The sequence below is a fragment of the Jatropha curcas genome, chromosome 2 (assembly GCF_041381405.1).
Source record: "Jatropha curcas cultivar XTBG-Jc1 chromosome 2, XTBG_Jcur_1.0, whole genome shotgun sequence".
Classification (NCBI taxonomy): domain Eukaryota; kingdom Viridiplantae; phylum Streptophyta; class Magnoliopsida; order Malpighiales; family Euphorbiaceae; genus Jatropha; species Jatropha curcas.
This window is the reverse complement of record NC_143152.1, coordinates 7,376,003-7,448,091: the sequence shown is the minus strand read 5'-3', so window position 1 is coordinate 7,448,091 and position 72,089 is coordinate 7,376,003. Positions and strand designations below refer to the sequence as shown.

General features: G+C 33.3%; 1 protein-coding gene and 1 pseudogene across 2 annotated transcripts; both read right to left on the bottom strand.

Moving 5' to 3' along the window:
* Positions 1-47,680: 47,680 nt before the first annotated feature.
* LOC149498167 (uncharacterized) lies at positions 47,681-48,337 on the bottom strand. Its single transcript, XM_089717538.1, has one exon. The coding sequence runs from the start codon at positions 48,330-48,332 to the stop codon at positions 47,865-47,867; it is 468 nt and encodes a 155-aa protein (XP_089573664.1). The 5' UTR covers positions 48,333-48,337; the 3' UTR covers positions 47,681-47,864.
* A 56-nt stretch (positions 48,338-48,393) lies between these two features.
* On the bottom strand, positions 48,394-53,067 carry LOC149498166 (uncharacterized; annotated as a pseudogene). Its single transcript, XR_016319462.1, has 6 exons — positions 52,194-53,067; positions 50,923-51,024; positions 50,365-50,616; positions 49,953-50,078; positions 49,406-49,871; positions 48,394-49,255 (listed from the first exon to the last, which is right to left on the bottom strand). The product of XR_016319462.1 is annotated as an uncharacterized LOC149498166 (transcript).
* Positions 53,068-72,089: the final 19,022 nt, after the last annotated feature.

The window sequence follows — 72,089 nt, the reverse complement described above, 5'->3', positions numbered from 1 at the left end:
TTGAAAGTAACTTACATAATATTTGAACCATTCTGCAAATTCGGTGTCCAGCTTTGCATCAATTGCAGTATCAGTCAAATTGGGATTTTGAGGCCGCAAAAGATTGATATATTGCCTATTTATCAACGAACCAAATTAGCATAAGTATGATTTAACAACGGCCCACGTCAAGTTTAGACTGTTTACATTATGTATACTTACTGGACATATGGTGTGATCTCTTCGCAATTCAATAAAATATAGGTTTGAGCCGCTTGTATCTCTGCATCAGTCAATCGTCTTTTTTTTTATTTACCAATCATACGCCCAGGATAGGTGAAAATTTTTAGATTTCCTTCAAACTCAGATTGTACGCGATCTCCTCCGTCATCGTTACGTGACACTCTCCGATGTTTGGTGAAAACATGTTGGTCAAAGTAGTGTGAACAGAATGTGGAAGCTTCTTCCACCAAATATGCATTGCAAATGGATCCCTCGACCTTTGCCTTATTGCACACATTCTTTTTAATTTTCTAGAGGTGTCTGTCATTGTACAATGCCAATATGTAAGTATAAGTTCAAATAAATGATGTAATCATTAGAATGAGATGTTAGTGAATCACCTCTCAAATGGATACATCCATCGATATTGTACCGGTCCTGCTAAACGACATTCATAGGGCAAATGAACCGACAGATGTTCCATAGAATCAAAGAAGCCGGGCGGAAAAATTCGCTCCAACTTGCACGTCACTACTGGGATTTCTCGCGCTAATTGGTCCATATCATCGCATCGGATAACAGTCATCGTCAATTCTTTGAAAAAGAGACTCAATTCTGTCATTGCTTCCCAAATTTTTCCTGGTAATAATTCCCGAAATGCCACAGGGATCAATCTTTGCATGAAAACATGGCAGTCATGGCTTTTCATGCCAAACAATCTGTACTTCGTCATGTCCACACATCTACCCATATTTGAACATTAGCCATCTGGAAACCTTAATGATCGTAACCATTCGCACAATAATTGCCTTTGGGGTTTATTTAAACAATAACATGCCTTTGGAAACTTACCAGTAAGTACAAATTGCTCGAGTTCTGGTCGACGACAAATTTCCTTCATGTCTGCTCTTGCTTTTACATTATCCTTGGTTTTCCCTTCAATGTTCATGACAGTGTTGAACAGATTTTCAAACACATTTTTTTCTATGTGCATCACATCAAGGTTATGACAGATAAGAAGTGAACTCTAGTATGGCAAATCCCAGAAGATGCTTCGCTTTTTCCACCCGCTATTCCTGCCAATTCTTGTATTTACCTCATCTGCACCTAACTCTGTAACTTTCATAAGCCCCAGATCTTCAATTTCTTGTAATATTTCAGCTCCAGACTTCACAGGTGGAAGGGGTTCGACAATAGTCGTGTTCTTTCTAAAGCATTGTCGATTTCTCCTCCAAGGGTGAGATTCTAGTAAGAATTTGCGATGACAATCAAACCAACATTGTTTACCTCCATTCTTTAGTGTAAATGCATTAGTGTTTTCCATGCAATGAGGACAAGCCAATTTGCCAGCAGTACTCCACCTAGATAACATTCCAAATGCTGGAAAATCACTGATGGTCCAAAGCAAAGCATCTCGCATTATGAAATTCTGATTGGTCGAAATATCAAATGTTTCAACCCCATATTCCCATAAATAATTAAGTTCGGCAATCAAAGGCTGCAGAAACACATCAATTTTATGTTTTGGATTAGTAGGGCCAGGAACAATAACACACAAAAACATATATTCATCTTTCATACACATTGACGGTGGTAGATTATATGGTGTGACAATGACAGGCCATGATGAATATTGTTGTCCTGATTGGCCAAACGGCTGAAACCCATCAGTACAAAGCCCCAATCTCATGTTTCTCATATCAGCAGCAAACACAGGATGAATGTTATCAAAATGTTTCCACGCTTCAAAGTCTGACGGATGAGTCATTATACCATCATCATATTCATGCAAAGCATACCATGTCATGTGTTCAGCTGTCGCCTTAGATGCGTATAACCTTTGAAGGCGAGGAACAAGAGGGAAATAATACATCTTCTTGAAAGCCTTCTCTCTTTGTACTCTACCAGTCCCTTGACCCCGCCGTTGATATCCTGGAAGATTACAAAACTTGCATTCTCTGAATTCTGAGTCAACACCCCAGAATATCATACAATTATTACGACAGCAATCAATCTTTTCTACCGGTAGTCCCAATCCCCGAACTAATTTTTTTGTCCGATAAAAATTATCAACCATTGAATGGCCTTCAGGCAACATTTCCTTTGCCAACTGCACAAAATCATCGTAACACCTTTCTGAAAAATGGTGCTCCGCTTTCATGTGTAGTAATCGTGCCACAACAGACAGAACTGAATGATTCTTGCATCCAGGCCACAGTTCACTGTTAGCTGCACTTAGCATGTCAAACAAGTGTTATGCTTCTACGTTTGGCGATTCCTCCATATTATCCCAATCACATTGTACTCTACTCGCATCGATTACCATATCATTGCATTGATTACCATACAGAAATTGAAAAGGCTGAACTTTTAAACTTACCGGAATGGAGTGGCCTGACCCACTGGCAACTCGAGCTTCACCATAATGTATCCATTCGTAATAATTTTCCACTAACCTATTTTTGCACAAATGAAGTTTTACTGTATCGATGTCTAAGAAGGCTCGATTTCGACACTTCTTGTGATTACATGGACACCTCAACTTATTACCATCCATAAAACTGGGATTACCAGCTGCAAACTGTATAAACGCCTCCAATCCTTGCAGGAACTCTTGTCTTAATATCCCATTGACCTCGAACCTCCAGTACATCCAATCTCGATTATTTCGCATTTTTTTTACCTAATTAACAATGTGTTTATAAAGGGTAAATTATATGTAATTGCATTAGTCTAAACCTTCCTTAAAACATGCCACTAATGTAATGTTCAATTTACACTTATAACTAACTAAGGTTATTTCTATAATAAGGGTAACTATATATAAATGTAAAATTACTAAGTTCATTTATTCAATACAAAGGTTATATATATACCTACTATAATAAAGGTAAGTGTACTATTCTACATATTGAATTTTTTGAAAAAAAATTCGGCAGCATTTCGGCACAACACAATCAAATCTCAAATACAAAGACACTTCAATAAACACTTCTATATCATACCAACATTCTCCAAAGGCAAAATGGCCACTACTAGGCCTCCAATCCAAACTCATCATTCATTTAATAAAAACATATTTAAGAATAATAACGACAATAATATAAAATAAAGAAAAACACAGCCAAAACTTCTCAAGAAAGAGTTGCCAATAATTAAGAACATGTAATAACCTAATATTTAAAACACACACAAAAAAATAACAAAATAATAACTTGAATCGAACTAAACTGAATAAAATTAATTCACTTTGGTAGTTCAATTTTCTAATCTATGTTTAGCCGTGTTTGTATTTAACATCCTATCTAACTTCTTTTTTTTTTTAACAATTAAAAACCTTTTAATTCCATATAATAATAATGGATTCTTCAAATTTATGAGCCTTACAATATTTACATATTCTAATTATCTTACCTAAATAGCAAGGATAAAAACTGATATTTTAAATTAATTAGAATGCAATTATAACATAGATTAACTGTTAAATTATATGTAAGTGCATGCAACTTTAGAAAAAAAATTTTCATTTTCTAAAATTCAATAAAAATGTTTAATGTCTCAAGAAAATGTTTACTATATATCTGTGTTTCTATGAGCAATTTTGCTGGGGTCTTTTTGATTTTTCTATGTAGTTTAGTAGTTCTCATATTACTTTCTCCTTTATCAAGCAATTCTTTTTACTTATTTTTATTTTTTTAGTTTTTAGCACGAGTTAATTTGCTCTCTGCTTGATTCCTTTACATGTCATTATGCATTTTTGGTGCTTGCTAAAAAATTGAGTCACATTTATGAATTTATTACCCAAAAATAGGATTCCTGCACAATTATTCTCTCTTACCTAATTTCTCATTACTGAAAAGGCTAATTTCATTATTGTATATTCTTGCTATGTGAATTGGGAATTAATTTTCAATTAGAAATTTGTATTTTGTTGTTGTGAGTGTAATTTTTTTTTTTTTTTTTTTTTTATAAATGAGATGAAGACATATAAGTTAGAAGAAATAAATTAAAGTTCACTTATGCATACAATTCAGATATTTTTCTTTCTTTTTCTTTTTCCTTTTCTTTTTTGTGTCTAATTATATACTTGTTTTGTTCTTCTTTTCTTTCTTTTTAGAAAAATTTCAAAACTAGTTTTGTTCTTCTTTTCATTTTCTTTAATACCCAATCTATTTTCGTTGATGGTTTTTTTTTCCAATCTTTTTTGTGTCTTTAAATTTCTATTTTATTTCATAATTTTTCTTTCTTACCTCAGAATATATTTTAAACCTTTTGTAATTATATACTTTGCTTTTAATTACTATTAGTTTGAACATAGGAGATATTGAACCAAATGATTTATATAGCAAACTCTAACTAATTTGGGATTAAACTCTAGTTGTTATTGATGTTTGTAACTCTAATTATAGTATAAATGCGATTTATTTTTCAACAAAATTAAAAAAAAAGGTTAAACCTATAACAGTAATATTATTTAACAATATTATTTTTCAAATAATAATAATAATAATAATAATAATAATACTATAACAGTAACAATTTACGCCAAAAAAAAATAATAATAACAACAACATTAACAATAATAATAATAATAATAATAATAATAATAATAATAATAACAGTAACAATAATAAAAAATTGCAAAAAACACATAAATCGCAAAAGAAAAAAAAAATTCCCAAAAAAATAAAATGCAAATCGGTCTTACCTCAAATAATGTCCAAACGGTGGCGAATGGCGTTGAGAAGTGACCGGAGCGGCGATGGCGGCGTCAGGCGGGCTGGAGCGTTCTCAGGAGGGGCTGGAGCGGCGCTGCGGAAGGAGGAGAGGAGAGGAGAAGGAGAAGAGAAAGAAGAAGAAAGAAAAAGGAGAGGGCGTCGCGTTTAAAGACCTAAAGTTTGCGACCGACCAATCGGTCGCAAACTTAATTAACATCGGTCGCAATTTTTAATTGTTCGACGTCATTTTACTACGCGACAAAATTGCGACCGATTTGCGACTCAATACGTCGGTCGCAAAATATCGGTCGCAATTTTGCCGCCAGTCGGTCTCAGAACTTATCCCTATTTTTGACGCGTGCAATTTTGCGACCTAAAACTATTAGTCTCAAAGCGGTCGCAAAATCGGTCGCAAATCCGTAGTACACGGGTCGCAAACCGAAAACCAAACTCGCAGAAATTTTCAGCACTAAAATCTGCGACTGTTTGCCTATAAGTCGCAAATCGGTCGCAAAATTGCGACTGATTTAAGTCCGTCGCAAAAATCAGTCGCAATGTGGCGTTTTTTTTTAGTGCGTAACGGATCTAGTGGTTGCGTGACGGAACTGTTCATATTCATAATTTTACTTTGTTTTTTTTATTATATTTTTTTTAATTATGGATTTAAAATATACGTTTGACGAATCTGGAGTTTTCCAAATCATGAATAGCTGCATCACGCAGCTATTAAATCCGGCACGCAACTGTTTTAGGGTTCTAGAAACGATTTTTGTTCTTTTAAAAAATAATAGTTTCGTACAATTAAATAAATATTTAATTCTTTTAATAAGTCAAGAGACAACCAATTGTGGGCAGATTGCAGTTTAATCAAGTTTAGTATGTTAATATATAATTATGCATGATTTCGGGTTTTAGGGTTTCTTGGATTCAAATTGGGTAGAATGTATTTTTAGGTTCGGTTTGTGGCCCGCCTTTAACCATAAGGGAAGAGCGGGTCTTTTGTTTACTTTGACTTAACTGCTTTGGGTTGAATGTTTTGAATGGTTTGAATGATTATGAATGCAATGATTGAACTTGTTTGGGACGATTAAATAATTTTCCATATAGAAACTCGGTTCGATTTATTCGGGTTGGGTTTGAATAAATGATTTGGCTTTTCTAAGTTAAAATTAGAAATTGTGGGTTAAAAGAGGCCGGTTTTTCCCGGCGTCGGTTTCCAACGGGCCGACGTACCCAATTCCCTTACCCAGAATCGCACTCGGTGCGCCTGACTAGTTATCTAAATAATTTGGCCTTAAATAAAATTGGGTTTAAATGAAGTCACTTTTAAAATTGAAAACCGTCCCATTGCCGTAAAAATGGATGGCGACTCAAATATTTTGTAAGACCGATCTATCGGCATCGTATCCAAAAGTGTTTTATCATCACTTTTCTTAATAATCACTTTTCTAATTTCCAAAAACTAAAATCGAGCGTTTTCCGGATCGCTCGGGGGCGGTGCGAAAACAGATTGGCGACTTCACTGGGGAACAACCACTAATCCTCGGTTATTTTTAAATAACTAAATAGTTGCAATTAGGAATTAACTCTAAACCTACTTTTTCTAAATTGAAAATTGGTTAGAAAGCCGCGGAAAATTCTTTAATCGTCCGTATTTATTTATTTTGCTTTACTTCTCTAAAGTTCTTGCATTCATACTGCATTTCTCTCTTCTCACCACTTTCTACCTATATTATCCCTCGGTATCATTGTTTAGTTCGGAGGTGGATCCAGCTTAAACCTCGCGTTTTAGGCACATCCATCTGAGAATTAACAATTTTTACCAACCGCAAGCCTAGTACCTTAAACGGTGCGTCAAAAGGAGTAGGCCCACGTAAAAGCCCGAATCCTGTTTGCGGAACCCAGACCTGGTAAGCCCAATGGACTGAAGCCCATGTAGTTGAAAGCCTTAGTCACTTCCCCTAAGGAACACCTAATTCTGTTTGCTATTGTTATGCCGCATTCATTTTCGAGAGTTTATATCGTCAATCTCAAAACCCCCTGCTGGTTGTTGAGATTAGACCAAATCCTAGGAAACAAATGTCGGAATTTATACCAACGGAACTCGTGTGTGGGAGAGATAAGGTTGGAAGGCATGCATTTCCCAACTCCTGTTTCCCTGTATGTTATAAACTGTCCATCTGCTGTGACATTCATGCACCATGTAATACTTTTAGTTTTAGCCATGCATTTATAAGAGCTAATTTTCGGTACGGACATTTGACCTTGATTTTGAGACTGGACCTCAAATTCGTTTTGAATAACATAACGCAATCGTTTATAGTGAATTAATACCCAAAAGAAAAGGGAGTTATAAGGGGGTTGCAATTCCTTTGTATTTTCACATTTCTCGCATTATCTGAAAGTAAGCATGAGATTACAAATTTGTAACTAATCGAAATGAGATCCAGCTTGGGACCATCCGTTCCAAGGCAAAAAGTAAGGATACAAAAATAAAAAAAATAATAATAACAAAAGGTATCCCGCTTAGAAATTCTTTCATTCCAAGGCAAAATTAGGGATTTGAGAGAAAATAGCCGACCGTAAAATCCAAAAGGAACGGTCGACGACAGATAATGCCAGAAATGTTTGAGTACGAAATAAATTATTGCCATGTTATTCATACCAAAATTTGGGTCCAGTCGTTGAAACCGAGATCCTATTTCCATACCGATCATTAGCACATTAGATCTGCATTCCTAATCCTATGTGCTTCTATTTCTCATGCATACATGCAGGACCTACTTTAACTCAGGTACTTTTATCTATCAGTCAGAATTGATCTATCCCGGGAAATCACTTCGAGAGCTTGGCACCGACGCCGTGGTCAACGTTTGGTCAGAGTGTCCCCAATTCCCGAGCCTTCTCCGGTTAGTCCTCTGGTTCATTCAAGTTCGTCGGATTCGGTTTCTGATTCAGATCTGGTTGAGATGGCTGACGGTAATGTGAATGACACTGGTTTTTCCTCGGCTCAGTTAAGGGCTATTACTGAGATAATAGCTACTGCTTTTGCCCAAGAGAGGGCACACAGTTCATGGTTGGCATGGTTCAAATAGGCAGTGGCACAGAATGGTCACAGAAGATACCTGAATTTGAAGACTTCCTTGGGATTGGGGACGAAGCTTCAAGGATGGTGTAGGAGCAGAAGTCCAAGGCAAGGATCCTCCAGTCAATACTAGCAGCTGAAGATGCAGAAGAAGGTGAGAGGAAGGTGATGAAGATGCCAGAGCACGAGGGGAAGGAAGAGAAAGCTGCCCCAGAAGCAAAGGATGCTTCGGATGCTGATGAAGTGATTCAAGCCATCAAAGACAGTTGTGATGAATGTATTGAACAAGTTATTAATCCTCTTTTTTGTTTTTCTGATTATTGTTTTGAGAACGATTTGGATGGATTCCCTTTGTTATTTCAATCAATGGAAGTGAATTTTGACTACTTGTTTTCTTGTTTTCCTGATTGTCACGTTCATGGCATTGATTATACCACGCGCATATTTGACATAAATGCATTGCATCATTTTGCATTTAACCTAAGCACCACCGAAGATCCCAAAATAATCGAAATCGGATCAGACTTTAAACCTGAACTCAGACAGGATCTCCAAGAATGTATCAAGAGGAATTCAGAGGTCTTTGCTTGTAGCTATGCCGATATGCCAGGGATCGACAGATCAATTACAGAACATTTCATCCCTACCGATCCGAACAGTAAGCCAGTAAAGCAAAAAAGGAGACGGGTCAGACCAGAATGGCAAGACAAGATCAAGGCCAAGGTCCAAAAGCAGCTAGATGTAGGTTTCTTGGAAGTAGTACATTACCCTGAGTGGTTAGCAAACATAGTCCCTGTGCTTAAAAAGGATGGGAGACTAAGGGCCTGTGTTGACTACAGGGATCTAAATAAAGCTTCGCCCAAAGATGACTTCCCACTTCCACACATAGATGTTTTGATCGACAGTGCTGCTGGAATGAGATGTTATTCTATTATGGACGGATTCTCCGGGTACAACCAAATCCTGATGGCCTTAGTTGACAAGCATAAGACTGCCTTCACTACTAATTTTGGGACTTTCCGCTATAGGGTGATGCCATTCGGATTGAGGATCGCCTGGGCAACATATCAGAGGATGGTGACAACGTTATTTCATGACATGATCCATAAAGGATTAGAGGTATATGTGCACGATATGGTGATCATGATAAAAACGCAGGAAGAACACACGGAGATGTTGGAAAAGTTCTTCGCACGGGTCAAACAGTATAACTTAAGACTCAATCCCAAGAAGTGCATATTTGGAGTAACGAAAGGGAAATTGTTAGCTTTTGTTGTAGGACTTAACAGGATTAAGGTTGACCCAGATAAAATAAAAGCCATTCAGGATATGGAATCACCAAGAACAGAACATCAGGTGAGAAGCTTCTTGGAAAAAATTCAGTATATCAGCAGGTTTATTTCTAGGTTATCCATCACTTGTGCTCCGATCTTCAAATTGCTTAGGAAGAACCAGCCAGTTAAATGGAACGAAGATTGTCAGAAAGCCTTTGACCATATAAAGGAGTACTTAATGAATCCACCAGTGTTGAGTTCGCCTAGACCAGGAGAACCTTTGATTCTGTACTTGTCTATAGAGGATGCAGGAGTTGGAGCTATGTTGGTACAACCAGACGCTGCTGGGGTAGAGAAGGCTATCTATTATATCAGCAAGAAGTTACTGCCTATTGAGGAGAAGTATAATTTGGTAGAGAAAACATGTATGGCAGTGGTGTGGTCGATAAAGAAATTGAGGCCTTACTTTGATTCCTTCAGGGTCACTTTCGTTTCTAAAATTGATCCTATGAAATATCTTCAGAAGACACCTACTCTAGAAGGACGACTATCCAAATGGCTAATTCAGATGTCCAGTGTAGATGCAGAGTTTGTCACAAAGAAGACGGTCAAAGGTCGAGTTGTGGCAGAATTCCTGGCTGAGAATCCAATTGCAGATGATGAAGCATGGGAGTTGGAATTTCCAGATGAACATTTACTATGCGTTGAAACAGGAGTTTGGAAACTATACTTTGATGGGTCAGCCAACAAAAATGGAGCTGGAGCTGGAGCTGGTATCATGATAGAAGCACCCAACGGAGAGGTGACAACAATGTGTAAAAGATTATTGTTCCCAGTCACCAACAATATGGCCGAATACGAAGCATGTATCATGGGAATCGAGGCTTCTTGCGTCAGGTGCTAAGGAAGTTGAGGTGATAGGAGATTCACTTTTGGTTATCAAACATGCCAACGAGAGATGGAAAGTTGAGGAAGAAAGGTTGAAACCCTATGTTGAGTACTTGTTGAAGAAAGCAGCGCTCTTTGATAAGGTCACTTTTACTCACATAGGAAGAACTCATAATAGAATCCCAGATACCTTGGCAAACCTAGCATCAGCATGGCACGATTTGAGTAAGGTCCCAAAGAAACCATTTATCATTACCGCAGCGAATATCCCATGCTATGAAGAACATTTTGTGAATCAGGTTGAGTCAGAGGAAGAACCTTGGTTTACGGATATCCTGCGGTACATGAAAGATGGAACCTTTTCTGATGACGCAACAAAGGAAGACCGTTCGGTTCTAAGAAAAATGGCTTTGAATTATGTCCTGGCCGATGGTGAACTATATAGGAGGGCCTGGGACGGAATGCTGCTAAGATGTGTAGGTAAGAAGGAAGGAGAAGAGATTATGAAGAAAATCCATGAGAGCGTCTGTGGCACTCATTTGAGTGGCATGAGTTTGGCTAGAAAGATCATGAGGCAAGGCTACTTTTGGGTGCAGATGGAAGGTGACTGCGTCGATTATGTTCGTCATTGTAAAGCCTGCCAATATCATGATAACAAAAGCCATTTGCCTGCTGTTAAACTCCATCCAACAACTCCTTCTTGGCCTTTTTCAGCATGGGGTATAGACATCATCGGCAAGATCACGCCAGCAGCATCGAATAGTCATCAGTATATTTTGGTTGCAGTAGACTACTTTTCTAGATGGATTGAAGCTCAATCCTACAAAACTTTGACTGCCACAAGTGGCTAGATTTATTGAGCAGAACATTTTCTGTCGCTATGGTGTTCCTCATCACATGGTCACGGACAATGGTTCTCACTTTCAAGCAGACGTCGGCCAGTTGTTATATAGATATAAGGTTGAGCATCACCATTCTTCTCCTTATCAGCCTCAAGCTAATGGTGCAGTGGAAGCCGCTAATAAGGAGATTAAGAGAATTTTGTCCAAAATGTGCGAGAAGTACAGAAGCTGGGCTAAGAAACTTCCTTTCGTGCTCTGGGGGCATCGCACTACTTCAAGTCAGTGAATGGAGCTTCTCCTTTCGAGCTTGTATATGGGATGGAGGCAGTGTTACCAGTAGAGCTCGAAAAGAAGTCTCTCAGGGTTCTTGTGGAAGCTGGTCTGACCGAAGAAGAATGGGTCAAGAAAAGGTATGAAGATCTGGCACTTTTAGATGGCAAAAGATTGAATGCCAGATTCCAGGATCAGATGAGAAAGAGAAGGATTGCTTGTTTCTACAATAAACAGGTACATCCAAGGGCTTTAAAGAATGGAGATTTAGTGTTGGTCAGATTGTTAGACCACGAATCCCAGAGTCATCCTGGAGGGAAATTCAGACCCAACTGGCACAGAGCGTTTAGAATTCAGAAGCTATTAGCCAAAAGTGCCGCTGAATTGGTCACTATGGAAGGGAGGCCTTTCAATCAAATTGTTAATCAAGACCAAATGAAAAGGTTCTATGTCTAAAATGATGATTTCGATTAAAAAATAAATAAATAAATAAATAAAAGGGCTAGGTTAAAACCCGAAAGGGCGACCTAGGTAAGAAATGAGCTCGCTAGGTTGAAAACCCGTAAAGGGCGGCCTAGGCAAAAGTTAGAGCATAAAAATATAAAATAAATAAAACTTTCGAGATTAACGCGTGGTGCTTAGTTTAAATGCGAAATCTATGCCATGCGTTCGTGACATGTTTGTGATTGGTTGCTCAATGCCATCAACTTGACTAGAAGGAGAATAGGTAAATGAGTAGTTAGAATGAATGACCATTGTATTAAAATAGTTTTTCTTTACTTCTGTGTAATGGTGAAAGAAGTGAAATTAATAAAGAGCTTGAATTTCAAATTTTTCTTCCCTTTTGTTTCTGGGGTATGAGTGATGATTACAAGACCTGAGTAATAGATTCTTTTAGACAACAATCAGGAGAACAAATGCCATTTTCTCGGTGATTTCCTTGGAAAGATCGATAAAAAACCATGGATAAAACCTTAGCACTTAGTAGGTTCATGCATACATGAAGGAGTTGCATATGTTATTTTTGTGTGAATATTGCAGGTGATAAAATGGTCACCCCATCTTTTTTAGTCAAGATGTAAGCTTCTGTCTTTAGTCAAAACGATCCGCTTTTATGTGCTTTCATTTATTGACCCAGGGCAGGAGGCCCAAGTGCTAACTCAGCAAATAATTTCGAAAGAAAAGATTTGTTGTCTTTTGTTGCCTCTGTGTGCAGAAAGCAGGAACCAATAAAGACAAGAACTACCAGAGATATTCATTGAAAAAAGGGGGATACATTAATTGGGAGCTCATGGCCCCCAGAATACAGGAAACTGAATGAAAGAAAAGCAGTAGCAACAACATTCATTCCAGTGGGTGAATCATCAGACACCAGCCCCTTCAGCACTGGGAGTAAAACCAGTCAATATATTTGGGTGTCACGATGTCCTGCATCACCCCTTGACCCAGGTACCAGGTGCTTCGGTTTCGCTAATGGTCAGCTAGATTGGTCAACAGACTCTGCGTCATGGGACCACTTTCGAAGTTATGGATTCTGGGAACGCGCTATACGACACCATACTGACGGTTAATCCTGTCTGGGAAATAGGCCATGGAACGGTCAAGACTGGCGTATAGCACATAACTGAGATTCATGCTCCCAGTTGTGACCAGTCTAATCCTCCACCAAGGACAAGTCCACCGGATCACGGGGTTATCCCCAAAGTCAAATTGTCCTCGGGAGCGAGGCCGAAAATTGGCAGGGCCATAGGTTGGAATCAAACGAGCTGGGACCGGAGGAATCAGGCTTAGCTTATCTAGAGCCCAGGCTTGCAACAACATCGGGCAACCTCGATGGTGAACATTGAAGTTGGTGACATGAAGGGCGATATCCCTAATCCAGCACATGGTCTCCCCCATGATCATCATAAAGACGGTGCGACGGTACACCTGCATATCACGGACAACGGTCAACAGTCGGAAATCTCCAACTCCAGGTTGGCGGTTCTTCATGGCATACATATTCAACAGCAAGAAATAACAAGCCTGAACCCAAGAAGGATTCGCATCCTTGAACAGAACTCTGGTCAAGAAAGGTTCTAAGGGAAGGCCTTGATCCGGGTCTATTCCATCAGGAAGGTAAACTGGGCATAGAGCTGCGACCTCGGTCAAATCATATCTAAGGCCTGGGGGCAAAGCGGGAGTCTCATTTTCTTTAGGGTGGTGACCCATCAAGACACACATCTCTTCGTAGGTTGGAGTTACTTCAGAATCTTCAAATCGAAAAACCATGGTGTTGGGGTTGAAGTACATTACGAGCCAGGATAAGAAACTATGGTCAGACTTCAAGTCTTTGAAGTATTTCAGCCAGGCTAGTTGGTTCATGGGGTGAATCTGCCACAGGTCATTAGGAATGGATTGAACAAAGGATGAAACTTGGTTTCTGAAAGCCATGAAGGGAAGGGATTATTGAAGAAAAAGGCTGTTTTGAATGCTGGGGGATGAAGAGAACGAAGAGGGAAACTTCTATTTATAGGAGTGGAAAGGCTTCAGTGAATGCGACGCTATCACCATCTGGCATGGTACTGACTATCGATGGTGGTTGGATGGGCATTTATGCGTAGACCACTCCGGTAGTTGGGCATTTATGCCTGCATTAATAAGATGGACAGCTCTTACAATAGGATGGTTGAGCATTTATGTCCGCATTAACCAAGCCGGACCACTCCTGCAAATGAGTGGGACGTCTCCTTTTTCTTTCTGTGGTTTTTGTTTAGTTCTCGTTTTATTGCTTTTTGTCCTTTGTAAAGTAAGGTAGATAGGCATTCATGCCCGCATTAACCAAGTGGACTGCCCTGGCAGGTAAGTATTACGTTTCATTTTTGTTTTTGATTAATTCTTATTTTATTTTCCTTTTTGCAATAAATTGGTTGAGCATTTACGCCTGCATTAACGAGATGGACCACTCTTGCAAGTAAGTGGGGTACTTCCATTTTGTGTTTTTGTGTTTTGTTTATACAGGAATAAAGTGAAGTCTCAAAAATTGTAAATAATAAACATGTAAGTAATGCTGTAATAAAAGAAAAGTAATAATACTGTAATAAAGGAAATATAAATAATATTGTAAAATAAATGTAAAAACACTGAAAATGTGCTCCGAGGAGCTACAAAATGTCACAAAAATGCAATCAAAAATGGAGAGGACCGGCTAACGTCGCCTCCGACTAGGACCCACTGCCGCCTGCTCGATAGAGGATGGTGGAGGTGTCGGAGCATCGTCAGATGAAGAGCCATCATCATCATCCTCCTCCTCGGAGAAGTCCAAAGGAATCCCCTCCACCTCCAGTCTAGTCCGGAGCCTATCAACCTCCATCTGGAGACGAGCAACAGCACCGAACTGACGAGACTGATGTCTCCGTAGCCTGCCAATCTCTAAATCCTGTGAAATAAAAAAAGAGGAGAGGAGAAAGGTAAAAGGAGTATACAACGCAAAAAGCAAAGAGCAAGAGAATCATACCCTCTCGTGGAGCTCTGGATACAGCCTGGCAATGTAGGACCGGGCGAAGCAGAACCGCTAGTACAGCTCCTAATATCTCTGAGCAGGCACCTGCAAATGCATCTGGCAACACCAAAAGCAAGAAATTCAAATGCAAATTACTTACCTCGGACTGGAAACCGCGCATCGCTTCGGTATTGTGTCGAACCGGGAAATCAGAGCCCGGTAATAGAAGAAGCTGAAGAGGTCGCGTCCCGGGCATGAAGGCATTACGGCTCATGGGAACTCGCTCGCCCTCGAAAACTGAGATGTCCGGGATCGCTCCCAGGGTGTCCATCTCGAGCGTGTAAGCAGAAGCAGGGATCTTGGGAAGATGGGCCATTTAGCTAGAGTTCAGAGAATTTCAAAAAGTCTGAGAGTTTGAAAAGTGAGAAATGAAATGTTAAAAGCTTATTTATAATAAGAAGACGAAATGGGCCCAGGCCCATCAACACTCACTTAAGCCCAAATTGGCCCATCTGAGCAATTTGGATCAATGAGCATCTCGTATACTTCAGCAATTCTATCTAATCGCCGCCTAGGGGCCAAAATCATCAAATTGCCCAAATTACCCTCAGGTAAGTTTTCTTTCAAACACCGCATCAGGAAGGGTACACCTGAAAAGTTAGAACTAAAAAATTTTTGCCTAAATTTTTGCTAAAATTTCAAACAAATTTTGCAATAAAAAATAATAATAAGATAAAATTTTTAAGGTTTACTTAAAAGATAATATTTTTGGTTCTGAGTCGGAATTCCGGACTGGGGGCAAAAGTAAAATCTTTTGCCCTAATGCAAAATTTCAAAGTTTATGATTATCAATGCATGGGGGCATATGACGCCCCAATATTTAATAAAGGCAAGGTTTGTTTGTACACAAAAATTGCTCTTTCCTTTTGAAAATATTTTCAGGTCAACTGATGATGATTTCTCGAAGCCGTTTGGTCCCACCAAGCAGTGATGGTGTATTACGAAGCTGTTTGAATCCTTTTCTTGATTAGTGATGGTGTATTGCAAAGCTAATCAAGACAATCTCTATACCAAATCCTCTAAAGCCGATCAAACCGAGCTGAGGAAGTGGACAGCAAAGCCGATCAAACCGAGCTTTGGAATCCTTGATCGAGTTAGTGATGGTGTATTGCGAAGCTGACTCGAGTCCCACCAAGCAGTGATGGTGTGTTACGAAGCTGTTTGGATGCTTTTCCTGGTTAATGATGGTGGATTACGAAGTTGATCAGGGCAATCAAATCAAAATACTTCGAGCCAATCAAATCGAGCCTCGAAGGTATCTTCACAGCTAATCAGACCGAGTTTTGGAGGTCGTTACCGATCCGACTGGAGTCAACAAAGCCGATCAAATTGAGCTTTGAACGTGACCAGATGATCAAGACAACCATTTCATCCAAGATTGAAGGCGCGTCAATGGACCACTTTAACATTAATCATCTATACAATTAATGATAAAGTGGGGGGGCAAACTGTTGACGCGTGTCATTCTGCCCCCACCTAACCCGATGAGGATACGAGGACGCAGAATGAAGGGTCACGGCTATCCGAAAGTCTTTAAACCTAAGGATTTGATTTAGACCAATTTAAATGTGTCTGGAGCGCGTAAGAGTTGCGTCACGCAGCTGTTAGGTGCGTGACGGCACTGTCGGCTGCGTCACGCAGCTCCAATTAAGATGACGTCATCGTGAAAGCCGACATAACGGTTTTTCATTTTGTTTGGGTACGTGGCAATGGTCCAGAAAGTGAGCTGCGTCACGCAACTATCGCTGCGTGACGCAGCTGTCTCCTGTTGCCCTACCTCTATAAATACATCGTTTTATCTCTTAAACGGGACAAGAATTTTAGGGCATAAAAATACACACTTGCGGTTAGGTTTTCTGCAAGAAACTCTTCTGAGTTCCCTTGAAGAAAAATAGCCATTAGATATCAATTAAGTTAAAACGAAAATTAGAAAAAAAAAAAAAAGAAGAGAAAGGAAGAGAAAAAAAGGTGAGTGTTGAATCCTTGTGGACAAAAGCTTTTGGAACCCTGAAATTTCATTCTTTAAGGCGTTCAAATTGTTTACAATCCTCAGTCTGAGGGTTAGGTAATTCTCCTAAATTTCATTGTTATTTATCTTATCGTTACTTTAGTAGTTTAATCTTAGTTAAATAGTATTCTGCTCACTCTTGGGTGTTTTTAGACTTTATTAAAGCATGTTTAAGTAAAAGAAAAACGTAAAAAAGGTTGTTTGAAAAGTAATCACGGACCAGAGCAGTTGCGTCACGCAGCCAGTAGATCCGTAACGGACCTGGCAGTTGTGTGACGGAACTGTTCATGTCCAAAACGTAGTCTCTTTACCCAGAATAGTTGTGTCACGCGGCTATTAGATCCGTAACGGATCTAGTGGTTGCATGACGGAACTGTTCATATTCATAATTTTGCTTTATTTTTTTTTATTATATTTTTTTTAATTATGGATTTAAAATATACGTTTGACGAATCTAGAGTTTTCCAAATCATGAATAGCTGCGTCACGCAGCTATTAGATCCGTCACGCGACTGTTCTAGGGTTCCAGAAATGATTTTTGTTCTTTTAAAAAATAATAGTTTCGTACAATTAAATAAATATTTAATTCTTTTAATAAGTCAAGAGACAACCAATTGTGGGCAGATTGCAGTTTAATCAAGTTTAGTATGTTAATATATAATTATGCATGATTTCGGGTTTTTAGGGTTTCTTGGATTCAAATTGGGTAGAATGTATTTTTAGGTTCAGTTTGTGGCCCGCCTTTAACCATAAGGCAAGAGCGGGTCTTTTGTTTACTCTGACTTAACTGCTTTGGGTTGAATGGTTTGAATGATTATGAATGCAATGATTGAACTTGTTTGGGACGATTAAATAATTTTCCATATAGGAACTCGGTTCGATTTATTCGGGTTGGGTTTTAATAAATAATTTGGCTTTTCTAAGTTAAAATTAGAAATTGTAGGTTAAAAGAGGCCGGTTTTTCCGGGCGTCGGCTTCCAACGGGCCGACGTACCCAATTCCCTTACCTAGAATCGCACTCGGTGCGCCTGACTAGTTCTCTAAATAATTTGGCCTTAAATAAAATTGGGTTTAAATGAAGTCAATTTTAAAATTGGAAACGATCCCATTACCGTAAAAATGGGTGGCGACTCAAATATTTTATAAGACCAATCTATCGGCATCGTATCCAAAAGTGTTTTGTCATCACTTTTCTTAATAATCACTTTTCCAATTTCCAAAAACTAAAATCGAGCGTTTTCCGGATCACTCGGGGGCGGTGCGAAAACAGTTATAAAATTGTTTTCTCTTTAAAGATAAAAACATGAAGTGTAAAGATGAAAAGAAAAATGGGGGTAGAGAGTAAGTTTTGAGAGACAAAGGATGTGATCAATAGGTGAATACTTTTAAAACGAAAACTCTTTCTTCCACTTAGTTCAAAACGTAAAAGCTCCTTTTATAGACAGCTTTGTGACTCTTGCTTTTGAAAAGTGGATATTTCATTTTGAAATCAGGATATTTGTTTTCCTTATTTAGAAGATACGAAAATCTTAGTTACCAAAAATTTATTTTATCGTTTTGGTAAGAGAATAAAAGATTATCTTCCTTTTCTTAAATATAAAAATTTTTCGAAAGCATTTTATTTGGGAAAGTATTTTTCGAAAGGATACTACTTACTAAAAACGAAAAGATATAATCTTCCTTCGTTTTAGGTAAGAGAATAATTTTAAAATTCTTTAGATCTTTAAAGGGTATTTCCGAAAAAGAAAGTGTATGATTTATTACCAAAATTGTTAGAGACATAATCTCTTTATTTTTTAGGTAATTGAATCATTTTGACTTTAAAGAATATTTTCGAAAACAAATTTTTGACAAAAGAATTTATTTTTGAAGAATTTTAATTTTCGAAAAATATTTTTGATGAGAGAAAAAATAGTTTATGTGCTTATAGATGAATTTTCTCTCTATCCTACAATGTATCCTAAAAAACCTAACTACTAGGGTCTTCGGATATCTTCACACACAATGTATGACTTGCCTTGTTCGTTTTCTTTCTATAAGAATTCTGCATAAAATAATATTAGCACAAATAATATAATTTAAATTTATTTGTTTTGTTTTAATCATCAAAATTTCGAGATTAGAAATTGACCCTTGAGCCAACAAAAACATCAGGAGAAGGGGGATCCGTTCTCCTCGAAGCTCTCTTCTTTTGAAGGTCTTATTCCCCAAATTGAAGTGTGGGATTGACGATGACCTCATCAATTACTCCTTCATTAGGGGTGACTTCCTCTCGCTCGGCTCCTTTCAGTGCCTTGGGATGTTTTTCTTGTTTTCTTTTTTTCTTTTTAATTGTCTCTTTTCTTTCTTTTTCTCCTCTCTTTTGCCTTGACCATAACCAACCAAAATTCTGAGCTTCAAGGGTTGCAAGGTTAGATATGATGCATGTATGCATGAATGCATGATAATGTCACACGAAATGGAATCACACAACACAACATCGTGAAACGCAACTAATGTTATATTCTATCACAACTTGATCATGACTGTTCAAAATGAAGATTGGAGAGAGGCTTTCAAGAATTCGTAAAAATCAAAACGTGCCTTATTTTGAGGCCAAATATTTGAAATGTCTCTTTCTTTAATTTTTTATATCCCTTTCTTTTTGCTTCAAACAATGATGATGCTTGAATAGGGTCTTATATATACAATCGAGATTTTTCTCTTTTTGATTTTTTTTTCGATTTTTCTCGAGATATCGAAAATATTTGGCTCAAACTAGATATCTTCATATATTGCTCCAAAGGTTGGCTTCTTACAGGAATCCCTTTTGGCCCTATCGAGGTTTTTATACTCTTTTTTTTTTTTTTAACTCAAGCCTAAGAACTTTGATAAGGTCTAGCATCCTTTAATGTGCTATTTCCACAAGGTAGTTTATGCATATGAGTAAAACGTGTCTCCACACCTTGGAAGAGTATCATGGCTTCAGGTTTTACTTGTTTGATTTCAAGCAAAATTTGACAAGCCTCTTCTAGGGGTGTTTGAATTGTAGGAGCTTCTTTTTAGGCAGTTGAGTTTTCGCCTTTGATTGGAATGTCAACTTTGGAGAGAGCTTTTTTGGCTCGCTTTGATTCAAGCACTTCTCTTAGGTCTTTCCCTTTTCGACGTTTCGAACAATGAAACCGAGGTATAACAGAATACTCCTATATAGCTTTAATAGAATAAGTTAAATGATGCATGAATAAAGCACAACACAATCATAGCAATTATATACAAACAAAGGGGATGAGAGTTGAAAAATGCATGATATCCATCCTTATATCTCCCACACATTATTTGAGGTCATAGTCTTTTCTAAATCCTAGGACATATAGGTTGGGCTCATAAACCATCATGGAGTTTTGGACCGATGTCTCTTGCATTTATTGGATGAATGCAACAATCATTTGTTAATTATGGTAATCCTATGGGAAGGAACTAGGGTCATTTACATGAGATTTGATCTGGTTTATTAAGTCTTGGTTCCATAAGCGAGAATTGGTTGTTTCCTCCCTTTTGCTTTGGGTTTAAACAAAAGGTGGTAATAGATTATACCAATTCTTTTGATAACACCAAATGGTACTTGACTTATGGGTGGTGTATATTAGTGGTGGATCCAAACAGTCGAGTAGACTGAAAGGACCACAACCCCCAATATCACCTTTTGGGTTTAGGGCAGAAAGGAGATTAAGAAGAGATAAATGCATGAATGACATTTTATAAGTACAAAAAGTAAACTCAATTTAAAGTTAATATCATTATTAAAGATTGTGAATAATTGGATAACTTTTGGAGTCAACTCTCTTATTCGAACCTAAAATCGAAAACTAGAGATTTTGGGTTCGATCCTTAGAGGAGTCAACTCTCTTATTCCAAAAGTTTGATTCAAAAGAATTGAACCGAACGAGCTTGGTTCATTTTGTTAAAAATCAGTTTTCCTTATTAACCCATTCATTTAATCCACGGAAAACAGTTCTCTTACTTTCGTAAGAGTTTTATTTTTTAGAGTCGCCATCCTTATTAGGGAAAATACTTGAATTAGTTGATTCTTTGGAATTGACTAACTCAATTTTAAACCAGAGAAGAGGTTCAGGAGTTAGGTACAATAAGGGAAGGTGTTAGGCACCCCTATCGTTCGATTAAACCGGCTTCTTCGTTGTCCGAAGATTCACATTAAATAATAATGCGATTAACTAAAATTGAGATGTAAATCATTTTTATATAGTTTTTGGAAAACTATGTCACTCATAGATTTAAATGGGATACAAAGCATAAAAGCATAAAGTAAAACATCCACAAAAGAATGGGGGAAGGAGAAAAGAATACATCCAACACCTAATTTTACAATCTATCTTTATCCCTCTAAAATTTCCAAAATCCAACTAATTATTACATACAAGCATTAATTGAGATCCATTAAGATCTCTCTACATTTTGCCATAATACAAAATTAAGACAAAGCAAATAAAGAGGCATATATCTAACACAAACCACAGAATATATTCATCCATAAGAGTTAAGTAACAAAACACAATCATTCATAATGACAAAATGATGAATGTAAATGGTAGGATGTTCTAACCTAAGGTTAGATAGTTAGATTGACAAGAACTAAAGAACATTAAAGTAAAATGCATAAAAGTAAAGTACTGAAATTTTAAAGAGCTGAAAAGTAAATGGCAGAATAATAAAACATTGTGATTTTTCTTAGAATAGGATTTGAGTTCAAGAATGTGTTGTTCATCATGAACAACTATGTCTTTCATTACCCATTTTCCTTCTTTATTCACTCATCTTAATCAAAAATAAGTTTTACGTGCTCTTTAAGCAAGAATGCCTAAGGCTTAACTCGATTTGATCTCAAAATCAAAGCATGATTATTAATTTTATATTGTTTGGCTTCTGAAATGAAGGTCCGTGTGCCACTGGAAGTGGTGCATACCGTATGTAATGGCGCACGGATCTTGCCCTGATCAGAATACTCGAAAAATAAGATTTCAGAAGGATCTGGGAAGAAGTGGCATGCGCCACTACACTGTGGCTAGCGCCACCAATGCTATGGCATGCGCCACAGCGTGTGGCTTGCGCCACTAGTACCCAGAAAGCCTCTTTCTTGGTTTATCACGGGTTTCCCTTCAATCAAACTTGAGAATGGTGATTTAATACCAAAATGAAAATGGAAAGATGAAGAGAAAGGGTTTAGACTCTCAGTTTACCTTGTTTTGAGGAAAAAACTTGAGATTTGCTTAAAGATGGTACGACACACCCCAAGAACCTTATGCTTTAATCAATAATCCGAGTTTTGTTTGATTGTTTAATGTTTTGAGAAAGATTGATTGCAAATTCACATAGATTCTCTGAAGAAAACTATTCTCCTTAACCCTAATCTATAAAACTTGTTATAGATTTAGGTTAAGTGAGTTTTTGAGAAGTAAAATTGTAAGAGTTTTATTAAGGCAATCGAAATTCCTATCCTCTAACCCATCTTAAATGCCTCTATTTATTGGCAAATGGGGGATGTTGCCCGTTTTAGGACTTAGGTGGCAAGCGCCACTAGTGGGCCCCAAAAATGTGCTAGGTCCTGTTTTAATGAAATCAGCCCGGGTTGCACGCAAAATGAGGCAGTGCACCGGGACGCACCACGGGCATACCCAAGATGTGTTTCCGGGCCCTGTTTCGAAACGCGCCCTGAAAATGTGAAAATGGCCCAATAGGTTACATTTCTTAAACTCAGATTGTAATATCCTCAATTTTGTAGTTCTTTCTATTCTAGCTTTAGTAAGCATTTATAAGAATTAAGTGCTTATTAATTATATTACGGGCGACATGCCATGTCTTACAGTAGGGTAAGGTGTGACACGGATCATCTGTCTGATAATAAATTCATCGGATATCTCAAACTCATTTTATCAGAAAAAAGGTTATCATCAGTAAGTCCTTTTGGGGAAAAAATTAAGCGTCTACACTTTGAATTTAGTGGCGGTAGGTAATAGTTTACAATTTTTGAGGCTATTGTAAACTGTTTTCCCATCTTTTAAATGGGAAGTTATTTTCCATTAACCAACCTAATATTTTCTTTAAGTAATTTTATTTTAATCTCTAAATAATGGAAAATTATGGAAAATATTTTACAGTAACTTACTTTCAGCAAATAAATGAAAGCCTAAATGTTACAAAATTTGCTATATTGGCATGGTCCAAGTCCAAAAGAATAAAGAAGTCATAGTCTGGTCCAAGCTTGATCTACCAAGTAACTGAAGCTCATCTAATATGAACTATTTAGGGTCCTATTCTACGACTGATATAGATTATGCCATAAGGTTAAAGTACTAGTCAAACACTGACTATTAACAAGGAATCTTTTAGACTTCTGTAGGACTATGTATCCTACTTAAAACTAGGGTTGAGCAACTCCAATTATCTCTATAATTTTCCAAAGCCTTAGCTAACTTAACCATTAGAGTATAAATAGCAATTCCGCTGCCACGATGTTTCAGTCTATCATTCCACTTTGAATCGGTGATGCTATACACTATTCGCATCTATACCTACAAATTTATACCTCACCATACATCAATGGCCCCTAATAATGAATAGTAATTATTGCACAACACAAACATTCACACGAAATGCTTCCTAAAGTACTAAAATGAACACAAGACCAGTCAAGCATATGGCACAACATCAGTAACCACAAGTAATTACACCTTCAAATAATAAAAAAAATGGAAATTGGTCAGTGGCATCACGGTCCCCCATGCCTGGCCAACCGGTCTTATCCTCACTTGACCAGCCCTCTCATAATCATCATTTTTTTATACTCTCTTTTCTTTCCATACCAACAGGAGGCCACCTTGTGGTTTTCTATATAATTCATATCATCAGATGCACACAGGGGGCGCCGATCTCCCCATACATGGCCGACGATATCATAAACCGCCCTCACAAACCCATGTTGACTCACTTCATCCCATCCCACACAAATAATCAAACATTGCATTTAAATGCAACACATTATATAAATAAAGATTATGCAAATATGCAAATATACACATAAATGCAAATAAATAGAAAAGTAATGAACGTTTATATAGTAAATTAAATAAGTAATAATTAAGTAGTATCCCTATGCATGAAGCAATTAGTAATGCTCTATCTATTATTACCACAGTAATAGAGGAGAAAGGAAACTCTAGTTTGGATTAGACAGAAGACTTTATTTAAATAAAGAATTAGAAGATTTTTCTAATAATCTTATCACAACTATTAGCTATAATTAATCTAAATTCTACCACAATTTTGGCAGCTCCTCCCCTAAAATAGGACTATTCGCCTGTTAAAACTAATGTCGAATATTCACTGTATATTTATTCAATTTACACAGTCCATCCGTCAGGCAATCAGTCAAATCAAATACTCTATCCTCCTTCAATAGCAATATCACCATTCAATCATAACTTATAAATTAAAATAACTTTCAACTTATCCCAAGTGTAATCATTATCAAACATTCTTGCTTAACGTCAATATTATCGAATAAATAAAATCATTTATACATGCATATATAAATAAATCTTACACCATTAAGTTAGCTTTCATAATAACTCTTATATATATATATATATATATATATATATATATATATATATATATATATATATATATATATATATATATATATATATATATATATACCTTCAATAATCATATACCACTACAATTCATAAACTCTTTTATTTCCTTGATTATTAGCTAAGATCTCGTAATTCAATTTAATGACTTATGAATCGTCATCCTCACCAAACATGATCGTAGCTTACAAACACATTTTAATCGTCTATCAATTATAAATAATTATTTATATATCAACCAACACAGAAACTCAAAAATACACTCGCTTATATATATTTGTCCTTCTAAACCACACAAGATCTCAAGGTCATTACTGCTAATACAAAAAAATTCTGAGTTCTTTTGTACCAAAATCATAGATCACACACTAAATAACCAATCCCTTGCAAAGATTGAACGTACAACCTAATATATACTATACGAAGCAATAATTTAAAGGAATAGTAGAAATAGTTGTTATCATTTCAAGAGAATTCTCAATTTAATTTCATCTTGACCACTAGAACCTTATATTGACAACAATTATAGAAAACAAATTCCTACCACCAATGTAAACTTAGTTCATATCATCTTGAAGAAAATTAAAATGCTTATTCTTAGTTTTTATTAGTCAAAATTTATAAGAATCAATTTCCTAAATACTGTCATTTTCTAGAAATTCCAATTTCTAACTTAAACTCATAGCCCACAGTCTAGCAAATTCATTAATCAACAAGGAATTCATTTTAATATACCGTTTCTAATCTCATCATCACCAAACGAATTAAAATGAACAATATGGCTGCTGCCATTACACTAAACTTCAAGTTTCTTCACCAAAACTCATGTTCTACATGATAATCAATTCATTTTCCCAACCTAATTATTTTTGAATAATAGCATTCCTTCTAAAATAATATAACCCATAAAAATAGCTAAGTTAATTCCTGCCATAATTTAGAATTCCTTGATTTCTTTACAAAAATTGCAATGTAAGCAAATAATCTGCTTGTTTATATACAATAACTCAATTTATAGGCCAATTAGATAGGAAAGATCAAAATTTCATCAAGTGTTTAACATATATAATAGATAACCTTCTTAACTTAACTAAAACCCAATTAATAGCTCCTAATAATAATAATTTTTTGACAAAATCCTCCAAATCAATCTATAGAATCATAGCTAAGGGTTTTAATCTATACATCAACTCAATCTATACTTTAATCCCTTCAACTAAAAATGGTTCCAGTTCTTAAATTTTTTTTGGTTCCAGTTCTTAAAAATGGTTCTTTTTTTATTCCAGTTCAGTGTGGATCGGTTCTACGGTTCGGTTCGGATCCCCCAAAACCATGCATAGCCCTACTTGTGATATCAGGATCCAGTACTCCAACAATTGAGAGAATTCCCATCATGGTTAGTTCCTGATGTGGATGCAAATGCAATAGGCAAACAAAGTTGAAGGACTAAAATGCAGTTCAAAAAAAGATCAAATTGGTAGATTTATCTCTTATATATTTTGATATATGAATTGTTTATTTTATTATTATGAATACATGAAACCGAGGCTCATTATATGTTGAAATGACTTGAAAAAATAAAATAAAAATAAAAATAAAAACCTATCAAAACTAACCAGTGAAATTAATTTATTTATTTATCCCCCATGTTCTTTTTGAACTCTTGCTATTGTAATGACATGAATCTGCAGCTTCTAATCCATTCAGCAATTCTATGACCAAATTCTCAAAGAAATTTTTGGTCACTTTAGTCAAATTCATCAACTTCAAATAATAATCATGAAATTCTTCTGCTTTATACTTCATATCTTTATCATCAACAAATGATTTCAACATAATATGTCACTTTACTGTCTTGAGCCACCAACAAAAAGATGAAAAAAAAATACATCAAGTTAATTTCAATAAAAATAATAAGCATTTAATTTTATGTATCAATATTCAAGAGAATAAGTTATTTTATATACTCCATCACAAACTACAACTAATGAAATGAAGGTAGGACCATAGGAATAGTAAGAATATTTTAGAAAATAAAATATTTTAGGATGAAGCTTGCCCTTAAATGAAGCTTGGACAATCTCTTTACCTTTTGAAGCTGAATCTGCCCTTTGGGAATTAGAACCTTTAAAATCTTTCTTTTCTCCTCCTTTGGACCATTTAGATCTCCATGTGTTGTTGGAGTACTTGTTGGTGGATCTCCCTTTTTTGTGCCTCTCAATCTTCATGGCCATATCTAACATCTCTTCCATGGTATCATAGCGATACATCTCTAAAGCATCTGCAATATCACTATTTAGACCCCCAAGGAACCGTAACATGGTGATTTGTTCATCTTCCTCAATTTTAGCTCTAGCCATGCAAATCTCGATCTCCTTATAGTAGTCTTCCAAACTCTTCCCTCGTTGCACCATTCTTACCAATTTATTGTGCAACTCCCTAAAATAATGAGTAGGGATAAACTTTTGGGGCATTAACTCCTTCATAATCTCCCATGGTGGCACAGGCTACATTCCTTTTTTTCTTCTTTTTAATAGTAATTGTTCCCACCAAAACATAGCATAACCCTTGAACTCAACCGCTGTAAGGTGGGATTTCTTCTCCTCAGAATAGTTTTGGCATTCAAAGATTTATTCTACCTTTCTCTCCCATTCAAGGTATTCTTCAGCATTGTTGTTATCCTTGAATTCTAGAATCCTCATTTTGATTGATCCCAAGTCCCCATCAACTTTACTAACATTAGTTTTTTTGGTCTCCTCATCATCATGAGCTTGAAATCTATTTGGGCTAGGAATACATGGATGAGCTCTTGTTGCATTAAAGCTTTGGGCAACCTTTATCTCTTGCAACTCCTCCCTCATGTCTTGGATGAAGTTGTTGTAAGTTCGAAACTGCCCTTGAATTCACTCCATGAAAAGTTTCAATTGGGGATCTTTTAATTGACTTTCGTCCCCATTACCACTGCCAAATTTGTCTATAGTCATAGTTAGTACTCAAAACAGAAAAAATGAAAAGTTTTGAGTTAATAGTAAAGCACTCCCTCACGTGTTTACACTCCTTTATCTCTCCTTGCAATTCCTCTAATTGTACTTCAAAATCTTAGGCCAACCAACCAACTCAAAAGTACATTTAGAAATAAAGAATAAACCTTAACAATAAAAGTAAGCACAAATTTTAGAAAGAAGACTCAAACATAAATGGATGGTAGCACAAGGACAAGACTATGTACTACTTGCACACTCTAACAATGTAAAAGAAGCAAAAATAGCACAAATACAAAGAAAACAAAACTAGAATCAAGAAGACGAATTCTGGATATAATGTATGAATTTAGTTCACCACAAGGTAAATCAAATATGGACCTAATTTAATTCTACCCAATCAAAGCAAGCAAACAATAAAACCAAAAATACAGATTTAACATAGAAATTATAGAGATAACCGAATTTACTTGATGCCACAATTTGATTAATTTTAACCCTAATAGTGCATGCTTGTGCAAATAATTGTAAGATAGGCTATCCTAGCAAGAATAATTAGGTTTTCCAAGCAAGGACCATGTGTTTCCAAAGATAAGATCCCAAATCAAGTCAAAATATTATGCCTTATCCCACAAAGTATATCCCCAATTTAGATAAGATTAGGTTTTAATAAGAATTAAAGTGGATAAGTTTAAACTCCAAAAGATATGGACAAATAATTATGCTACCTTATCCCACAAAGTATAACCCAATCTACATAAGGATAAGCCCCAACAAGAAGCAAAGTGAATAAGTTTAAATTCCACAAGATAAGGTTGCAATCTTTATGGATTAGTATCAAAATCCAAAAACCACACAGCAAAAACTTTAATGGTGGCTGAATTTTTCCTTTCTCTTTCTTTTTATTTTAACATACCTGATTAGACAAATCTAAAGCCACAATTCCAGATTTTTTTTTTTTTTTGAAGAAATAAGAACGAATAAAGAAAACACAATGATGTAAAAATTCAGAATTAAAATTAATCAAAACAATAAGGCAAACACAAGAATTCAAGAAAACAAGAAAACTAAAAAACCCTAGAACTAAGATAAATAAGAATTTACCTTAATCATTGGCTCTGATACCAACTGACGCAAAACCCTATGGAAATTAATTCCAAGAACTCTATGACAAGATTGGAATAGCTTCAAAGATCAAATTAAACTCCCCCTCTATGGTACCTAGTGCTTAACAAAGCAAGAACACCAATGATAGAGTAAATAAGAATAAGATAAATGCCATAAATAAATTGATAAGTTTACCTAGATTCTTGATGCAATTAAAGGAAAACAATCTCACAATCACTCTAATCAAAGAACATGCCAAAAGCATGAACAAATCTGAAGGTTTTTTTTATTAATTCATTGAATGATCTATTTAATAACATAACAAAGCTATTTATACTAAATCTAAAAACCAGAACCCAAAAGGATTTAGGATAACTAATCCAAACAAACTAAGGATAAAGAATAACTAATCCAAACCAACTAAAGATAAGGATAGCTAATCTAAACAAAAATTAAGGATAGTGTTGTTTTCACTCCAAGGTTAGGCCCTACCTTGGGTAGGGCATGCTACATAGCACATGCGTGCTAAACTAGCACAGTCAGGGCGTGCTTTCCGGCACGGGCGTGCTACATGCTGCAAATTCAGTTTTGCACCACTCCTTCTAACTTGTCTTTAGTTAATCCCACATTCGCTTCAAGCAATGTAAGAAGCTTATGTGTACCCTTAAGTTCCACACAGCACTTGTTGAAAGCAAGGTTATGGAGCTCTTATGTAACTTATTCTTAAACGTATAAGGACATGGCTGCCCCATATTTCTTTGCACGACTTCTTGTAATTGGCCCACTAGGAAGTATCAATGGGTTTCCCTTATTGTGCTCCTTGCTCCCTTGAGCTCCATGGATGAGTGATGGCTGATCAATATCACCACCTCTCTAAAAAATAGATCAGCAACATTAATGTCATCATCAGTTTTATGACAAGGAATGAAATGAGTCATTTTACTGATTGCTAAGGATGATGGGAATATTAGATTTGAATCTGAATGTAGTGATTATGATGATATGCCTCATTTAATTAATGTTGATGATGATGATTTAGATAATTTGATACTTGCTGAACATGGTGAATCTTTAGTTGATAGGCGTGCTTTGAATATGCATGTTAAGGAGGAAAGCCTTGAGCAATGTGAGAACATATTTCACACTAGATGTTTAATTAGTGTACTCTTATTATTGATGGGGGTGTGAATACTCAAATTTTGAGGTTCAAAAAGCCAGTTTTCCCGGACTGCGAATAATAAAATTTGCTACAGTAACTTTGACTTTGCTACAGTGCCTGTTTTTCCGGACTGCAAACAGTCCGGCCGGACAAGAGGCCATTTTGGAAACTCACCGAAAGTATGTCAATATGGTACTTGAAACGTTCGGAAAATTACAAGGATCGCAGAACTGGTCCCGGAATAATTTTTGAAAGTCCGAAACTCCCGAAAAAGCCCCCGGAGCGAGACACGATGGCCACCGCCGGACAAGGCGGCAGCGGCTGCCTTCGGTGGCTGCCCTGCCGCGGCGGCAGCAGCCGCCCTAGACCCCTTTTTTGCCTATAAATAGGCCACCTACCTCTTCATTTTGGTTGCTCGGTCTGTGTTGACAGACGCTCCTTCTCCCCCCCACGCTTCTTGCGATTCTTTTACCGCTTTCTTGCATTTTTAATTTAATTCTCTTGTTGTGATACTTGGACACTAAAATTGAATAAATTTTAATTAATTAATATTTCCCAAACGAGGAGCTTAATCTGGAGCTAAGAAGCGGCCGTCGATTAAATCAGGTACATAAACGAAACTCTGCTCATTTAATTTTAGCACTTCATGCACATTTCTCTTCTACTCCTAATAACTCTACAACTGCATAAATGCATCCACGTCATCAATTCGGCAAATAAACTGCCTCAATTAAATATGATTAAGCTTAAATACCCGGTTAATTAATAATCGTGGTATTAATGCTAAATCCGACAATATTGGCTAAAAAAGCCTAGTTAATTAATAACTACGGTTTAATTGCCTTTATTTCGAACAGTCCGGCTTAAGTCCAATTAATCAATAATTGTGGCTAAAAAGCCTTAATCAATCACGTTTTGGCAACAAATTGCCTATAATTAAATCAACCACATTTTGGCAACGAATTGCCCACGGTTCAATCAATTTTTGGCAAACAAATTGCCTATAAATTAGATTAACCACATTTTAGCGACAAATCGCTTAAATCAAAATTTTGGCTAAAAAGCCTTTAAATAATCACTTTTGGCTAAAAGCCTTAAAATCAATCAATTTTGGCGACAATCGCCCAATCAACACTTTTGGCAAACAAATTGCCTAAATCAACTCATTTTGGCTAAAAGCCTTAAAATCAATCAATTTTGGCGACAATCGCCCAATCAACACTTTTGGCAAACAAAATGCCTAAATCAACTCATTTTGGCTAAAAGCCTTCGAATAAATCAATTTTGGCGACAATCGCATAAATCACGTCAACTTTTGGCAACAATTGCCTAAATCAAACTTTTTGGCTAAAAGCCTTAAATCAACAATTTTGGCATCAAATGCCTAAATCAAATCAATCACTCTTTGGCAAAATGCCTAAACAAAATGCACAAAGCATACACACACTCATGCATAAAGCATCCCCATTCAAAGCCCTCTAAAAGAGGCCTACCGAACTACGTTGACTTTGATCTTCCATTCAAACGGAAGTACGTAGGCACGTTAGGGATTTAACCCCGAGCGGCAAGTCAAAATCACTTAAATATTTCATTTGGTCCAATTACATCATTTACCTTGCAAATCATTCATTCTTTTGGCTAGTTGATCAGTATGACATGGTCTCGGGATCCACCTCGGGTTCGTAGATTGTGCCTTAAACATTAGGATAATTAATCTAATAATTAGGTTAATTAATATTGGAGTCAACTTAGGGTTTTTTCCTAGTTTACCCTAAAATAATTAAACAAGGTGGCGACTCATACATTCACGTGCATTTTTGCCCTTAGTCATGTGCATCACATGCTTGATATTTGGGGTAGGGGTTCACAGGGGGTAGTTGCACTAATGTTGCTAGTGTAATTACGGTGCGCAAACTAAACTTGGCATGTCTCAAACATCCTAAGCCTTATAAGTTGCAACGGTTAAATGATTGTGGGGAAGTGAAGGTCACACAACAGGTGCTAGTGCCATTCTCTATTGGGTGATACAAATATGATTAAAAGGCTGTCCAAGCTTCATGTAATTTAATAAAATATTTTAATTCTAACTCTAATTAGTAATTAATACATACTATGTGCTTGAATACTCATATATATATATATATATATATATATATATTACCGTTTAATTAATTACTCAGACTCAAAAATTAAGTTGATTTTAATATTTATAAATTGATAAACATATCATACATACTAAAACCTATATAAGCATGTACTAAACAACGATCATTATCAATATACATGTTAATCAAAGTATCATTAATATATATGTCAAATAATATATTATTATCAATAGGATTTATAATCATATAAATCATTACTATTATCTTGGTACGTAGCGTTGTAGCACAAGGTTTCCCTTGTTTATCAAGTGCAATGATAAACACCAGGAGGTTATGTGTTTCCAGCTGATATACCAAAGATTTTTATTTTTAATAGTATTTATTTATAAACATACAAGAATGATATTTCTGATGTGGAAGATCACACTAAGGTGCAACCACAGAGCATACTTATATACAACATACAAATCACAAATAAATTTAATATTTATCAATTAACTCAACCAATTTTAATTGATTTTATTTTAATTAAGGTTTAGGGCTCCTGCAACCTTAGCCTGGGTTCCCCAGAGCTAAGTCAGAGTGTGGAGGGAGAAGAGAATGAAGCCTTTAACAGGGCTTTAATAAGTAGCAATTTATATTTACTAAAATAAATAATTGAAATAACAAAATAGTATTACAATATTTAAATACAAAATTTAAACTTGAAATGATAAACTTAAGCTAGTTTTAACTTACAATAATTTTAAGACTTTCCACACTTGAATCCTTTACAATCGAACTGGGAAAGGAGGGAGATAGTTTTAGGATAGAATAGCTACGCCTATAGTGGAGTATATGCTGTATTATGAGTTTACATGCGATGCCTTCACAAGGGGAAAAGGCTCCCTTAAATAAAAATTTTGGAATCTTTACTATTTACTTTTACTATTGGTGAACAGTAGTTTCTGTCGAAGAATCTCTACTGTTTACTTTACTGTTGGTGAACAGTAGTCTTTGTCGAAGAATCTCTACTGTTTGCTTTTACTGTTGGTGAACAGTAGTCTCTGTCGAAGAATCTCTACTGTTTGCTCTTACTGTTGTTGAACAGTAGTCTCTGTCGGAGAATCTCTACTGTTTGCTTTTACTGTGCCAAGTTGACCTTTACTGTTGGCGAGTGGACCTTTACTGTTGCTGAGTTGATTTTGGCTGTGCCGAGCTGTATTTTACTTTTGCTAAGTTGGCCTTTTACTAAAAACTTGTGTGCCGCTTTGATTGGGTATTTTACAAAGAGTGAAGGAATAAGGTTCCTTCTGCCTGTTTACAGTGATTCAGAATAAGATGAGGACGATGATGTGTCCTTCTTTTTCTTTTTTAACTTTTGTTTTCTTTTTATTTTTTCTTTTTGTTTTAACTTCTTTTTTCTTTCTTTTTCTTTTTTACCTGCTTTACTTTGGATTTTTATGATATCGCTGTCATCACTTTCGTCACTAGATGAACTAGATGATGAGGATGATGGTAAAACGATTTTACCCTTGTCTTTATGGTGTGTAGTGTTTGAAGATTTACTAGAGGATGCACTGTGGGCTTTACTGGTGGATGGTTTTATGGGCTGATTTGAACTGGTTGAGAGTTGTTCAGACATCTCTTGACAGATCAATCTATATTCTTCTGCTGTTTTGGCTGCAGCTAACCGGGCCTGACATTGGGCTTTTTGGATACCAAACTGGGGGTTATCCTGAATAGCTAATGTATGGGCATAGGTTAAAGCTGGTTTAGATGGGCTGGATAATTTATTGCGGATCCATTGACTAATTTTATGTTCAGTGGTGGAATTCTTGAATGATCCCCACCATTTTATTTTATGTCTTTTTATTATCATGGGAATTTGGCTTCCTGGAACATACTGATAATCAAAATACCATTGATATACCCATGGAGTGAAGAAGGTCATACAATAATACATCAAAGAAGGAATATGAACTTCTTCAGGTTTAGGCTTATAATGGGTTTTAAAGAACTGGTACAAATAATGGATATCATGAGGAATGATTTCCTCAGAAATTCCTTTAAATTGCCACCATCGTTTAAACCAATTTGGGATTTTTAAATCAGTGCGTATATTTTGATCAAAATATATTAACCATGAATGAGTAGTGGTGGGATTTTGAAGACAAAATATCGTATCCCACGCTTTTTTATAATCAAAATAATTATAACTCATATTATATTTATGTAATCCTTTAAATTTTACTGGCGTTACTAAAGAAGATACGGGCCAATCCTTAGGATGGATGACGCGTTTTATTTTTATAGAAGAATAAGAAATTATTCCATTTTTATCAAAAGTATGTTTGATGTTTACTGATTCAGTATCTAATAATATATTATTATAATAGGCCTGAGGTTTGGACAAGTCTGTTGGCATAAAAAACCAATTCTCAGGATAATAATTTTTTATAATTTGCCAAGGATTAGTATGATTATAACCATCCTCAACTTCGATTTCAAAATCAAATAAATTTTTATCAAACCATTTGTGTATATTACCAGTAGATTTATATTGGATTTTTGGCAAATCCACAGCCATTAACGGATTTGATAACTCTTTACTGTCTACTGTTTGAGACAGAGTAGCCGTATCATGAGCGGATACGATCGCTTTAGATTTAGAAGACATACCTGGGTCCTCTGTGGAAGAGGATGCCATTCCCTGCAGTGCTTTAATTACTTCAGGAGATTGAGAAAGCTCTTCAATCCATTTTTTAAGGTCTTTAGAAGAAGTGGGTTTAGTGTTTAAGGTTTTACTAAGATCTTCAGATTGCTCAGAAAGAGCTTTAGTTGGGGAGCCTGAATCTTGTTTAATTTCTTTCCCTTTATCCTTCTTTCTTCCCATTGTTCTGTAAGAATTCTCTAGTTAGAAAGTCTGGAATATTATTATCATTACCTTTAATATATTCTATGTCAAATTCAAAAATACTTAAAAGCGCTTGCCATCGAGCAAAAATTTGTTTAGAGGCAAGGTTTTGGACATCTTTCTGCAAAACTTCTTTTGCAGATTTACAATCAATACGAAGTAAAAATTTTTGATTTAAAAGATCAGATTGAAATTTATTTATACAAATAACAATACTTAAAATTTCTTTTTTAATGGTAGAATAATTTAATTGAGTTGAAGTCCAATGACCTGAAGTATATTGGATTATTCTTTCTTTACTATTAATTGTTTGTTTTAAAATTCCGCCATAACCAATGTTAGAAGCATCAGTTTCAACAATTTTAAAAGCAGTAGGATCAGGAATATATAAATAAGGAATTTCTTTTACTAATGATTTTATCTTTTTTACGAGTTGAGTATGCTGAGTTGTCCAAGGACCAGCATTTTTACAAAGTCTATTATGTAAAGGTTTTATCATGCAATTTAAATTTGGATAAAAATCAATAACATAATTTAAACAACCAAGAAAACGTTGTAATTGGGGTTTATTAGAAATTTCATCAGGAAATTTTTCACCAAAAACAAGTGCTCTTTCTATAGGTTGAATCATACCTTGTTCTATATGATGTCCTAAAAATCTTATTTTAGTTTTAAACAAATCCATTTTAGCTTTACTTAATGCTAAACCATTTTTCTCGATAATCATACAAAATGTTTTTAAATGTTTAAAATGATCTTCTAGAGTTGTACTAAATATAAGCACATCATCAATATAAATAATACAAAATTTATAATATGGGTTAAAAATATCATTCATGATCCTCTGAAATTCAGAAGGAGCATTTTTTAATCCAAAAGGCATTACATTTCATTCGTATTGTCCAAATGGAACTGTAAATGCTATTTTATATCTGTCGTTAGGGTCAATTTGAATCTGCCAATAGCCAGATTTCATATCAAATTTACTAAAAATATTTGCATTATAGAGTTGCTTTAATAGATCTTTTTTATTTGGAATAGGATACCTAATCCATTTTAAAGCTGTATTTAATGGTTTATAATTTATTACTAATCTGGGAGCACCTCGTTCTATTTCAGCGTTTTTATTTACATAAAAAGCTGCACAGGACCATGGGCTTCTAGATTTAGAAATTAATTTTTTATTAAGTAAATCTTGAATTTCATTTTTACAATGGTTAATCAATTCAGGACTCATCTGAATTGGTCTAGCTTTAGTTTTAATTGTTTTTTCATCAAAATCTTTTTCATATGGTAAGTCCACTATGTGTTGTTTACGATTCCAAAAAGCATTTGGATGGTCAGCACATAATTTGTTTTCCATAAAATTTTTTAGAGTTGAGATTTTATTTTGGATATCATCAGAATTTAATTGGTTTTTAATTCTATTTAAACATGCATTATTTTTCAAATCTTTTAAGTTTTCTTCTTTAGATTTGATTAAAGAATTTATTTCTAACATTTTAATTGAATGAGCTTTTAATAAATTTAATTGTTTCTTTTTAGGTTTTTCTGTAAATTCTAGTTGAGCCTTACAATTTTTTATTTTAAATTTAATACAATCCTCTTTAACTGAATATGGTGTGATGAGATTGATAAATGGAGTGCCTAATATTACCATATAATTTATCTGAGGTGAAAGTAAAAATACTGTGTTTATTTCTAAGGCTTGATTTATGATTATTGCATCTGTTTTTCCTATAATTTCAAGTTTAGATTTGTTGGCTGTACTTAATTTTTCACTAGTTTTTAACCAATATCTTTTAGGAACTAGATCAGATTTTATACAGTTTAAATCTGCACCTGTGTCAAAGAGTGCAATTGCATTTATCACAAAATCATTTATTTGAATGTTTATTTTTACTAAGTATTTTCGTGAAGTGATTTCTTGTAATAAATTGAGAAAATTACAGTCTATATCTTCATCTAATTCATTTATTTTTAAATTATTCACTAGTTCATCTTCTTCTGAGGAAGAACTAGAAATAAGTTGGGATTCTAGTATTTTTATTTTTTTAGAGTTTTGTTGAAGTTGGGTTTTTAATTCTTTTACTTCATTTTTTAGCATCTTAATTTCTTTATATAATTCTTTAGTAGATTCATCCATATTGACCTTTTTAGGTTGATTTTTATTTAAAATGGTAGTTAAATCATAAGTATTAGACTGAATTTTAGGAGTAATATTTTTTACGTCATCTTCGTCTTCAAAACTTTTTATTAGTTTTTTAAGAAGTTTAGCTCTAGTTTCTTGATCTTCAATTCCATTAACTACTGTTAATAAATTACTTTGATCTTTAGATAACATATTTAAAGAAAATTTTGATGAACTGGAAGAACTTGTAGTAGTTCCTAATTCATCAATTTGATTTTCACTTTCATTAGTCTCAGATTCCGAAGAGTCCGAATCAATATAGAGTTCGTATATTTTATTTAAAACATTTTCTTCCAAATTTAATTCATGTAATCTTTTATTAAATTTACAAAATTTAGATGTATGCCCTTTTTTACCACAATTATAACAAGTCAAATTTTTATAAGAAGTTTTAGTTGTAGTTTTAGAAGGTTGTTTATTTTTGTTATAAGAAGATTTTGTTCTCTTTTTACTATAAAATTTATCTTGACTAGGTGTATATCTATATTGTTTTTTAGAGTATTTATTTCTATAATATTTTTTAGGTTTATTGATTTTAGAACATTGGCCCTCACATTTCTATGGAGAAGTTATACTATAGTCAAATTGTTTACAAAAAGATCCTAATTCTTTTTTAGTTTTCTGCATTTCATATTTTATCTTTCTTTGAAGTTTTAGATCATGACATATTTGTAAACCTTCCTTTTGAATTATACTAATTAATTGTCCATAGGTTAACTTACTATAAGGTATAGGTTGACCATAATGTTGTTTAATATGATTTCTAACCTTTTCTCCCAAGAAATAAGGTAACCCAGCTAAAAACTTTTCTTTCCAAAAGCTTTGATTAGAGTCTTCCCTTAACATTAATCTAGTGAGAAAAGTCGTTTTATAATTTTGAAAATCACCTAAATGTCTACATTTTAAATTACTAAGCAACTCGGCATTTTTATCCTTTAAGTGAGATGGATCTCATATAAAATGAAGTGAAATAGTGAGAATTAAAGATGACACTGCATCTTGAATTACTTCACCATTTTCATCATATATAGGTTCACCTTCATCATCTATTTGAATTGAGTTTAAAATTTCTAAATGTTGTTGGTCAGTGAGATGATAATCCCACCATCCTTTAAGTTGGCCGGTAAATCCAGCAATTAAGATTTCTGCTATAGCTTTATCAGCAATGATTGACTGTGTTTTATAAGCATTTGCAGCCATTGTCATTTGTTGCAAAATACTTAAGATATTATATTCACTTAAACCATCTATGTTCCATTCATAGATTGTTGAAGCATTATATTTAAATTGAGATATAGTATTAGGTTTATCAACAATTCCTAAGTCTGGTGCTCTATTTACTATTTCTCTTTGATGATTTATAGGATTGATTCCAAAGTGTTTAATATTTTCTGAGTCAGGTTCACTAACATCAGAGTTGGTGTTTTCTTCAATTATATTTATATTTCTTGATGCTGATGAAGGAGGAGTATCCTGAGCTACATGTTGGGTAGTCGCAGATCGAACTTGAATTTGACTTAATTGATGTTTTAATTGATGTACAAATTCTTTTTTACTTGATTGGGAAATTTGAAAAGGTTTAAACATATGAGATTGTACTTTTTCTTTACCTTTTACCGTTTCATTCAGAATTGGATTATTGTCCAATAAGTTTTCAATTCTTTTTAATTGTGTATTTAAACAAATTAAACTCGCATTACTAAAATTATTTTGTTCGATTATTTTTTTATTTACATCATTTTCTTGAGCAGTTTTGTATGGGGCACAAGTAATTTCATTATCATGGTGTTTTAATTTACTAATTGTTTTAGGTGGAAAATCACTCTTTATTGTTTGATCATTTACTACAAATTCTGGTCTCTTGTCTCTAATAGTTATTGGGTTTAGACTTTTCTCAAATTTATTTTCTTTAATTAAGTTATACCAATCAAAGAATTTAATTTCAGTTTGGTTATTTAATTTATATTCTAAATATTCAGATTTTAATTCTTCAAAAGTATATGTTTTTAATATCTTTTTTATTTTTAATAAATTTTTTGTTTTAGATATTTCTTTTATTAAATTCTTTTCAATATTTTCTTTAGTAAGAACATTTAATTCTCTGTCTATTGCACTAATATTTTCAGTTATAGCTGAAGCTGTTGGTGATTCTGGAGATGAATTTACCAAATTAGATTGTTGATTAACATAGTTATCTACAGGATTATAAACAGCCTGTGGTATAGAAGAACTATAGTCAACTCCTTTCATTTTATTTAAATTAGGTATATCTGAAGTAGAATACCTAGGATTGACTAAGGTTTGAATAATTGGTTTAGGTTCAGATTCTTTATATTTTGCATAAATAACAGAAGGGATAGAAGAACTAGGTTTATCATTTTCATCTGTAGTTACAGAGGAAGATGACCCTGTAATCCTCATACTATGACTTCTATTAAATTTTAATGTAACTTTACCATCTTCAAACTGTTCAATTTTTTGTAAATTGACATTTGGTTTAATTGGTTCTAATATAGGAGGAGGTACAACCCCTTCCAAAATCCATTCATCGGGAAGTGTGATGTCTTTCCATTGAATGGTTTTAGGTATCACAGTGTTTGTTTTAGTTAGATCTGTTTGAAGAAAACGTGTTTCGCCAATTTTAGGTTGTAACTTATATTTAGTCCCAAAAGCTGAGTTCATTGCTTTATAATGAATTTTATAAATCAAAGCTATAGGAATTGATCCTTGCTTCATCTTATAATTATGGGTTTTAATTTCTAAAACTATACTTTCTAAAATATTTAAATCATTTAATGAGACAGTCATATCTGGATAGACCTCAAAAGAGATTGGTCCTTCACTTAAAATCATATATATATATATATATATATATATATATATATATATATATATATATATATATATATATATATATATATATATATATATATATATATATATATATATATATATATATATATATATATATATATATATACTTTTTTAGGCTAAAAATTATGATTTTAATTATAATATTTTGCTTTCCATTAAATTATATGGTTTGAAATGTTTTTGTATGCTTAGACTCATAATATATATTTTTTATGGATTTAACACTTTTTAATGGATTTAATGACTACATATATTCATATGTCCTAATATAAATGATGCTATATTTTGTTGATTTTATAATATTATTATTTAATTATTAAGCTGTTAATTATATGAACTAAAATATTAAATGTTAAGGGTGAAGTATACCAACATGTAAGATTTAAATATTTTAATCTTTAATTATATGTGATATTAATTTATTTTTTTAAAATTTAATTATGTCTTTTTAGTATGTATATATAAAAATATGGTGATTATTTCTTATTAAATTTTAAAATTTACATATTAAAAAATGTCTTGAGATGTTAGATTTGTAATTTATGGTTAAGAAATTTGGAACTCCCGAATTTCAATGGATGATTTAGAATAAAATTCCAAAAAATATTTAGAATGAAATGCGAGCAATTTTAAATTTCAAAATATTTTGAAACGAAATTGGAATGAGAACCATTTCATTCCATGTCGTCCCAATTATACCCCTAAGAAAATTGCCTAAAATGGTAACTTTATAACTCATGCCAAGGCAAAGAGTCCAGTATGCACTTATTAGTAACTTTGGAACAAAATATAAAGTTCAGAGTGAAACAATACACCAAGCCGAGATAAAATAGAAATAGCTTGAAAATGATTCGTTATCTATTACATAAAACTTTAGGCTATGTTTATTTCTGTAAAATAATTTGCGTGAAAATATTTTTAATAAGTTTTCGTTGTTTGGGGTGTCCAAGAAAATAAATGAATAAAAAATATTTTTCTGGTCAAAGAAAACTTAAGCCATTAGATGTCTATCAATTATTAACAGTTGAAATCCTTAGATGCCTATCAATTATTGTTAATTAATTACAGTTGAAAAAACAAAATCCAATTATGATTTCTCCCTACAAACTCATCAAAAAGCATTAGGGTTGTTAATCTCGATATTCTGATTTTTTATTTTGTTCATAACTCTCCAAATCAACTAGTCAAGATAGAAACTAGAAAAAGTTATCATCAACCTTCCTCAAACTGTAAAATTTGCTTAGGTAAAATTAGTACTTGCAATATTAAAATATCTTTTAAATCTGATGACTTAACAATTTTCATTGAATTTGAATCATCTTAATGATAGTAAAATCATCTTAATGTGTTACCGTAGGTGGTTATTATTATTATTATTATTATTAGATTAGTTAATTGTTTATTGTGTCTTTTTTATATATATAATCTTTGGAAGCTTATGTTCTTCATTTATTCCAAATGCAAAAAGAGAGAAATTGGATCAACGAGCTGAAAAAGGAATTTTAGTAGACTACAGCAGTGAATCCAAAGCCTACAGAATTTTGAATCCTGTTACTAAACAGGTGTATGTCAGCAGAAGTGTCAAATTCGATGAGAAAGGTGAATGGGATTGGAGTAAAATGGAGCCAAGAAATTCTAAATCAGTTCTTGAACAAGATCATTTTCAAAAAGAGTAAGAACTTCTAAACAGGTGTATGTCAATAGAAGTGTCAAATTCGATGAGAAAGGTGAATGGGATTGGAGTAAAATGGAGCCAAGAAATTCTAAATCAGTTCTTGAACAAGATCATTTTCAAAAAGAGCAAGAACTTCTAGTTGACAATGAAGAAGAATCAAATGAAGATGATTATACAATTAGAGGAACCAGATCCCTAGAGGAAATTTACAGCAGATGTAATGTTGTCTCACTTGAACCAACTCAGGTGGATGAAGCCTTAAAATTGCCTGAGTGGAGAGCTGCCATGGAGGAGGAGTTGAAGATGATTATGAAGAATGAAACATGGATTTTAGTTCCTAGACCATTGAATAAGCATGTAATTGGAACTAAATGGGTATTCAAATTGAAATTAAATTTTGATGGCTCCATCAATAAGCACAAAGCAAGATATGTTTTTAAAGGCTACGCTCAACAATAAGGGGTTGATTTTTCAGAAACATTCGTATCAGTTGCAAGATTTGACACTATCAGATTGATTTTGGCACTAGCAGCAAGTGAAGGCTAGCAAGTCTTTCAATTGGATGTGAAATCAGCTTTCTTAAATCGTTCTTTGAAGGAAGAAGTGTATATTGAGCAACCTGAAGGTTTTAATGATGGAAGCAATAGAGTGTGTTTGTTGAAGAAAGCACTCTATGGTTTAAAACAGGCCCCAAGGGCCTGGTATGCCAAGATTGATCATTACTTGCTGAATTTGGGTTTTAAACGCAGCTTGAATGAGGCAACACTTAATGTAACTCAACAAGGAAGTGATGTGCTTATCGTTTCTATGTACGTTGACGATCTACTTGTCACAGGCAACAATTTACAATTAATTCAAGAATTCAGATTGAAGATGCAACAGGTTTTCGAGATGAATGATCTTGGCTTAATGTGTTATTTCCTTGGGATTAAAATTGTTCAAGATGAGCAAGGGATTTTTATTTCACAAAAGAAATTTGCTTGGAAGCTACTTAAAAAATTTGAACTTAGCAAATGCAAACCAGTGAGTACACCTACGGCCCATGGAATAAAATTGCAAAAGGATGAATAGATGCTTTAACTTATAGGAGCATGGTTGGTTCTTTGCTGTATTTATTTGTAACAAGACTAGATATCATGTTTGTAACAAATTTACTGTCGAGATTCATGAATTCTCCAACTGAAAACCATCTTACACCAGCCAAACAAGTTCTGAGATATTTGCAAGGGACTGCTGAATTTGGTTTGTTTTATAGAAGATTAAATGGTGTGAAGTTGTTGGGTTTCTTAGATAGTGATTGGGCTGGTTCATTGGATGATATGAAGAGCACTACTGGTTTTTGTTTTTCACTTGGTTCTGCTGTCATTTGCTGGGGAACAAGAAAGCGAGCTTCAGTCGCTCAATCAACTGCAGAAGTAGAGTATGTTGCAGCATCTGCTGCTGTAAACCAAGCTATTTGGTTGAGAAAAGTGTTAGCTGATCTGAATTTTCATCAAGAAAATCCAACTAAAATACTTTGTAACAACAAATCAGCTGTTGGTATGGTTAAGAATCCAATCTTCCATGGAATAACCAAGCATATAAAAATCAAGTATCATGCAATTCGTAAAGCTGAAAAGGAAAATGAAATTCAGATTGTTCATTGCAGTTCTGAAAACCAAACAGCAGATATTTTCACCAAGGCATTACAAAAACCAAGATTTGAATTTCTTAGGAATAGACTTGGTGTTTGTCTCAACTCTTGCATCAAGGAGGAGTGTTAAAGTTACAGATACAACTCCATTGAAGTTGAAATTGATGCAAGTGTTGTTGACAGTTTTTGGAGAAATTTTGTTAAAGTCATTTAGATTTTGTTGTACTTTGTTGCAGTCAAGAAGTAGGTGAACTACCTTGCTTTTAGGTAGGTTTGGTGAACAAACTTCCTTGACTTATGGAAGGTTGGTGAACGAACTTGTAACACCCACCGCCCAGTCCCGAGAGACCCGATAGCAGATGCCACATTCGATGCCTGAGACACCGTCTTAACTTAACATATAGATCATAAAATTAGATTATGAATTAGAAGTAATTGAGTATTCACAAGTTTAGCGAGTAATAATTTTTTTATAATAATTTTTTTTTCTTTATAGATTGGGAAAAATCCTACAGAAATATTGTAAGAATTTCCCTTTTAAAATTGAGCTCGCCAAACATGTGAATACAAAACACTCCCAATTAAACTTCGAACTCCCAATATCTCCAAATAATCATCATAACACAACAACACTTCTATATCTTCATAACTATATAAACCCTCAATAGCATTTAATATTTATCAATTAATTGCATTCATTACATAAATCAAGTCTTAATAAACTAATCATACCAACTATCTTAAAATATTTTATATTAAATCATTTAATAAATCTTATGCTTATCTCCAAATATATATACACCAACACAATTGATAATTATATGCTTAAGTTATAATTCAAATAATATAATCTTCGAAAATATAATAATTATACATGTCATAATTCTTAATTACATAAATCTCAATCTACTACTACTACAATAGTCTTTTCTACTTTGATGCTACTCTTCTAGTCTTCAAGCAGCAACCACGGTCTTTAACCTGCGCGTGATAGAAATCAACGCGCTGAGTATAAAACTCAGTGGTGCTCATAATTCACATACTTATTAAAGTTGCGATGGCAACTTACTTAAAATACAAATTTCATAAAATCATTTAAGATCATAAAATCATTAAATTTCAACATACATTTACATTTATAGCCAAGAAATATCAATTAAACTTATAATTAATAACATAAATCATTTAATTCTTTATACCATAAATCCTTTACTTAGACATTTAATCACCATAAATACTTTAGTTCTTTACTTAGAATATCAAATAAACTTATAATTAATAACATAAATAATTTAATTCTTTCAAATCAGAAATTCATTACTTGAACATTGATTATACCAATACATATACTAGTTATTTTTAAAACCATGTACCGAAATATCATGCTTTGAAAATTCATTTCATAACATAATCATTAATTTCCAAAGTAAGGTTTACTAAAATAATATGATCTCATTCGTTTAATGGTCTTACAAATATTTTTCAAGGGGCTCGCATACACTTAGGAGAAAGAGAAGCAGATAGGTTTTCATAACTTATTCATAATGGCCTTAGGTCGCCAACCTTTTCATAATGGCTTTAAATCGCCATCTTATTCATAACATATAGAGCGCGTCTGCCCTAACATAAGACACCCACATGCCTAGCATATGATCATAGCTTCTTATCATAATGGCATCAAATGCCGAGCATGCTCATCATACATAATAAAATCAAATCACGCATCAAATTCAAACCAAGTATATTAGAGCCCAAAATCCTTATTTTAATTCTTAATTCATAATACTTCTCATAAAAATTGTCTTATTCTTTAGTCTTCTTAAATTCATAATGTAAGCTTACTTTAGAACGTAAGTAACTCATGAAAATTTCATACTTAAACATAATTACTTAACATAGAAAATTTCTCATCAATTCCTTTTCTTTTAAAACTTTCTTAAAGTCTTAAAGTCATAATTACTTAATATAGGAAATTTCTCATAGGAAATTTCTTATCATATAAACTCATACTTTCCTTATACAAAATTTAAAGCACATACACCTTAAATACCCATTTTTTAAAAAATCTAAACATGTGAAAGTTATCAAAATAATCATACTTATGTCATACATATTAAGTAAGCCTTATTACCCTAAGGTGGTTCAAACTCTTAATGAAAACCAAGGGGAGGAATTTCCTTTTCCAATCGAGCATGCTAACATAACTCTTATGCACCAAAGTATCCCTTTAAACATGTCGACAATAACACTAGTCAAACTTGTCTTAGTTTTGTCAAATAAATCCTAAAATATACAAATAATCAAGAGAACTTTATCACACATGATTCATACATACCTTTATTCAAATAAACCTATGATTCAAGACATAGAAAATTTCCAGCAAGAAGATAAACTTGACCTTTGCGATGTTTTTAAGACATAACTTGAGTTATAGGGCTCCAAATTAAATGAAATTAGATTCATTAGAAAGCTAAGACAAAATTCGACAAATATTATGAAGGGACCACAGCCCAGATCAATATGTAAGGTAGCAAACAAAAGCTAGGAACACAAACCAACAGTCCAGACTTGATTCAGCAGAACCAAGTCCAATGTTTATTGAATTCCTCCTTAACCAAACACTCAAATTAAACCAATCTAAAACTAGAGAAGCCTCAAGACATAGGGTAACAACTCTCATGAAGAACTCAGAATATAATCTTGCCATTATAGTGGTCAAAATGGGCACTCAATTCAGTGATGTATGTGGCCCGTCATAACAAAGTCAATTTGGGTGTTTGAGCCATAAGTTGAGCTATATTTATCCAAATTGGACACAAGAGAATGATTTGGAAAGCTAAGAAGTATACCTACAACTTTCATGAAGAACTCAGACACCAATGGAAAATAGAAAGGATCGAAAAATAGTCCTTAATTACACCCAATAACATTTTTTCTCAATTTCAGCTTACTTAAATCATATACAAGGTAGAGATTTCTACCACAAACTAAATACTCATCAAATATCATCTTAAGAGCATAAACCAACAAAGAATAATAAGAAAAACTTAAGGCCTTATTCATCAATAGGTTCTGCCACTCTTGAAAGATGAAGAAGAAAATGTTTTCCTCATCAATTCAACATATAAGCATGCTTAGAAATCTCCCAAGAACACATTTATACCACCAAAATTCAATAATCAATTCATTTCATATAAATTCCCAATTTTCACAAAATAGTATAAATTTCATAAAATCAAAAATTTAAACAAGGTAAGAGTGTTTATGAACACTTACCTTAAACATAAGCTCTAACAAGCTTAAATAAAACTCTTGAAGCCTTAGTTTGCCCTTCTCTTTGGTAGAAGGTTCTCCACCCTTTGGCTTAAGTAGTAACTCTCCAAATTACTTGAAAATAATCACCACAAATCACTTCTCAAACTTAATTCTCTAAGATTAATTACTTAAATCAAGTTTAATGGTGTAAATTTTGTGGATTTAGTGAGTAGAAGTGAAGAAAAAACAAAGAAGAGAAGAGAGAAAGTTGGCATTGGAAATGGAGGAGGAGAATAAGAAGAAGAAGTGTTGCTCAATTATTGGAGTTAACCTTTATAAAGCAACTAAGGGCGTTTTGGTATTTTTCTCAAAATTGGGTGGCTAAGATCAAGTCATTGGTAATCTCATCCAATGGCTAAAAATTATTCTCCAATTAATTTCCTTCAAAATATTATTTATCTCCACAAAATTCTCAAATTTAATCCTTAAAAATAATTCCTCTAATTTCCTTAATTAATATAACACCATCTCAAATTTACTCCATAAAAATATTGCCTCTAATTTCCTTACTTAATATAACATCATAATTCACTATTCACTAATTATTTAAATTCTCCAAAAATATTCATTACTTACTTTCTACCCATAAAAATCATGTATGCATATTCCAAAAATATTAAATAAAATATGACACATAGATAGTAATTTTTTCGGACCAAAATAATACCGATTCCCGGACCGATAGTACTATTCACACACCGGTGGTACTATTCATAGACCGATAAATCACTATCCATCCATAATTAATTATACTCAATATCTTCCTTGGATCTAAATAAAATATAATTCCCCTCTCTGCAGCACCATTCATGACCCGATAAAATAATACCATATAAAATTCGAAATTTTTTTTGGGGCGTCACAGAACTTTAGAATAGCTCTAGTATAAATGTTTACATTATGCTGTAATGGAAATAATGAAATGTGAAAATTTGTTTCTTCACATTTACAAAATCTGCAGATTTTTCCTTCTCTGCAGAATTTTCCTTTCTCTTTCTTATTTTTCTGCTCTTCTAAACCAACACCATCATCTTGTTCAAGTTTACAAGAAAGGAAAATATCAAAAACACAAGATGAATGACATGGGACAGCCTAAGTGTCACTATTGCTAATAGTTTTGTCTTAAAAATACACGTGATTTGTAGAAAAAGTTAGAAATTTGGTGCTTATTACATATATTTAATTTTGGTCAGTAGATATTATATGATGTTGCAGCTTAACTAAACATATAATTTAAAATTAAACAGAAAAATATAATCAACTCATAATTTAAAAGTAACGGCAATTTTTTTTTTTTAAAATTTAGTGTGGCTCCAACTGGAGTATAAACTCATAATCTCGCAGTTGTAGAGACAGTTTATTTGACAATAAAGATAAGAAAAAGGCTATAAGACCGTTGTAAAAGGACAAAAATGCAATAAATAGAGAACCTAGATGTTTAAAAAAAAAAAATCAACAGCTCGCTTCAATTGCTTTTGCTTTCTCCTTCTCGTCATCATCCATGAAAGCTGTGATTGGAAAAGACTTTCCTATACCCATTGGAGTCTTGAAAATTATTTTGTTGCTCTTTGGGTCTTCCATGCTCATTTCACTTATTGGTACCCACAAAAACAGTTGCTTGCTTTTAATGCCAGTCATTTTTTTCATTTTCAACTTCTCTACATAAGCAGTTACTTCAATAGCATAACTCACTTTAGTATTGGTTGCAGCAAAGAAATGCTCATAAGGAGCCTTTAGCTTCATCCACACATATCCAGTTTCTCTAACTCTTCCACATTCTTCAAGATCTTTCAATGGAAGAACACCTTTGGGAAACCCTAGTTCTTCGAGAAGTTCTAAAGAGTGGCGGTAGCAATTTTCAGCGCCATAAACAACTTCTGCCCCTGCACGTTCATCTTCGGTTGACCTAGTGCTAGCCATATTTGAAGTAACCCTAAAATTGATTGTGATTTTTGATTTTGAATGATAAAGAGAAGTGGTGTTGGGTTATAAATAGATGGAGAGAGTGAAGTTGTTAGTGGAGGTTGAACTGAATAGGTTTATTACATTTAGGTGGTTCACCTACATTTCATGCACACAGCTACTGAATGACAGGGTTGGTAGTTTGGTCACCTATTTGTTTGTGTTTTCTTTGACTTTGCAAAAGACCTATTTTGAATGATTGTGAACTTGGTAAATGATACATATTGTGAAGTGCAAAGCTATTTAGATCAAAGTAGTAAATGAGCCAAGCCATTCATTAGCGCCTTCAAGCCTTAACTCGAAAGAAGTTTGTTTGCACTCATTCAACAAACTTAACGAGTTGGGCTGACAACTGATGTGCCTTGAAATCAGGACGAATCAATGACTGCAATTGTTAGAGATCCTGGTCGACTGAATTTTGCAATTGTTGATGTGGATAACGTGCTGGAATTGAAGGTGAGGGTGAATGTTGGCGCATGGGTGACTGTCCAGATGGTGATCCAGCTCCTAGAGACTGAAATCTTTTCTGCCCCAAGGTTCCAGCAGATCCTAATGATGTGTTTGCCAATAAACCGGAGCCTGAGGTTCCAATTTGAGGTCGAACTGACATTCTGGCCACAGTGGAACTTGAATTCAAAGGCAACCCACCAAGTGCAGCAGAATAGCCTTCAGCATGACTTGTATTAATAGAAGAAGTGCCAGAAATTATCAGCCCATCTGTTGATTGGGACTCTTTCAACCGCCATGGTGAGGGCAAATGATGCCAAAAAAAAAACCTGTTCTTTCTGCTCAGTGGATAACGAATCAGAGGAAGTCTCTCTATCAAACCATGACATAACCTCTTGTGCACTTTGTGGTTTTCTGAGTTGATTCTCAAACTCCTTTTACATTACATGAAAAAAGTAACAAGAAAAATCAATATAACAAAGCCTTGCATCAGCAACAACCAGTTAAGACCATCCAATCAAGGCTTCAACATGAAGTATAAAACTCAGTTTAAGAATTATAGGTTCTTAATCATTCAGTCTTACCAATTTTTCTGAAACATCAAGAGTCCAATGATCTTTCCTGGAGTTGTTAGAGAGATTGGCCGCATCTTGTTCTGATAACCTAGAGTGCATATCCCACATAAATTCTTCTTCCTCAGAATTCTTCCAGCTAAGAGATATTGTGCTGCTGCTTTTAGTCACAATGCTCTGTGTTGATTGTAGATGCAAATCAACATTGGGAGATTTGGATGTTGAGAAATTTGGAAAACCATGCTTTATACTGAAACCATTTTTTTGGCCAGATATTGTTTCTGCAACACTGTTGCCAGCTCCATACCAAGATTTTTCATGTCCCTGCTCAGCAACCCTAAGACTAGATCTTCCAATTCCCAAGCTCGAGTTCCTTGTGATATCAGAGCTATATTCAAGTTCTCCATATATATATAGCACTAATTTTCTTCCCAGGAACAGGTTCACTTGGTATTTCTTTATGAGAACATTGAATGTTCTGAAAATATTAAATACATCATGAGAAAAAACAAAGATGAAGTAGAAAAGCATTGTCTAAGAGAAAAAGAACTCCACATACAGGCATTTTAACAGGAGGGTCCACCCATGGGCGCCCAGCACCAATAACAGCTGGTCTATCTGGCCTCTCCACATCCTCAGTTGAGTTTGAGACAGGAACAGTTGGGTCGTTAGCCATTCCTTTTGCCTTCATCACATAGAAACAAGCAGAAATGACAATAAGTTGGATAAATTATAATAGTAAAAACTACAGATATCCTTCAAGCATCAAGAAATTGATCAATTACTCAGAGTTTCAGTTATAGAATTCTGCATCAAAACATAGCAAAGGCTCAAACTTTAAATGCATCAACAGTGAACCAAAATGAAAATTTCCCCTTTATATCATAGCATTGTTGCAAATAATTTGCTACAGCCACCAAAACACATGCATAAGTCAACATTATCGAACACAATTGATGAATTCCACTCACCCTGCTTGACTGCTGAAGGCGCTGTATTTCCAAGTACTTGGGATTAACATGAACGCTATGTTGTGGACGTCGTGGATCAGTCCTAGATGTTGCAGCACCTGATGATGAACCATTTACTCCAGAACCAAAGCCAAGTTCCTTCTCAATCATCTGAAGTGACTGAGGAGGGAAGACTCCTTTCCAGGTTCCAAAAAGATGCTGCATACTTGCATGTACAGAAGGATCAACATGCCTGTATGCCTTGCAAAATACCTAAAATGTAGAAAGAGTTGACAACAAAATAATACCTTCAGGACATAGATCGATACATTCCAATGGCAAGGAATCTTTAATTGCCAACCAAGGTGTACTAGGTTGACAAATGAATAAATGAATTCCTAAGAAATACTGTAAAAAAAACTGTCTTTATAGAATTTATACTGACCAATCAGGAAATCAAATTCTAAGACATAGCAATATCAAGCATTTTTGGGATAAACATTCCTTTTAGAAAAGATATGCATCATTTATCAGAAAGGTATGTCAAGTAATGAGATGCCACATGAACAAAAATCTAACCTCAGGTAGTCGGGCAGCAAAGTATTTTATGTAATCCCTCCCAATATTCTTTACAATGCTGTCTAAAAGATAAAGCGATGGAAGCTTTTGCTCGCTGGGAACCTGCAAGTAACTTTCAGAATTAGAGATATCAAATGGAGGGGCAATGTTTCAAGGAGCACATGACTGATGATCTAGAAACCAAAACCAGGAGGAAACAATGACTCTAGATTCATATACTCATAGCAAATACAAGAAAGTACAACATAACTGCAGTGACCCTCCATATTAAACATTTTTTGCTGAAAATTTTAAAACACGGCAAAAAACAGTAATGTCTCAGGAAAAAAAATGATACAACCACAAAACGAAAGATGAAGGTCCGACTTCATCGCAACCAGGCTCCTTAAATTGAATCCAATCTTTCATTAGTCAAGTAACTGTCATGCAGAACCAAAGTCGCAAGTTGTTAGTTACATTGAAACATTCTTTCCTTCTGTTTTCTACCCTGGGTTTACCCAATTCAAGTTCAGTTGTCTTTATTGCTGCGCTTCCAACTAGATCACCCAACAACTCCACGCAAAAGGTCAGCTTGTCTTCAGGACTCATAGAATATAATTACAGTCTCGTCAGCCTCCGCAGGGATAGCAAAAGAAAAATAAAAAAGGATAAAATGCATTTCAAATACTATATCATTCAATAGAACAAGTCTACAAAAGAATGAAACCAATACGCTAAATGCATCTAAATTTTCGCACACACTAACAACAGATTTTGGCAATTTCTCTCAGCCAAAAATTCAACTGGTTTTAAACCAAGCACAACGCAAGGTACCATGAATTTATCCCGTTGCAAACAAAGAAGAACTTCTTCAACAACATGCCACCATCAATATTCCCAGTGGAAGCTGTTCTCTTTGCATGAAAACTTCAAGAAACCTGTATGGACTGCTCAAAAGCATAGTATCACTAAGATTCAGCAAGAGGCATCCAAAACTCCATAAATGAAATTTATTGTCTAATTGGTTGGTTTCAGATATCGGAATGACAAAATCACATTCTAAGCTATATGATAATTGCGGTAAAAAAAAATAAAAACAAAACAAAACCATAGAAGAGAGGAAACATGTAGGAGTTATTGATTTCAAAAGTTATCATTAATCAGTAGTTACACTCTTAAACAAGACCACTAATACTTTTCCTTTTGAGCTGTAGAATAATTTTTAACTTTACAATTGAATTCAATCAACATTCGGGCGCCATAACTAAAATAGAATCAAAACCGGGGATCACCTCAAGAATGTTAGCGCAGACAGTAGCAGCAATCGCCTTCGCTGCATGGAGATTTTCGCCAGCAATTATAGTCAAGTTAGCGATTATCGGCTTCGAATTGAAAGTCAGCTCCGCCAAAGCTGTCTTATACTGACTCACGAGCTCCTGATATGGCAGTGATTGCGGCTGATACGCGCCGCCACGGCTCGAATCATTGCTCTGAGTCTCTATCACTGTTAACCCTAAACCTCGCAGAAGCCGCCGCCGATGGTGGAGGTAGTGCTGCAGTTGGCCTCTGACTAAAAGGACGACCATTAAGGTTTGGTTGCTGATCGGCCAATCGAGGTTTCTTCAAGCCTGGCTCCCTTGATCTATCGAAGGATCTACGGGTACTCTCCATTTCCATTACCTTAAAGACTAAAAATCAAAACCCTAACCCTAATTCCTTATTCCCAATTTACATGGCAATAAAGATCAAAATTCAAACCCATAAATTGAAAGAAAAAGGAATACAATAAAGGATTAGTTCACAACAGAATTAGATAGGGAAGAAAAGAAAAACTAAAACCCTAAACCTAACTTGTACAGAGAGAATTAAGATACAATCTCGAGCAGCAATTATACATACAGAGAAAAATTAATAAAATTTGAAAAAAAAAAAATCGAAACTGGAACAATCGTTACACAGAGATTGCCAAGAGGAAAACAGAGGGAGGATAGAGAGTGAGTTCGTTTCCTTGTGACAACGAGCGGTAATTAATTGAAAGAGAGGGAGTTCAAGATCTTTTTAATAGGTTAGGCTTGGACCGGTCTGGTTTTAAAATATTGCAGGGCCGTCAAAGGGAAGAGAGACAACGGGGACGACAGAGGAGGAGAGCGGTGTGGATCGTTTGATGTGGACTTGATATGGTTAGCTTATGTTCATAATGGGCTGGACTTTAGTTAGCCATGACATAATACTTGTTGATGTACTATGTCTTAGGCACTATCATAGTACTAGAATCACCGATTTTTATTTTAAAACCATCAATTTTGATTTAAAGAAATATAGAATAGGAATCAAATCGCTTTTAGACAGTTTTAAAATCATCGATTTCAGTTTGGCTCCGGTTTGAAATCAAATTTAGATAATTTTTTAACCTTTTTAGTTTTTTTAGCTAATAAGAAAATTAATAACAAATAATAGTATTAAATTAAAAAAAAGACTAAAAGAGTAAATTAATAATTTTAAATTTATTAAAAAATTATAACTACACAAAACATAAATTTAAAATTCTTTATTAGTGAAATAACCCGAAAATTTAATTTCGTAGAATTTTCATTTAAAAATAAAATTTTTATTTCAACCAATAAGATTACACCAGCTAGTATTTTATTATTGCTAAACTAGACCCGTAAACCAATTCGATTTCTTCGAAAACCAAGCTAATTGAGCCAAATCATAGAATTAGACCAAACCGGTTCGAATCGAACCGGAATGGTCTAGAAGCCCAAGATTTTTCTTTCTTTTCTTTTTCTTTTTTTTCTTTTTTTTTCTTTCCCCTTCTCCTTCCTTGCGCAAGTGCCAGCGCGCGACCTCGCTGCCTCTCCTCTCTGGTTTTCCGACCACCAGAACCAGCGCCTCCTCGCCGTCGACTCCTCGCCGCAGCAGCCCGCCTTCCTTCCCTTCTCTCCGTTTCCGTTTCTGGTGAGCGCAAGAGTCACAGCGAAGCTGGGGACCTTAGCGCGAACGAGACAGTCGCGTCTCCGTCCTTCCCTCCGAGCAACTCCGACTATACTCTCCGGCGAGGTAAGTTGATTGTCCTCCCATTTCACTCCTTTAGAAATCATTTGGCATAGATTAGGCGATTTAACGCAGGAATTGATCAAAATGGGACTTAGGGATTTAAGAAATAAAAATTGGGATTTTGTTAGATATTGACATAAATTGCAGTAGTTGGCTATAAAACTGAGTTCTATATGAAATTTGCTGCGTCTTGGCGTAAGAATTGCAAGATTTAGGAACCAAGGTACCTCCGGCCACCATAGACGGCGGCGACAGCGGTGGATTCGGTGACTCGAATTCCTCATAGGCAGTATATTCCAATTTTTACCTAGAATCTAGTTTTGCAATTAGTTTTGCACTTTGATATTGTATAGTGTTCGAATCATTAGACGACAGAAATCGAAAATTAGTCTTCTAAGCCGTAAATATCACAGAAAGTTAAATTAAGGAGGGGTTGGTAGAAATGCAGTAACTAAGTTATTGGGTATTCTAATCACATGAATAAATTGGTTGTTAGCTTATTTTGTTAGCATGACTTGAGATTAAATCGAAGTTATACTTGGCTTATTAAAAGAAAATCTAGGATTTAGTGTTGTAAATAATTGGTTATAGGTCCTGAAATATAAATAGGTGCAGTCAAACAAACCATTTATTTGATTGTGATTAAATTTGAAGGGTGAAAATCAATGATGGGTAGGCATATAAATAAGACTTATTGATTCAATTTAAGAAATTATTTTGTTTTTACTTATTAAGTAATTCATAGTAAATTATGGATTCAAGATATTGATTTTATAATTACTGTATAACGAAGAATGGTGGGTTGATAATGATAGGAGGATGGGGATTTTATTTAAAGTTCTTTGCCTGGTGGATGGGCTGCCGATCATTTTACGGTAATTTAAACTAGATGTTGAGTATGATTAAGGAGAGATGTTGTCGGGTGTTCGGCGGAATATTTAAAAGCTAATAGGCCAAGTGTATTATTAGAAATCATTAGTTGACTAATAGAGTTATAATAGGATACGAGTTACTATTGATTAAATTTATGGGTGCAAATAAGTGTAGTACAAAAACTTAGTAAATGCTAATAATTATACTAAGATAAGATGAATAATTATTCTACTAATAAATCAAATAGATTATAAGTTAGAATTCAAACATTGATCGAGAAATCTTAAACACATAACTTCAACTGGGAAAATACGACAATTGCATTTAAGATAGTATACCATTTATTTGAACTATAGGATAGTTTATAAGCTGGTCTTTAAAAGATTTCGATATTATTTCAGCAAGTAGCATTGTAACTAGAACATAAAATTGTAATATCTGTAATTGTGTTCTTATATGTATATAGATATATAAAAGATTTCATTTATTTGTCAATTAGCTAAAGAAGCTGATTATATTTATGTGAAGCAAAGAATGTTCAGTAATATTATTGGAACACGTTTGAAGATTATTATAAGTTGTGAATTAATAGTTGAATGTTGACATTATTATTTGGATGGAGGAAGGGAAATTTAACTGTTTGATCCCCCGACGGATGGGCTGTGTGCATTGAATGATTAATATATATATTATTGTGATATTTGAGTAGGTAAATAGCCCAATTTTTAGGGGAGGTGCTGCCGAAATTTTGATAGAACTTAGACTAGTCTTAGTTAACAATATAAAGTAATAGGTTTATTTAGAATAATTCTATAACTTAATACATAGTAAATAAAGTATTCTAATTATTTTACTATCATCACTATTTACTTAATTATTCAATTACTTATTTATTTTCATTGTTATTGTTTATTTTCATTATTATTATTTATTCTATTATTGTTGTTTATTGTTAATATTATTTATTTATTTGCATTTGAGTATGAATGTCTAATTGTGTATTGCATTCCGATGTTTAACTTTGCAATATTTCTGTAATTAATTGCAATGCTTGATTAGTTGTGATGTGACAATGCCTTGCTTTGTTTGTGTGGAATTGGGATGAAGTGGGTCACCATGGGTTTGTGAGACTGTTTCTGTTATACGGATCCTGATTCTGATTCTGTTATATCCTGATTCTGTTATATGGATCCTGATTATGTTTCTGTTAGCCGGGTAAATGGGAGATCGGCGCCCCCGTGTGCACCTACCGTTACCGTTATTGTTAACCACAGGCTGGCTTCTTTATTGGGCGCACCGGATAATCTAGATTTGATCGCAGCCCGCAGGGTGGCCTCCTGTTGTGAGCGCCTGATGATCTAGATTTGATGGAGACGACCGGGTTGCCTCCTGTTGGTATGGAAAAGAAAAGAGAGAATGGAAAAATAATGAGAGGGCTGGTCAAGTGAGGATTAGACCGGTCGGCCAGTATGGGGGATCGGCTCCCTGGTGCACATGTGAGAGAATGAGCCATGTGGGAGGACGGCTCATCGGGGGTTCGGTGACTCCACTGACTAATTTCCACGTGATGTGATTATATGAAGATGTTAATAATTGTGAGTGCTGGTGATATGCCATTTGTGTGACTGGCTGTGTGAGCATATACCTAGTCGGATGACTAGTTTGATATATTTATACAATTGTGTGAATGCGTGTGTTGTGCAATAATTATTATTCATTAATAAACTCACATCTCTTTTGTTCAAATCTTTCAGGAAGTAGCATTTTCTAAATCCCAGCTATAACTCTGCTCTTCACCGTTAAAAAAGAAATTTGCTAATTTTAGTATTGATCAATTAAATAGATAAATGTCCGAAGACTTATATGTATACATCCGTTAGTAAACTCCGCAGTTATAGAACTTGTATACTTTTAAGTTGTGTATTATTATAGATGGAATAATTCTGTGAGCCTGTATTATAACTATAGTGTATTGTAAGCAGGGGAATTTGTAAATGTTTAAAATTTTATTGAGATAGCAAATTTATAGTGTTTCAGGCTTACTACGGGCTTCGGAGGCCTTAAGCTTACCTAGGCTCTAGTGCCGGTTCTGTCCATGGAAATGGGTCGTGACAATTAGTATTTAATTTCTATAAATTTAAATTGAGAGACATGTCAAAAAATGGACTTGTACTTAATTTATATTAGGAAAAAAGGAATGATAGGAGAAATTCAATGGAGTTTAGAGAAAAAGAATTCATATTATGAAAAAAAAGGAAGATTATTAAGGTATTTATGGTTAACATATAAAGTTTTATTCATAAAAATACCCTTCAAATTTTCCTGTTTTCTACCGTTATAAAGGATAAAACTGCCTTTTTATTTTATTTAACGATTAACATCATAATATGAATTTTTTTACTCCAAAATATACCCTTCAAGTAGCTAAAAAAATTACAATATGAATTTTTTATTCAAAAAAAACCCTTCAAATTGCCTTTTTTTACGATTGTAAGGGAGAAAACTGTCTTTTTATTGTATTTAAGAGTAAAAATAAATCTTAAATAAATATTACTTAATTTATATGAAAAAATATATATCATAAATGGTAAAAGATTTAAATTAAAAATATTTAAATGAGGAGCAATTTTTTTCTCTTTTTCAACTTATAATTTATAAGTTATATTTATATTAATAAATTTTAAGATGATGAAAAAGTTACTGCATTTAATGATGAAAAATATAATTAATTTAATAATTAAAAATTATGTGTGAAGTGTGATATTTTATGTTTCTTTTAATGGTTTCAAACCGAAACTGCCGGTTCCAAACTGAAACCGTTGGTTTCAATTTCCAAATATAAAAAATCGCAACTGAACTTTAAAACACCGGTCTCGGTTACGGTTTGGAACCCTAAACTATTGACCATGGTTCGATTCCGATCTTAACTGATTCGATTCTAGTTCAATTCCAATTTGAAACTGAACCATAGTCATGCTTACTATATCTTTCTTTTTTTAATATATTTTTACTAGGCAGTAACCTGCACTTCACGCTGCTATAGGATATTTATATTTTTAATTAATTTCAAGTGTAAAAGTAAATTAGTATATTGAATAGAATTCCAAACTTCATTTTTTAGGAAGAAGCAATTGGAAATATTATTAGAAATTAAAGTAGACTCATAGAACAATTTAAGTTCTTGATTTTTATTTTTTTATAGAGATTTAACATTGAGAGTATGTAATTAGAGAAACATATTAAAACGTAATATTAAATTCATTAATACATAAAATAAATTTAAATTATCTTTTATTGCACACACTTCAATCCCTGCAAAAGTAAATAAAACTAAACTAAAATTAGCAAAATACAAAATGAAAATGAAATTGAAAAAAATAAAACAAAGCAATAAAAAGCCACTGTATTATTATTTTAACTGACGAAGTAAACCACCAATTAAATTTTCGAACTAAATAAAAATAAATTTTGAAAAAAAAAAGAATAGTGAATAAAAAAGGAATCTTAAACTTTTCCTTTATATATACTAAATATAAATCTCAGAAGTTTTAATTTGCGCGCGCGCGCGCGCGCGCACACACACACACATATATATATATATATAAGCTAAAACCAGTTAACCTGATTTCAAATCAAAATTAGAAAAAATATATAGTCATTCCTTTTGATTAATTTGAATCATTCATGCAATTGCAGTAATACAAATCATAAAGTCAATTTAAAGATTCCAAATATTATTGACATGAAAAATTCAATTTATCATGAGAAGGAAAACAAAAATTATACCTAGATAATTTACTTCAAAATCATAACCAACTACTCACCATTTTATTTTCTTGTTTCTAAACTATGTGAGACTAATCTTGAAAATCGATATGTTGGGAGATGGAAATTTTACTATCTCTTTTAAAGAAATTCTTTTATAAACTTTTTTGGTCTATGATAAAGTGACAATGTAAAAGAGGAATTGCAATCAATTCATATTCTAATGGAAAGGGGATTTTAGTATCTTAATTTCAATTTATTCAAATGAAAAAGGAAGAGAAATTCGGCAAAATTCAATTAGGTAAATGAAGAATTTAGAAACAAAATATAGGTTTATTTTAGTATTTTAATATCAATTTCAAATTATATTGATGACTATTAAATTTAGAAAATTAAAAAAATTTAAGGAAGTTAGGAAGGTTAAAAATTATAATAATGATTATTAAATTTGAAAAATTAAATGTGAAACGTTTAAGGAACAAATTTAAATTTATAATTGAAAATTTATTTACTTTTGTTTTCTAAAATATCCTTGAAATAGTGATTTCACAAAAATAAATAATAAATACTAATTATATTTATGTTATGATATATAATTTTTTTATATTTTTATTAAAATAGATATATAAAATAAAAATAATATTGATAAAATTGTTGCATTTAATTTAGTGATAAATAGATTGTTAACTTGACTCTCTCTCATCGATAGTAAAAAAATATTAAAATAAAAGAAGAAAAATATTAAAATAAAAACACAATAATAAGAAAAATTTTTCTAAAAAAATAAAATTTTTAAAAGATTTTGGTCCAATTTGATAAAATAAATAATTTAAATAATTAAAAAAAAGTGAAAAATTGACTTTGTAGATAGAGAATGATAGTTTTATCATAAAAAATTAGATTGTTTAGTTTTGTAGAATTTATTTGAAAATTTCACCTATTTTGTGGGATTTGGTATAGTCATATCCAATTCTATGGAATTGAAATCTACATTTTTTTCATTCCAAACACAAAACTATCTAGATTTCTAAATAAATTTCACAAAATTTTGTGGAATTCATTTATTCCAAATAAGGGATAAAAGAAAATAAGTGGAATGGTCAATATCAAGTAATTAAAAGAAAATAATAAAATTGCAACTAAAAATATTAAAAGAAAATAATTAAATTTCAAAAAGTTTAAAAGGCAAAATCTTCTCATGCAAGGAAAAATAAAATGCTAAAAATTTAGAAAGTTCGCTTTTCAAATGTTTCAAATGATGCGCCATATCATCAACCAATAAAAACTACATGATCCTCCTTTATATGATGACTAGTCGTACACCTGTACGTTTTAGAGATTAACACTTTTAAATAAATTGATATAAATTAAATTTGAATGAAAACATTTAAATAAATTAATATGATGAAAAGATAATATTTGTCAGTTATTTTTTTTTATTCTTTAACTATGATAACAAAAACTACTAATCCAATTTTTTTCTATATCTTTAAAAGTGATAAAAAATTCTATACTAACAAATTAAAAACAATAAACTCACTTTCTTAGCTAAACTTAAAACAATAAATATAAATATTACTTCTACAAATTAAAACAATTACTCAAACCATAAAATTATCTGAATAGAAAAAAAATAAATTTCATAAATCGTTGATCATAGGTGTCTTTTGCTCAAAGTATTAATTTTTATCACTATCTAAAAATATGTTGAACATAAAAAAGAAAATAAGAATTTGTGAGATAAATTTATTAGATGCATTACTTATATACATAGTACGCAAAAGGGAGTTAAGATTTAGAAAAAAAAAAGGATAATTAAATTATAAAATAACAAAATGTTATATCAATTCATAGTGAGGTTATTAATTATTGAAAAAACTAATTAGTGTTCTATTATTACAAAAATTTATTATTTGGACCATTAATTATTGTAAAAGAAAGAAAACAAAGAGTTTTTTTATTAATGAAATAAATTTATTATATGGTTATTAATTATTAAATAAAGAAAATAAAAATTTTTATAATTTGATTAGGTGGTCTCTCGTGCTTTGCACGAATGTATAATATACTTTTTTTATTTAAGATATTAGACATGTTTGTTGATTAAATTTTTAAGAAATCAAATTTTTTTGTAGAAGTTATATGTACTTAGCAAATTAAATGGTTGGATCATATTATAACTGCATTCTTATTAATTTAAAATGTAAACTTCTTTATTCCATATCATGATTTAGGTAAAATAGTTAAAATATGTAGATATTGTTAGGTTTTTAAATGTGAAGAATCTTTTATTCTTATAAAGAATTAAAAGAATTTTAATTATATATAAGAATAAAAAATGCATAGGTCGTCAAAATAGAAGCAAGCCTGAGTATATATTAGAAAATTGGATTATAAAGTCAATTAGTTTAATTCATTTTAGTTCAGTTCAAGTTGTTAATTTATTTTAGTTTAATTTTAAGTAATCCAACTTTTGTTCTTAAATTTTAGAACTTATAAAAATGTATTCAAAATAATTAAATCTCTTCAAACGCCATAATTTAATTTAAAACTCATAAGATTGAAAAATAAATCATAATTAAATAGTAAATGAGAGAGAGGAAAAAATAATTTAAAATAAAAGAGAAATTTAAAAAAAATTCTCAAGCAAGAAAAATGGAAATGCTAAAATGTTAGAGAGTTCTAAGGAAGTGTCACATCAGCACATTGCAAAACCTCCATGTTTCCTCTTTATTTATATATATATATATATATATATATATATATATAATGATAATGATATAAAGATTTCTGTTTTTTCTTAAAAAAATATATAAAAAATAATGTTTCCATTAGCTTTTGTTTGAATGCAAGAAGAAAATATTTATTTAATATAAGAATCCGTATATTTTTAGAAAATAACTTGATAAAAAATAATTTATTGGAAAATAATTTATATGAAAAATAATTTACTTTTCAACTTTTGGCTATTGTACGTAAAATCACTTGGAAAATATTCGACATTTGATATAATTTTAAAAATTTAATTTTTCACCTTATACATAATATATTTACACCTATTATATTTTATATAAATCTAAAAAATATATGCAAATTCATAAGTAACATAAAAATTTGAACTACATAATGAAAAAATATTTCTAATATTGTTTACTATAATTTCATGAAGTTCAAATCAAAGTTTATACATTTTTTAAATATATAGTTCCAATTAAAAAAAATAATAGTAATAATATTACTCCAAACAACAATAATAATGACAGTAGTCCAAGAAAGTAAAAACCATTTATAATAAAATCAATTTCCTCCATGATTGTTGATAAAATTTTGAATCCAAATTTTTTGAAAATTTACATTTTTAGCCGTAAACGTATTTTCTAGCATTTCTTTCTCCACTAAATAGTCAAACAGTTGAAAGTGTGATTTCATAATAATCCTTAGTCTTCATAATTTAATTTCATAAATTTTTAACTTTTATTTCGTTGTGTTGCCTCTAGAGTTTGTTGTTTTTGCATTTTTAAAAGTTTTTTAGGGTGCCGATGAGTATTATCATAATCAGTTTCTGCTTATTAATCATTATTTGCTTAGATATAAGTTTATGGCTAAGTGGATCTTCTTCTTTGATGTTAATAAGAACATTTCGGTAAATCAGTAAATCTAGTTCGCTCAATAAATTATTGATTTTACCGTTTATGCACTCTTAACAGAAAACAACAGTTTTTCTGTCTCTATAAATCCTAGATGCTCGTTCCAAGAAAATTATAGGATACAAAGGAACAAAATTCATAGACCAACGAACATGACCCTCCATAGATTTCCATGATTTAGGCTAAAAATCCCCAGAAAAATGAGAGAAAACGCAAGAATTTTATAGGAAATGTGAAAGAAATCGATAAAATCATCAACATGAGTTCTCTTTAAAATTTCTCATGCCATCTTTTACAAAAGCATTTCAATTAAAGATAGAAGGTCTGTTCGATAATATTAGTTTTAGTGGTTGTAAGCTGTTGTAGTAGTTGTTAGCTTTTAGGTAGTAGCTATTTATAGAGGATTTTAAACTAGAAGTGTTCGGTAAAAATAACTGTTTAATTAGCTATTTAATTTAAAATGACAAAAAAGAACATTAGTTGTTTAATTAGTTGAATTCGGAGAAAAAAAACATTGGGTATGACTATTAAAAAAATTAATTAATCTTTGAGAAGTGCTAAAGAATAACGTTTTATAAAAAGCTCCCTCAAACTCTAAAAGTTATTATAAAAGCTATGTTATCGTCACATCCCAAAACTGATGGTGTGACAGCTCTACGGTTCAGGTGGGCTTAAGGCCATTGGGTACGTCGTAAAACCCATAACTGAACTGATCCAATTCAACACATTACTTATCTTAATTAATTACTTAGGTGGGCTACACTCAACTTATTTACTTTCATTTAATTCTTGGAATCATTGAATAAAATCTTCCACACAATTTGTATAACACACTATCATAATACTATTTACATTATAACTTACATACATATTATACTAATATCATTCATAAAGGTACTATGGAGCAACTAGAATTCATATCACTTATCAACAATTTATAATATCTAACAACTATTTACATTATTCACAGGCTTCTTGTTGGAAGAAGGAAATCAGAAGTTGACGGGCCTGGATCACCTCTACCTGAAACCATAAACGCTTGGGTGAGTCATCAACTTAGTGAGATTATAGTGTCAAATAGGTAGCATATACATTGGAAAGTGACTCAAGGTTCAATAATCATAATAATATAGTGCGGTAGCACAATTGTAGCTCGTCAACAAGATAAGTTCATGTAAAATGATTCATAGTGATCAGATCAATATCACACAGGTAATATCAATAATATGACAAATAATCACATAGATAGCACTAAAGAAAACATATCACTATATACATTCCAGTGATATCACACATTAGATACTTTACGGCAGTAACTTCTCCCTTTAATCATAAATCTCTTTCTGCATAATGGCTGGTGGTATAGCTCCCATCAAGTTGGGTTTTTGTCATATTGGCTAAAAAAATGGCTTGGTACAATCACATAGGCTTAGAGGCTAAATAGGTCTCCCAATTCACAATTTCAAAATCACAATTATCAAATGGATTCAAATATCAATAATGGTATGCCTTTGATCAAGTTTCAATTCAACAAGGAAGGGGTTAAAAACTATAGCTCACCTTGAATCGATCACTTATCATTTTGAAATGGTTCTGTGGCAATCCTCGACCTATATTCACAATTATACACACATTGCACACTTAAGTTTTTTTTTTTTTCTAGCTCTTTATAGATATTCAAGGCCCTTTAATTTTTTTTATTCATCAATTTTGAATCTGAAATTTTAGGGACAGAAATTACACATATTGAGCTTTATATTCATCTATTTTATACTTATGTTCATGGTCAAGTCATTTATATTTAAGTTTGCTCAATTTTAGTGCAAGTTAAGGAGATCTAGAATTTTCAGCTTTATGAGCTAATTTCACTCTCTTGACTATATCTTTATTTTCACAAATCATTTTGCTATGAAATTTTTTACACAATGTTGTCAACATCTCAGAGCACTCCCATATTGAATTTCATAGATTTTGGGGTTCATTTACCTATTCAAATAATTTAATTATAGAATCAAAATTTTCAACTTTCACATATTGATCAGTCTTTTTCCTTTATTAATATCTTCATTTTCCCTCATCATTTGCAATTGAAGTTTTTACAAAACCTTCCTAACATCTTAGGCTACATTTTTATAAAATTTCATACTTTTTGAAGTTCATTTACATGTTCAAACAACCTAAATGCAGTAGTGAATTTATTTATAGTGTCACACTGAGCAGTCTATATTCACCTAGTCATAAATTCTTTTCCTTTCATCTTCTGTGCTTTTCCTTTTACCACAACCTTCCTAACATCTCAATTTCATTAATTTTTAAGCTCATTTACATATTTCATTTAACAAAATATAATAGCTAAATTTAATCAGCTTCATTGAGACAGTTTTGAAAATTTAAGTTTCTAGGTTCTCCATGTTCAATTCCTTTCAATCCAAATTAATTTTCAGCAGCCTAACATATTTAAAAGATAATTTTGAGTTTTGATTCATCAAATTAAAGATTTAAAGTTCAGGAAACATAATTGAAAATCAAAGGCAAAATTTTTGAATTTCATACCTTTCTTTTAATTTCTTTTGTTTCTTTGTTAGCTTAACTCTTCCTTTGAAACTTCTATAGACACTTATATTATGTTATGAATGGGCTATAGTAGGTTGGAGAATGGTGGAAAGGAGAAGGAGGAGGAATTGCTACATTTTGTTTTGGAGGTGAAGAGGTGGAGGTGTCTTCTCTTAATACACTTGTCCTCCTTTCTCTTAAACTAGGGGATGAGTCACTTGTACACTTGTCTTCCTTTTCACTTAGTTTGGAGGTGAGTCATGTATTGTGTTGTGCAAAGATTAGGTTGCCACTTGTATAGGTAAAATGTTCCTTTTAGTCGCTTTAGTTTATTAATAGTCTAGGTGGCAAACTTGGTCATTTCACACTATTATTACTTAAAATTTTTCTTTAGCATTTTAATCACATGTATTTTCTCAATCTTTAGTTCATTTTATAGATAAAGATGTTTAGTTTCTTTATACGTATATTTTTTTATAGAATTATGGTGTATTTCAATTTAATTTTCTTAGGGGTTTTTTTTGTGTATTTATGTTATCATACCTTAAGTGTTTAGGATATTCCATGTACATCACTCTAATACCTTACAAATTTCACTTCCTTACATTTCAATAGTCTTTTAAATAAGTCATGTATTTTATAAAGTATATCTTTAATACTTATTTTCTTAATTTACATAATACTTGGTGTATGAACTTTCATTGCATCTACGGTGTTATAGTTACTGGAACACTATAATTAATAGAGATAGAGTTTTGACTTAGTTAAAACACTAAAAGCTACCTTAAAAGTTGTTGCCGAAAATGGTCATAAAGATTAAACCAGATATCATTTAATTAAACTTAACAAAAATCCAAGCAAATTAATATAAGAAATTATGAAAACCTAACAATAATTAAATAATAACAAGTAGAGCTTTCAAATATCTAGCAAAAAAAATCCGTCAATTTCAAATTTTCATTTGTTTATTTGTAGAAAATACTGAAACCGAAGATAGCAAAAATCCTCAATTGATTTAGTTAAATGTGAATCTGAAGAAGACTATGAGTCTATGATGGTTGTTGCCAACTTGGAGATGGAGACTGTAGATTGTGGATCGAGTTTGAGATTGAAACACCCTTAATTTTTATTTTCGAAACTTTTGAATTATTATCAAATCAAAAATATGAATTTTCGACTATCTGGATTGCAAATACTGTTTAATTCTATTATGAGCCCAAGTTTACGGAGTTGGGCTCAAGCCCAAAACATATTAAATATTAGCCGAGTGGAGAATCTTTAGGAATTTTTAAGAGTAAATATGGAGCGCTAATTAATAAATTATTAAAAATGTATATGTATATGTGTGATCACTATATAAATTAATTATTCTAAAAATCTAATAGTATTATTATTAGTATTGTTATTATTATTACTATTATTATGACTATTTAGTAAATTGGGGAAATATTCTAGAACCTAACTAAAGAGTCAAAATAAATCAAATCGGATTAGAATATCTGCAAATCGAGCCAAAAATCGAATCAGACCAAACCGGTTCGAATCGAACCGGAATGATCTAGAAACCGACCCACTTTCTTTCTTTCTTTTCTCTCCTTTCTTCTTCTTCCTGCAGCGTCGATCTCACCCTCGCCCTTCACCTCCCCTCGTTTTTCCGACAACCAGAGACCCGCGCTGCGCCTCCTCGCCGTCGACTCCTCGCCGCAGGCAGCCCGCCTTCCTTCCCTTCTCTCCGTTTCCGTTTCTGGTGAGCGCAAGAGTCACAGCGAAGCTGGGGACCTTAGCGCGATCAAGACAGTCGCGTCTCTGTCCTTCCCTCCGAGCAACTCCGACTATACTCTCCGGCGAGGTAAGTTGATTGTCCTCCCATTTCACTCCTTTAGAAATCATTTTGTATAGATTAGGCGATTTAACGCAGGAATTGATCAAAATGGGACTTAGGGATTTAAGAAATAAAAATTGGGATTTTGTTAGATATTGACATAAATTGTAGTAGTTGGCTATAGAAATGAGTTCTATATGAAATTTGTTGCGTCTTGGCATAAGAATTGCAAGATTTAGGAACCAAGGTACCTCTGGCCACCATAGACGGCGGCGACAGCGGTGGATTCGGTGACCAGAATTCCTCATAGGCAGTATATTCCAATTTTTACATAGAATCTAGTTTTGCAATTAGTTTTGCACTTTGATATTGTATAGTGTTCGAATCATTAGACGACAGAAATCGAAAATTAGGCTTCTAAGCCGTAAATATCACAGAAAGTTAAATTAAGGAGGGGTTGGTAGAAATGCAGTAGCTAAGTTATTGGGTATTCTAATCACATGAATAAATTGGTTGTTAGCTTATTTTGTTAGCATGACTTGAGATTAAATCGAAGTTATACTTGGCTTATTAAAGGAAAATCTAGGATTTAGTGTTGTATATAATTGGTTATAGGTCATGAAATATAAATAGGTGCAGTCAAACAAACCATTTATTTGATTGTGATTAAATTTGAAAGCTGAAAATCAATGATGGGTATGTATATAAATAAGACTTATTGATTCAATTAAAGAAATTATTTTGTTTTTACTTATTAAGTAATTCATAGTAAATTATGGATTCAAGATATTGATTTGATAATTACTGTATAACGAAGAATGGTGGGTTGATAATGATAGGAGGATGGGGATTTTATTTAAAGTTCTTTGCCTGGTGGATGGGCTGCCGATTGTTTTACGGTAATTTAAACTAGATGTTGAGTATGATTAAGGAGAGATGCTGTCGGGTGTTCGGCGGAATATTTAAAAGCTAATAGGCCAAGTGTATTATTAGAAATCATTAGTTGACTAATAGAGTTATAATAGGATACGAGTTACTATTGATTAAATTTATGGGTGCAAATAAGTGTAGTACAAAAACTCAGTAAATGCTAATAATTATACTAAGATAAGATGAATAATTATTCTACTAATAAATCAAATAGATTATAAGTTAGAATTCAAACATTGATCGAGAAATCTTAAACACATAACTTCAACTGGGAAAATACGACAATTGCATTTAAGATAGTATACCATTTGTTTGAACTATAGGATAGTTTATAAGCTCGTCTTTAAAAGATTTCAATATTATTTCAGTAAGTAGCATTGTAACTAGAACATAAAATTGTAATCTCTGTAATTGTGTTCTTATATGTATATAGATATATAAAAAATTTCATTTATTTGTCAATTCGCTAAAGAAGCTGATTGTATTTATGTGAAGCAAAGAATGTTCAGTAATATTATTGGAACACGTTTGAAGGTTATTATAAGTTGTGAATTAATAGTTGAATGTTGACATTATTATTTGGATGGAGGAAGGGAAATTTAACTGTTTGATCCCTCGACGGATGGGCTGTGTGCATTGAATGATTAATATATATAATATTGTGATATTTGAGCAGGTAAATAGTCCAATTTTTAGGGGAGGTGCTGCCGAAATTTCGATAGAACTTAGACTAGTTTTAGTTAACAATATAAAGTAATAAGTTTATTTAGAATAATTCTATAACTTAATACATAGTAAATAAAGTATTCTAATTATTTTACTATTATCATTATTTACTTAATTATTCAATTACTTATTTATTTTCATTGTTATTGTTTATTATCATTATTATTATTTATTCTATCATTGTTGTTTATTGTTAATATTATTTATTTATTTGCATTTGAGTATGAATGTCTAATTGTGCATTGCATTCTGATGTTTAACTTTGCAATATTTCTGCAATTAATTGCAATGCTTGATTAGTTGTGATGTGACAATGCCTTGCTTTGTTTGTGTGGAATTGGGATGAAGTGGGTCACCATGGGTTTGTGAGGACGGTCGATAAAGCATGGATCCTAATTGTGATGAATTATGAAATTGGACCATCGGCCGGGAAATTGGGAGATCGGCGCCCCCGTGTGCACCTATTGCTATGATCTGTGTGATATGGAAAACCACAGGTTGGTTTCTTTATTGGGCGCACCTGATAATCTAGATTTGATCGCAGCCCGCAGGGTGGCCTCCTGTTGTGTGCGCCTGATGATCTAGATTTGATGGAGACGACCGGGTTACCTCCTGTTGGTATGGAAAAGAAAAGAGAGAATGGAAAAACAATGAGAGGGTTGGTCAAGTGAGGATTAGACCGGTCGGCCAGTATGGGGGATCGGCTCCCTGGTGCACACGTTGTGAGAGGATGAGCCATGTGGGAGGACGGCTCATCGGGGGTTTCGGTGACTCCACTGACTAATTTCCACGTGATGTGATTATATGAAGATGTTAATAATTGTGAGTGCTGGTGATATGCCATTTGTGTGACTGGCTGTGTGAGCATATACCTAGTCGGATGACTAGGTTGATATATTTATACAATTGTGTGAATGCGTGTGTTGTGCAATAATTATTATTCATTAATAAACTCACATATTTTCTGTTTAAATCTTTCAGGAAGTAGCATTTTCTAAATTCCAGCTATAACTCTGCTCTTCACCGTTAAAAAGAAATTCGCTAATTTTAGTATTGATCAATTAAATAGATAAATGTTCGAAGACTTATATGTATACATCCGTCAGTAAACTCCGCAGTTATAGAACTTGTATACTTTTAAGTTGTGTATTATTATAGATGGAACAATTCTGTGAGCCTGTATTATAACTATAGTGTATTGTAAGCAAGGAAATTTGTAAATGTTTAAAATTATATTGAGATAGCAAATTTGTAGTGTTTCAGGCTTACTACGGGCCTCGGGGGCCTTAAGCTTACCTGGGTCCTAGTGCCGGTCCGGCCCATGGAAATGGGTCGTGACAGAGATGGAGAGCTTGGTGGTTGTCGTCGAGTTTCTTTGTGAGGACCCATGATTTTTCCCAAAAGTTTGATTGGAAAGAATTGAATTGAATGAGTTTGGTTCATTTTATTAAAAATCGGTTTTTCTTATTAACCCATTCGTTTAATCCTTGGAAAAGGGTTCTCTTACTTTGGTAAGAGCTTTATTTTTCGGAGTAGCCACCCTTATTAGGAAAAAAACTTGAATTAGTCAATTCTTTGGAATTGACTAACTCAGTTTTAAACCAGCGACGAGGTTCGGGAGTTAGGTACGATAGGGGAAGGTGTTAGGCACTCCTAAGGCCCGGTTAAATCGGCCTCCTCGTTGTCCAAAGATTCACATTAAATAATAATGCGATTAACTAAAATTGAGATGTAAATTATTTTTATGCAGTTTTTGGAAAACTATGTCAATCATACATTTAAATAGGATACAAAACATAAAAGCATAAAGTAAACCATCCACAAAGAATGCGGGAAGGAGAAAAGAATACATCCAACACCTAATTCTACAATCTACCCTTATTCCTCTAAATTTTCCAAAACCCAAGTAATTATTACATACAAGCATTAATTGAGATCCATTAAGATATCTCTACATTTTGCCATAATATAAGATTAAGACAAAGCAAATAAAGAGGTATCCATTTAACACAAACCACATAATATATTCATCCACAAGAGTTAAGTAACAAAACACAATCATTCATAATGACAAAATGATGAATGTAAAAGTTAGGATGTTCTAAGCTAAGGTTAGATGGTTAGATGGATAATAACTAAAGAACATTAAAGTAAAATGCATAAAATAAAGTACTGAAATTTAAAGAGCTGGAAAGTAAATGGCAGAATAATAAAACATTGTGATTTTTCTTAAAATAGGATTCAGGTTCAAGACTTTATTGTTCATCATTCTTGATGAACAATTATGACTTTCATTGCCCGTTCCCTCCTTTATTTGCTCATCCAAATCAAAAATAACTTTTATGCACTCTTTAAGTAAGAATGCCAAAGGCTTAACTCATTTGATCTTGGAATTAAGGTATGATTATTGATTTTATGTTATTTAGCTTCTGAAATAAAGGTCTGCATGTCACTAAAAGTGTGCACGGATCTTGCCATGATCAGAATACTCAAAAAATAAGCTTTCATAGGGGTCTAGGAAGAAGTGGAGTGTGCTACAATACTGTGGCTTGTGCCACTATGCTGTGGCATGCGCCATAGCGTGTGGCTTGAGCCACTAGTACCCAGAAAGCCTTTCTCTTAGTTGATCACGGGTTTCCCTCATAACCAGACTTAAGAATGGTGATTCAATACCAAAATGAAAAGGGAAAGATGAAGAGAAAGGGTTTACACTCTCAGTTTACCTTTTTGAGGAAAAACTTGAGATTTGCTTAAAGATGGTATGAAACACCCCAAGAACCTTGTTCTTTAACTAATAATTCAAGTTTTGTTTGATGGTTTAGTGTTTTGAGAAAGATTGATTACAAACTCACTGAGATTCTTTGAAGAAAACTATTCTCCCTTAACCCTAATCTATAAAACTTGTTATAAATTTAGGTTAAATGAGTTTTTAAGAAGTAAAATTATAAGAGTTTTGTGAAGGCAATCAAAATTTCTCTCCCCTAACCTATCCCCAATGCCTCTATTTATAGGTAAACGGGGCATGTTGCCCATTTAGGGCTTAGGTGGCAAGCGCCACTGGTAGGCCCCAAAAATGGGCTGGTCCTATCAGTCCAGGTGATACGCAAAATGAGACAGTGCACCGGGATCTGCCACAGACATACCTGAGATGCATTTTCGGGCCCTATTTTGAAGCAAACCCTGACAACTTGAAAATGGCCTAATAGGTTACATTTCTTAAACTCGGATCATCGGTCTAAGAATCAAATTCATCGGATATCTCAAAATCATTTTATCACAAAAAAGGTTATCATCACTAAGTCCTTTTGGGGTAAAAATTGAGCATCTACAATTTGCCCCCACTTTCATGATATTTTGCTTTTCAAGCAAAATGTCATTAAAGTGTAAAGTAGACGCGTAAGTAAGAAATAGTTGCCTGATTTGCGTGACATGCACTGCTTAGGCAGATGAAATGCACCATCTTGGCGACTTTGTTGATGTGGATTGCCCTTACAGTGATTGACAGGCGAACAAATTGCGCCATGGTGACTATCTACGACTTCTACAATTAATTGTGCCAGTTGGCGGCTTTGGTTTGAGAATGCTCCACTTTGGGAGGTTGTTCGACAGACGGTGCCTAAGGGGACATTGAAAAACTACCTCGATGGACTTCTGGTACCATTACGGCATTTGTTGGGTGGACGAGTTGTGTCATGGTGGTTGTTGATGGCTTCTACGGCTGATTGCGCCAGTTGGCGGCTTTGATTTGAGAATGCTCCTTTGCGGGAGGTTGTTCTAAAGGATGGTGCCCAGGGGTACTTTGAAAACCTGTCTCG

Excerpts from the sequence above, each read along its gene's own strand:
- LOC149498167 (XM_089717538.1), bottom strand. The coding sequence starts at position 48,332 with ATGGCTAGCACTAGGTCAACCGAAGATGAACGTGCAGGGGCAGAAGTT.